This window comes from Helicoverpa armigera, chromosome 4 (assembly GCF_030705265.1).
Source record: "Helicoverpa armigera isolate CAAS_96S chromosome 4, ASM3070526v1, whole genome shotgun sequence".
NCBI lineage: Eukaryota > Metazoa > Arthropoda > Insecta > Lepidoptera > Noctuidae > Helicoverpa > Helicoverpa armigera.
The window spans coordinates 13,083,731-13,144,961 of NC_087123.1; the positions used below are offsets into that span (position 1 = coordinate 13,083,731).

General features: G+C 42.4%; 1 protein-coding gene across 1 annotated transcript; it reads right to left on the reverse strand.

Annotated features, from left to right (window-relative positions):
- Positions 1 to 31,824: 31,824 nt before the first annotated feature.
- On the reverse strand, positions 31,825 to 60,146 carry LOC135116791 (protein vestigial). Its single transcript, XM_064034359.1, has 6 exons — positions 59,950 to 60,146; positions 48,276 to 48,455; positions 46,870 to 47,056; positions 46,546 to 46,710; positions 41,422 to 41,766; positions 31,825 to 32,373 (listed from the first exon to the last, which is right to left on the reverse strand). Exons 2-6 carry the CDS (start codon positions 48,381 to 48,383, stop codon positions 32,324 to 32,326), a joined length of 855 nt encoding a protein of 284 aa, XP_063890429.1. The 5' UTR covers positions 48,384 to 48,455; positions 59,950 to 60,146; the 3' UTR covers positions 31,825 to 32,323.
- Between the last annotated feature and the right edge of the window lie 1,085 nt (positions 60,147 to 61,231).

Consider the following 61,231-nt stretch of genomic DNA (forward strand, 5'->3'; position numbering starts at 1 on the left):
AATTAAATGTCTCGGAGTGGTCTCACGGCGAGGCGCGGGGCGCGGCTGCGAGGCGCGGGGCGGGGGCAGGGAGTGAGCTGGTACTCGGCCGGGACAGGAGCGCCGAGGGCAGGCAAATTTGTTTGGTGCTGAGTTCGGTCCACTTGTATTAATTAAGTGCGGCGGCTTCACAAAGACGTCGCTCTCCACAAGGCTGCGCAAAAAATTGTACGTCTGGCGAGTGGCGCGCTCGGACAGCGCGGCAGCCCCGACAGCCCGGCTGATGTACTGTTACGTGCTCGCTGTCAGCCCGCATGCAAAGTGCTCCAAGTATTCCTGCCTCAATATGCAAGCCGAACAAGCCGAAACTCGGGTTAAACAAGTATTACCTATTTGTTTAAACTATTGAAGTAGTTGTTGTGATGACACATGACATGTCGTTTAGACAGATCACTCGTTTTAGCGTGTACCGGTGCAAATCACTCGTCTCTGTGAGAGCGATCCGCCGCCGGGTCCGCACCTCTGCGTTTGTCGATATCCTCTTCACTATAAAGACTGCGTACTCTTAAGTTTCAAAGGCTTCAAATGTTCAAGTATTATATTGGTATTAATGATCAGTTTGGGACTGAAGTCTAAAGGAAACGTAATAAAGGATAAATACGCACGGAGAAGCTTTTATCACCATTGCGCACAAGTTATCTTGCGGATGTGATATTACCTTTCTTATATCTTGATACGGTGGAGTACCAATGTGTTACTTCCTCTATATTTTGTAAGAGGGTTAAGGTTATCAATTAATCATAAAATAACATTTTTTTTTATTAGCGTATCCTGTCTCACTGCTGGGCCAAAGGCCTTCACCATAATCTTCCATTTTTCTCTGTCCATCGCTGTTTGTGGCCAGTCCGAGAGGAATCTGTCCAAACTTCTCTCCAGCCTTTCCTCGGTATCCCTCTCGGTCGCCTTCCATCATCAGGGATCCACTTTGAGGTGATGTTGGCCCACTTGTCCGGGTGCAAAAAAACAATAAGTGTTATAAAAAGAAAATGCTCGGTCACACAATATATCAGCTCGTTGAATGTTTGAGTTTGCACAAACTGTAGGATGGCAATAAAATGAGTTATGATAATCAGGCAGCAGATGACACGTCTATTGTGCGCGCTCGGGCGCAGCCAGGAATGCACCGCGTGCCGGCTGGCGCGCTGCGCAGAAGGACTAGTCTGTGCAGCGGCCGAGCGCGGCCGGTGGGCCTTCTGCCGCACTCCGGCTGATATGTTTATTAGCGCAGGCGGGCGCGCCGGGAGCCGGCAGATGTGTCCGCGCCACTTCCCCATATCTGGCATATCTGAATAGATAGCTCCTTCATTTTATTACTAGCCACTTGTAAACATTTTTCGTTATTTCTGAGAACCGCCGTTGCCGCGTTGCGCGTCGGTTTGGTAGAACACTGTAGCTCATTAGTTAAGTGCCCTACGTGTATCGATTCGACGAACGAATTCCATTTCCAATTCGAGATAAAATCAGACGAACATTATAAACACGTATGAGTCGAGAACTAGTCGTATTGAACCCGTAGTCTTCAATACCTACCTATTTAATTTTTCTAGACAGATAAGTTAATAGGTACATACTTGCTCCCTCTCTTACTCTAGCACTGGTGATAATTCATGAAGCTAGAGTTCCAATGTCATGAAAGATTGAGAATATTTTTACAAAGACCAGCAATCTATAGTTGAAGTGTCAATTACTGATCTTGGCTGAAATATATAAATAGCATCGTGATCGTGGTCGTCGTCACCACTAACCTGATTATACTTTGTAGTTCCACGAGACAATCAATTGAATCATGTTCGTGGATAGCACAAGGATAATGTGTCGGAGCTGCGGCAGCCGGGGACACAAACATTGGTATGCGGCCTACTGGGAATGTCCCACACAGACAAGCAATACAAACGTTTATCGCGCCGCCGATCACGAGCCCGAAAACAAGCGATATTTATTGACATGAGACCTCTGATTAATTTAACTTTTATTAAAATGCCAACTAAAGTGACCTTAATCGTTTCCCGACTTCTGGAGACAGTCTTGTAGTAATATTCGGAAGTAAATTATGTCTCTATCGGTATCGGGCCATCGCTGGACATTTGTCTAGGATTTATGAGCTGCGGCGGCGGCGGCGGCGGTGGGAGCGGCGGCGGGAGCGGGCAGTGCGCCCCGGGAGCCGCCCGGACATAAATAATGACGTTTAATAATTGATTAATCGCGGTGCTCCCGTCGCCGGCGATAGTATCGCACATACCTGCCCGCACCGCTATAAAGATGAGTCGCTAATTAATTTAAATGAGTGGAGACCGCCTGGCGGACACAAAAAGTGGCGGCCGGTCGCAGCACTATCGCGACATCGGCGCACCACGCACCGCGCACGAATTATACTTGATTTAGATGATATCGAGCGCGGAGCGATCTGTCGGCCGCCGCGCCGCCGCCCTGACGACCCAACGTCTTGATCCTAGCCGACCGCGGTCACATGCGATGTGCCTTCTCATGTCAAGTTCCTTGCCATCTATTCCCCCATACATACCAAAGTCGGTCGGTCTCTGCATAGCTATATTGATCGATGTCTGCAGTTTACAATAAATTCGTAAATGCTCATTTAAATAACCAGAGTAAATCACTTATTTCTCACTGCACTACTGCTCATCATCAAAAATATAAGTAGGTAAAGTACATATTACTGCAGTTTCACTCTAAAAGAAATATCTAGGTATTCTGGTTTGCGTGAACGAGTACCTATCAAACATAGATAATATTACTCTATACTCACTATTACTCACACTCATTTTTTGAATTCTCAGGCGTGTGTAGCGTACTAAGCGTACTATTATATTTGGTCAAGTATGAAGATAGGTTCGGTCGGCGTATACCGAGCAAGCATAGCTAGTAGGTACATGAGATTTGAGATGAGAGGTAAAAACAACAGATGAACAGAACCCTTTATTGATTTACAGCTATCGATATCGCCGAGGCGCACAGCCCAGCCCCGGCGCCGGCGGCGGCGTGGCAGCGCGTCGTGCTCAGCCCTGATACACAACTACCAAAACATAGTTACTATACTTAATTATACAACACGCTCAAATATCGGGTGTGTGGTGAATATATGTCGATTAGCACAAAAAAAAGTAAAAATATTTTTTAAACAAAGTAAATAGAATAAATATGTGCGAGAATTAGAACACCATATAAGAGTCAGTCATTACAAACAACTGAAATTGTCCCTTGAAAACTGACAGCTGTCAACAGGTCAAAACATTCGATACTCCAAACTTTATCTCTGCTTTACAAATGACGTTATAAATTATGAAAACTAAAAATTACTCCTGTGGCTAAACCACTGAATGAATTAGGTTAATTTTTATCATAAAGTATATGTGATAGGATTTAATGTGATTAGATACGACACACCCGATATACGTTTGTAAATAACTAGCTTTTTTCCCGCTAGTGTAGCTTTCCTATAGTGAGAAGCTCCAAAACTACTGAACCGATTTGAAATCAATTTTAGAGAATTCACAAATAAACAAACCAAATTAGTTTCCTCTTTTTTATATTAGTACAAGAATAGATTACACAAAAAATATTATACAGCATTCAACTGGCACAAAACACTTACCCCTTTGAAATCTTTAATATATTGTCTATATTGACTTTAAAGACATAAAGTTCAAGCAAAAAAGCATAAGTAGACTTCTTTTCTAAACAAGATTATTATAATTCTTTCAGATCCAAGTATAATGTGAAAAAACACTTCTTGGTAAACGAAATTTGTAATTTTGTCAGTATTGAATACATCAGACAGAAGTGAGTAAAATCTTTGATTTATTTTTATGATGACAAACATACCAATGAATACAGAACGTTCTCTTTTTTTTGAAGTCAGTTAAAAATACACCCACTCCAGCTGAGCTTTTTGCTATCACGGTCACTAGTGAGTGAATCGCCTAGTATGCTCACATGTTTGTGCACCTTGTTAGTTGCGACTTATTGGTCAGCTTCTGCCAGAAGGAATGACAAATGTAAGAATACAATTAAAGAGTTTATTCCGTGAACAATAAATTGGTGTGAGATATTCGGCGACTGTATAATTAGGTAGGCTTGGCTCTCGGCAGCACATTAGCCGTGAGTGAGTCTCCGCCACGCATCGCTAATGACTGCTAATTGATAACTCGTAGATCAGCGCAGGCGCAGGCCACACTCACAGACATCTGAAAGTTGACGTAGACATAGTTTTCACTAAGTAGTTACTTAATAGAAGAGCATTATCGCTCATTATGTATGATGTAGATATACGTTGAGGATGGCGCTGGCTAGTGGGCGCCTGTCGACTGCTAATTGTTAATGAAGCATTGTGAAGACGCCTGCCACTCACATCCACGTTTAAATATTCCACTGTACAATACAGACGAAGTTAATCACGTACGTAGTGGGCCGAAATCTAGAAATTGTATTTTTTTTGCTTTTAAGCGTTTTTAGGAGTAGTCGGTAAGTAAGTAGTATAAACTAATAATGTCGGGATATCTTTTGACACACGGTCGGTTAGAGCCATACTAAGTTATTAAGTAACTTGTGTTATGGGTGCTAACATAACTGATAATAAATATATACATATTTATAAATACATATTGTAACACTCAGACCACGGCCAACAAGCATGCTCATCACACACATGTCGACCGAACCGGGAACCGAACCCGAGACCTCAGGTTCGGCTGTCGGGCATGGTGACTATTGTGCCACCGAGGTCGTCGGTGTTTGGTGTGAACAATTATTGTTATATCTTTCTACCCAGATGAAACCTACCTTCATCACATAATAAGTTTTTTAAATACTACAGTCATTTGATTATCAGGTATACCGTCAGTCAGACACATATTTTTTGTTGAAAATAAACAAAAACTCGAAGAGGCTCACATCAGCTTCCGTCGGTGCCATTAATCACGTGAGCCTGTTCACCGCAGCGGAGAGACGCGCAGGAACATCTTCGCAGACTGTGTGACGTCACTGCTCGTCTGCAGCGAGGGTTGCATAACTACCTCCGTATCTGCAGATTATGCCGCTGCATTTTTCCATAGGTAAGCTTTATACCCAGTATGGTTCGACTTTAGTCCGACCGACGTCAAACCTGTCCTAACCGATTGTTTCTTAATTGTGCTTACCGGTAATTCGGTAGCAACTACTGTTTGTAAAAACGCCTTGGACATTTGATTGTACATAGTCGGGAGTAACGTGACACTAGTTAGCCGACGATGTATATCTACCGACCACTCAGCACCCGCTTATCTTATCTATGACATTAAAAGCAGCTCTTTAATGTCCACACGTCCCCAGCACTGCGCGATGAGCTGCATCCGCGGTGCCCCGTAACGCGACGGCACAAGGTCGCGAGTGGCGTGGCGCGGCGCACAGCGCTCTGCTCCCGCGCACCTCGTAAAAACAAACGGCTGGGTATCGATGGGCTCCTCGAAGCCATTAAGCGTTATCGAAGTGTCCATTTAATAACAAGTCCTAACTAATTAGGCGGCGAATGGTCTGACGAAGAACACAACCGCGTTCCTGCTACTACACATGCCTAATTTCATTTGCCTAACAAGATATGATGGAGAATCGTTTAGATATCATATCGAAGAAACAAAACGGGAGTCTCATGTTACTTACTTAGGTACCTACCTATTTGAAAAAAATGCTCAGTTGGCTGATCAGGTATAGAAAAGTTTTCCAGATTCAATAGACAGGAGAGGAGACGCTAGATGGTATCTACGTGCATGTCAAGCAAAGTGAATGTAAATCCAAAGAATTTCGCAGAGCGGATATTTAATGGTTGCGATGCCATCGCCAGGCGAGCACGCGGCGACGACGGTGACGGTAGGTATCTACTTAGTCAAGGAGTGCCCATTAGCCGAAACACGTTGTGAGCTATTAGCTAAGTCAGCGTCGCACTGGACGCTAATTGTGGTGTCGGCGGTCTGATGGCGCGAGTGGCTCGCCGCGCTTTATGTTAATTGCCGATAATTGTGAGGCGGCGGGCGAGGGCGCGGCGCTGCTGCGGAGACAAGATGGCCGCAGCGGATGCGGTAATTGCTTTCGTGGAAACCGCCGCGGGCCGCATACAGATTGAAGCGCGGCGCCCGCAAAAACAACGGCGCGGTGCAATTAGACGGCCCCTCCACCCCCTCCGCGCCCACCGCGGCCGCCGCGGCCCGCCTCCCGTCCGCCGCGATTAGCGCCTAACCTTGTGATGGACGGAAGATTTATAGCGAACACACGTGGAACTATGTGTACTTAGAAACGCTCACCATCGCTGCTGCTCCCTTCTATGGCAAAAAAAAAACAATACAAAAGCAACTTTGATCGATGTCATAGGCTCGATTCAATACTATTGCGCTTTTTATGTAACAAGAATACCAAAGAGTCCCACGGATGCACATCTGTTTTGCCACAGCCTCTGAGGTTAGGTCGATGGCACTCCTGAGTAACAGGCTGCGGGTGATGGCTGGCTTTTTAACTAAAAGCTCCAGGACTTAGAATTTAGGACCAAACAGTTAGATAAGTTATTTTCACAAAGAACACTGAGGGTGAAAATAAGAACTGATGGTCTCTAAGAGGTACTCCACTGGCTTAACTGAAATAAAGTTAGGTACTATTAATCTCAACAAAACCAAATACCTAACCTTTTCCATAACAAGACCAGGACTGCCAGCTAGAGATACAATTACAATTAAAGCACAAACCCGTACAGACAATGAATCCAACCTATGTATTTACACCTTTCTGGATAGTCTCGGAAATCAAGTGCCTCGGAGTTTGGTTAGACGAAAAGCCGATCTGGCACAAGCACATTGAGTTTTATCCAACAGAGCTAGAAAGATATACGCAATAGAATAGACACATTAAACATAACAATTTTTTTTTTATTCTAAAGGCGTCATAGGATAATAAGTAGAAAATATGTGTAGACTACAAAAACCGGCCAAGTGCGAGTCGGACTCGCACACGAAGGGTTCCGTCCATTATTTATAAAACGGACAAAAAAATCACGTTTGTTGTATGGGAGCTCCCCAAAATATTTATTTTATTCTAGTTTTCAGTATTTGTTGTTATAGTGACAAGAGAAATACATAATCTGTGAAAGTTTCAGCTCTCTAACTATTACGGTTCATGAGATAGCCTGGTGACGGACGGACGGACAGAGGATCGAAAACAATAGGGTCGCGTTTTACATAGTTTAAGTGGCAGTGTAACCACAGATTACATAATAGTTACTACGTGTGTAACTAAGTTGTAAAGGCAAATATTTGAACAATAAACATATTTACTCTTAAAAAAAATTGACGATCGGCTATTTTGCATATTTGCTTTAGCTTTGTCCAAAGTTTCAAAAAGTAGTTTCCCAAATGCTGTCAAGCTCTCTTCCGCCCGCCGCCGAGCTGGCATCACGAATAAAAACTAGCATAAGCTTTAACTTATAGCCATCTGTTATACATTCAGGTGGCTAATTATGTGCTAGGCAGCTTCGTAGAAGCAGAACCAGTTCCAATGAATGTTCAGGAATCGGCTAAGCAGGAATGCGCGTGCTGGTGGCGCAATTCGGCAAGCTGCGGTTCGCGGAAGTGGGCGCGCGCTCTCCCGCGCATACTAGTGCAGCGCGGAGCTGTGCGCAGCCGCGCAGGGGCCGCTCGCTGGTGCAGGGGCACTACACCGCGCTACCCACAGGAAGTATAATTAATGAAACATAGATCTAATATATCAGGCAGGCATGCGCGGAATGCCGTGTGGGGACGCCGCGCCCGCCCGGGCCCGCTGCGCTTATTTTTTAATGAGCTCCGTAAATTATTCATTTTCTAGCAGGACGAAATTGTATTATATTCATGAGTACCATACCGAATGTAAGCATACTTTGGTAATTAGATACCTAATCGAAACCAAAAAACGGTGTTTACAAATTGCCGGATACCGAGATGTCTTAATTCTGATATGAAACAACTGCCGACGATCATGCGACTACAGTGATTCAAACTCTATAACTTACACATCTCATCCCTCTACACCTGTAAGGTTTGTTTACGTAAGCCATTTACTTATAAGTTGCTTATAATAGTTTCTTACAAGTTGCGAATACAACCATAAGTTAATTATCTGATGTTGACGGTAGCAAATGACAAGTGGAAAGGGAATAGGTAAGAAAGTGTCTGACTGGCTGAGGGCTCCCAGTGAGCAGTGAGCAGTGACGTCACTGCTGACCACCGGCACGCACGTGTCCAGCAGTGGGAACTCCGTTCAGCCGGGACACAATTATTGATCGTCTAGTATAATGCTTAGACTCTTTGCATGTTAATCATATAAAAGACCACACGAAGCAGTTTCTGAGACGTGTCATAATCAATGAGTGGCAGATTCCGTTAGAATAGATAGGCTATAAACATAGTTTTCACCAAACGAACATTGAGAAAGGAACTCTTCTTGTGAAATTAATTGCGAGTAGGTAAAGGTAGACTGAAATTGTGTTGGTTCCCATGTGGAGACTTACAGATGATCCAACAAAAAATGTGAGCTTATTTACGGGAAACGGAAATGCCGTTCATCATAACTTGCTAAATACTCTTAAAGTTTGAGAGTATACAATTGAGAATAAGCATTAACGGCATCAGCATAGCCCGAGCCAAGTGCCCCAGCCTCGGCAGCGGCTGCACAACACTCAGCGACGTGAGGCGAGTGCTCGCACTGTGCCGCACACTCGTGTATATGTTACAGCCAAAGTAATAAGTCCGCATATTATACATATTATCTAGCTATTATTTATAATATCTACTCAATTTGGATAAAGTGATAATTGACACAGAATTAATCACATTAACTAGCAATTTTATATAATATCTCCATAGACTTAGATAATGTAATAAAACAAGTAGGTAAAGATTATTATTTCATGTAACCTAACTAAAGTGCCTGGTAGCTGATCTTAATATAATTCGAAAAAGGCTAGTTAGCACAGTGCACCCCATAATAGTAGCGAAAAGTCCCCTCTTTGAAGTGTGGCTCGGGCCACTGTACCGACGGCCCGGAGTGTGCCTTGCCCGGGAAGGGCACCGCCGTGTCCTCGTCGAGGCAGTCGGCAGCGGCGATCTCTCGCACCCGGCCCTGGTTCAAGCCAGGTTCGGGGCGAGAGGTACTGGGATGCCATCGTCTCTTGCCTTCTGTGTGGTCGAGAGACGACTCCCAGCCACCGTAGACGTGAGCCTGTGCGAGGAGTTCGGGTGCCTTATCGGCCTTCCGTCTCCTGGGAGACACGGACCCGTCTCGGCGGCGCGCGTTGTTCAACGCGTGGGTTTAAGCCACTAACAGTCTGACCTCACGCTGCACATTCACGCTCACGCTCTCTGAGTCCCTCACGCTGCTCTCCCACAGTGGGAGGAATCATTTGATGATTTATCATAAAAAGAGGCGATAATAACTTGAGCCGTTTCTAAGAATTAGTAAGTAGTCAGACGATTATACCATATTTATTACTTTGGCTAACTTTGACCAGCTATTATGAATTAGATCCAGATAAAGTGATTAATCTATCACACTGTCTAGTCAATTTGGTTATTATATACAATGACCAGTCATTATTAATCACTTTGGCTGTAACATATACACATCGTCAGCTCGACCACACTTCTGGGAAGCCTGCCCCCTCCCCCCGCCCCGCCGGCGCCCCGCAGCCCTGCGACATTATTATCGACAAACTCGTCAATAATGGGCCACTCAGTTTAACGCCGCTTATTACTTCATCATGCGCCACCAGTTCTATGAAGTGTCACCAGCACGCACACCTACTGTCAACTATAACTACCTCATTATCTCCTTATCCTTCTCCTAATAAAGCGCACTAGTGTTATTCAACGAATTTTATGTTATTTTTTCCGGAGATGATTATGATTGCTGATTTGAATTGTTTTGTATTATTACTCGAGTACCCAAGCCGAGTATGATACCCAACAGTTTGAACGAGGCCTGTAAATCGGTAGGCGTGGCGAACAGCGCGTGTCCGCCCACTTCTTGCACGCACACATGCACACGTGCAAGCACCGACATACCGGGTGCATGTGTGTGGAAGTTAAAAGTCATGCAAATCAATTGTTGGTAAATACGAGATTAAAGTTAAGCTATGTCTAAACTGCTCCGTAGCACGAACCTTGCTACGACGTAGCACCGTAGACCCGCAGGCATCGTAGCGTAGTGTGTCATCATTGTTGAAATATTTTTCAGTCATTTGGTATCTGGTCGGTGAACACGACGGCGACGACGGATGAAAACAATTTCATATTAGCAGTGTGTAAGTACTGGTGGTAAGTAAAGTATTTGTTAGTATAATGCAGCGTGTCAGTACTGTATGTAGATGAGCGAGTAGAAAGCGCAGGCGGGCGACCTATCACTACATGTGGCACAGTTTCCTCATTAGTGTCGGACGGCGCCGGATGCGGGCCGATTGCAAAAACTACTCGCATGCAGATGAGCTGCAACTGTAATGAGCGTGACATGTGACCGCCTCCACCGGCGCTACTCACACACTCTGCAACCCGCTTCATCCATACTGTATCAACCGAGACGCGAGCGGGGGTACATCATACATTACAGAGAAACACCTCAAACCCCTGGGATGCGAGTAAACGCACTCGAAACAGCTAGTGATGTGCCATCACATTTCATATCATAGTCATCGACTAGTTACTGCGTGGTACTTAGGATGCTATAAATATTTATAAACGGTGTTCTTGCGGCTGTTTAATTTTATGAGCCATTCATAATGAAAGCTCATTAGGTTCAAATATTTTTATCGTCGGCAGCGTATGCGTGGCATTGCGCGTTGAAACGTGCCTCCCCGGGGCGGCACACTCTACTAACACCTTCACATAGCGATATTGGGCGCGGGTAAAATTGCAGGAAACAGCTAATGCCTACTGAAAATAATGCATATTGTGTAATTGGCAACATAATGCGGGTGTAACTAGTACCAAGTTTCGCAAGTTATAGCTGTCGTCAAACTTCGTCAAGTAGCATATAGTTATAGAACAGTTTATTTAACAATGCTCTCATCGGTTTTCAGTCGATTTATGGTATTATTAGCGCGGTCACTTACGAGATAGTAAACGTTATTACAATTAACCGGCAAAATATAAAAAAATACTTAAAGGAGAATATTTAAAGGAGAATATTTAAGTAATGTCATGTAAAATACGACCGTTTATTTCAGCCGACCTATGATTAAGTATAATAGAGAAAATTAACAAAACTAAGTACATAAGGTAAACGCGGGTGAAGTCGTCATGCCCCAATAGTCGTCAATTAATCTTAAAACTTTTATTATTATTTTCTACTGAACTTAAAATGGGCCGGTTTATATATCGACATATTCTTGATAATATATTGCACAATTGAAATAACAATATGGGGTTTTAACAGTCACGGCTTCTAAGATATGTTATTTGAAACGTGTGTGTCCTAACAAAATCGTTTTTTTGTGAAGTTAAGCTGTCAAAAGTGAAACTCACCACGTGGTTTTGTGTTTTGATTTACATAACTCCAGTGGGGTCTGTGGTATGTTTCTTTGTTTAATTAGATAGTTAAGTTTATTTGCTAGCGATGTAATATGCAATTTGGAATACTTTTAACATAGAAGATATATTTTTTTAATGTGACATCTATTGGTACTTCAAAACTCCCATTTGACCCAAAACCCGTCAATTTTACAATTATTATGACGACTACTGGGACATACTCAAAAGTAGCACCTAAATTCGTCATGATGAGGATATTTTGTGTTTTACAGTACAAAATGCTAATAAATAGCTAATATCGGGACTTTTACAAAATTGATAATTGTCTAGAATAAACATATTTAAGGTTTAGACTACATTTGTTCATAAAACTGCGTTTCTTTTAAGCTTTTTCTTAGGGGTAAACTTTACTCTGCTGGTTCTAGATGCACGTACACAGTCATGTTATTCGATACAATTCATATGTTTCTTAATGCTTAAATCCCCTTTTCTATAAGTATGCACTTTCTACGAGTGTTTTTTCAGGTATATGTTGGCCGCTGTAGGCCTCCGCCATTCGATTAAGATCTACCGCTTTGGGTACAAGTAGGTCTAGCACTACGCTTGGATTACAATTTGTGGCAAACAAAAATTGACTGTTCTTACACTATGCTTTTTGTTCGAAATAACTGCATTTCGTCACGCGTATTGTACCGCGTCTTCCTAACGTGCCTTAATAGCGCCTGTATACAAATTATGTCATTCAACTAGTTTTGATTCAAAAAATATTAAAATCAGTTTTAAAACTAAGATGACATAGCTTCCATCGTTGTCACTAATTTGCTTGTCGTACTCGATATTGATGGGTAAAGAGTAATCTTGAGTAAGATTTTTTTTTATTTAAAATTGTCTGTATTTAGTGATTGCATGATCGTAATTTTAATAGCAGATCATGACTGAAAGAAACTACAAGCAAGAGGGCCTTTTAAAAGTCATAAAAGCTGTAAATCAAGGGGCCACACACCATCAGATGCAGCAAGAAAATTTAAAACGCCCTTTTGAGACAACTTTAATGAAATGGTGACACAAAACCGACGATTATCCCTGTATATATATACTATAGAAATGAACCCAAGGACAATCTCCGGTTCTGTGCTAAACTATTGCTAACTATGGAGAAAAACTACTTGGGCTATTGCGTTGGTATGTTAGTGAATTAGGATATAGGAAACTATAGGAACTATGGCACCTGGAAAAAAAGTCGTGGTGGCCTGGAGGGCCAAGAATCAACCTCTCAAGTATGAGGGCGCGGGTTCGATTCCAGGTCAGGCAAGTACCAATGCAACTTTTCTAAGTTTGTATGTACTTTCTAAGTATATCCTGCAATGACACCAATGACTGTGTTTCGGATGGCACGTTAAACTGTAGGTCCCGGCTGTCATTGAACATCCTTGGCAGTCGTTACGGGTAGTCAAAAGCCAGTAAGTCTCACACCAGTCTAACAACCCAATACCCCTTGTATTGGGTTGCCTGGGTGACTGGGTTGAGGAGGTCAGATAGGCAGTCGCTTCTTGTAAAGTACTGCTACTCAGCTGAATCCGGTTAGACTGGAAGCCGACCCCAACACAGTTGGGAAAAAAGGCTCAGAGGATGATGATAATGAGGAACTATGGCACCTGCCGATGACAATGTATAAAATACATGTTAAAATGGCAGGTGGAGACTCGCCACCTCACTTACTGGGCCCCCGGGAATCAGTCGCTAAATTCGCAACAAGAGGGCAACAGGTACATGAGCGGCTGAAGGGTGAGGATACCTCGGTGGACTTTAAACGCAGATCACGCGCTCCCTGTGGGTCCAGCATCACCGGCCCACCCACCACTTACCACGAGGCATCTACCCTTCGAGCAGGGCTGCTAACCCTGCTCTAGCGACTCCACTCTTGTCGGCCAATGAAGGCAAGCCAAGAGGCGGGAGACCTTCACTCCGGCAGGCCGGTGATGGGGGACAGTATACTCTCCCCGGAGCACTTGGATATATAGCCCCGCGGGGTCGCTACTCCCCGTCATCCGCCTCAGATGGCCTGTGGGGCTTATTAGATATTATTATTATTGGGTTTGAAGGGTTATTTGTACCAAATCATTTTTTATTTTTTGATTGATACCTTTAAGACAGTAGACAGTTTGAACTGTCTATAGAGATTTTTGCAAATGGTACTTAGCATGCGCTAAGCAGTTAAGAAGTTTTGATGAATGACAACCTTACCTACATATCTATGAATGTTAGTAATTATTTCGCGGAAAGCTATAAATGATTGTGGCTTTTATTTTTTTTGAATACTAATTATTTTGTTTTACAATTTAAATATTTTAAAAGTAATTATTTACTCGTGCTACATAATATGCACATGACTGCATGGTTATTATGATTAAGAAATATAACATACATTTTATAGACTGGTTTTGTGATTCCAAGCGTTTGATAGATAGGAATATAAATTAAAATGCAACTATGTATCTGTTTTATTGAATACAGATTATGACCTGCTATTCTAAATAGGAATTTGGTTTTTTATCTATCTAATGTTTCAAAAGTACAAGTATGCTTAACAAATTCAAGCACAAAAAAATTTACATAACTTGAACCTTATGTTCAAGAGTAGAGAGTTTACATTAGCAATAACTAAAAAATAATAATAATCTCGAACTAGCTGCGAATCGATGCAGTCGTGCTGCTGACGCATATATTTGTTTATTACAAATAAGAATTTAGCGCGGCGCAAGCCGTTGCTAGTCGTTTTTTAATCACCATGAGTGAACAACTCGTGGCGAATGAGCTGCTGGCGTTCCTGCAGCAGAAGCTGGACGTGATGGACGAGGTGTCCGCTGTCCAAATCTGCGCGTCGAACTTCAGCGAGGATGACGTCGCTGCTGCAAAGCAGCTGCTGTACAGGTTGCTCAACAAGAGCGACCAGATGGTGTCCCGCCGGCGTGACGGGACAAAGAAGAGCATTCAGGACATCATCACGCTGCTAAAGGAGACCGATCCAGACGACGTGCCGACGTTTGTGGCCAAGGATCTGAATAAGCTTCCGCCCGTCACCTTCGACCACGTCGACGTTACGAGCCTGCTGAAAGACATTGTCTTTCTAAAGGCAAGTCTTGCGGATGTACAGAAGAAGTTAGATGCATCCCAAATTACAGTCGCCGATTTGCGCAGCGAACTTAACGAGTTGCGTAAATCGGTGACTGTAACTGGGTCACCTGTGGGTGCATCGAACGTAAACATGCGGCGCGGAGCGTGCCTCGATGTATCGGGTGCAAGTTTCGCGTCAGCAGTTTTGTCGCCGTCACCGCTGTCACCGCCGAATGCTGAGTCGGCACAGTGCGCGCCTCGTGCGCCCCGCTGCCCCGCTCCCGTCCCTGCGGCTCCTTCGCTCGCCGCCGCTCGACCGCTCGATCAGCTGCTCGTTTCTGCAGCCTCGGCGAAACATCAAAATGTACGTCGAGACTATGCTAGCGTCACAGGTAGCAAAATTGATGCTACGAAGAAGCCCGTGCCCGTAAAGGGACAGAATCGGGCTGACGATGAGGGGTTCGTTACGGTGCAAAGGAGGAAGCGCCGTCAGCGAACCAACAAGAATCGTTGCGGCACGGCTCCTGTTGAGCCAAACATCAAAATTCGTGCCGCCAAGCCGAACACCCCGGTGTACATCTCCCGCCTACACTACACCACTAAGGCGGAGGACATCGTGGAGTACGTGCGTCAGAAGCTGAAGTACGCCCCGAGAGTGCAGCTGCTGGAGTCGCGCCATAACGCCAACTTCAAGGCGTTCGTGGTGCGCGTGCCGACGTGTTTCCTGCACTTCGTGTTGGACGACAACTTCTGGCCACAGGACGTGGTGTTCCGTCGCTTCCGCGGACAAGTGCCACAGGACCGCACAGTGTCATAGTGCATAAGGAAGTGCTACTAACATAGTTTTAAGTTTTTATTTACTAACAATTTTGTATAACATATGTATGCTAGTTTTAAGGTATTTATCTATGGGCCTTTGATGCCTGAAAATAAAGGTGATTTGATTTGATTTGATTTGAATAAAAGTTGACGAGTACTGGGAATATTTGACGAGTATCCGTACAAATCAGACGACTATTGGTACAAATCGCCCTTTTTTTACTTTTGCCTTAATAAGTATATAAACCCATCAAAATGATTAAAAAAACATTAGTTATTTAGAATAATGAATAAATACTCTATCACGTCATGCAAAAATTTTCATTTTCTATTAAATATTTAACGTACAGTAGCGCTTCAAAGTCAGTGATTTCCGAAATCCGACGACTATTGGTACGTTTACCTTAATTGCAAGTATATACCTATTTTGCGTTTTAAACTGTCATTCGTGTAAAGATGACGCATCGCCGACTTGCCTTGTTGATTCATGGAAAATTAATACTAACCGATGATAACCCATGTTAGTGTTTCTTCTTTCTATGAAGATGTGGCTTTTATATCAAATTAAACACAAAATCCTATCTGAAAGAGTGTGCAAGTACCGCGCCGTGCAATAATTAATGATCAGTCGTTAAGTAAATGTTTAGATGTCTGTAGAGCGTCGGCCGCGCCGCCGCCGACACTTTGTTTGACATCTTTTTAACGTCGCCCATTACTTACTGTCATAACTTCCCTCTCCCCCCTCGCCCCGCACCTCGCCGCCCTTCTAATTAATGAGCGACGCCGCACAACATCACTAAGTTATTGCTCGCATTGCTTAACCTTTTGATACTCGCCAGTAAATCTGTGCGACGTGTCTTTATTCCCCAATCCCATCAAAGTAACTTTGATCCTCCGGAGCATTCATAACGTGTGCTGTCATAATACAGAGTCAGATGTGAGCAGCACGCCAGACGCTGTGTGCCGTGCTCGTGCCGCCCGGCGCGGCGTGCATCACTGCGCCATGCTAGAGCAATCGAACATCATCAAAAACATATCGGATTATCAATCGTACTACATAGCACATTCATTACTATGTAGTAGGTAGTCAACGCAGTGACAGCCTGATCTCAATATTGTTAGTAATGTCAAAGTCAAAAGTTCCTACTTTTTTATTTCAACATAGCTGGTTTCTCATAGTTTCGAGTTTAGTTTCCGTTATTATCCTTGACTATGATTTTTGAGGAGTCGGGGATAATCTAGCTTCCCAAAAGTGAAAGAATTTTTCAAATAGGTTCAGTAGTTTCAATTCACTTAATTTGTAACAATTATAAAAACTTGCTCCAGTGAAACGGTCGTATCTGTGAGAATCATTAAAACTGCTACTAAACTGTAACTGGTGGATAATAAACCTTAAATAACTAGTGAAGGGTAGGTATTCATTTATCAACACACTCAACATTCAACTGAACTCAACTAACGGTAATGTACGTTCAGGGGGCTCCTGAACTCGTACACCAAATTACAAAATAAACAAAAAACTTTCCCTCTTTATTATTACTAGTATAGATAGGTATTTGCAGGTACAGGTGCAGACAATGCAACGATGATCCAAAAAGTGGATTCAATGGAGAAGAACCGGTAAGAAACTCCTGTTTACACTAATTTCTGGTATTTAAAGAATCAATATCACTTTAAACATTTAAATAGATTAGATAGAGACTCGTCGTTCGCCTGAAAGTGAACATAACAGACATACGCACACATGTTTGTTTCTTGTTTGATAATAAACATTATTTTATTGTGTATCGCATGGCTATTGAAGATTGTCGAATTGGTTCGCATGGTGCAGTGAGGCGAGCCGGCGGCAACAATGTGCACAATACCGCACATCGGTTATATTTACTCGCGGGACGGATTTATGAGTCGCGCGAGATTTATCACGCGGCGCGTGCGCACGTGTCGCTCCCTGCACACATGTGTCCCGCGCTCCCTCAGCTGATCGTCAGCCTCGGACTGCCACTGAACTGACTATTATTTACTCTTAACTAGGATATTATGTTGAATGTCTTTAAGTATAGTACCACAGATTACTTCAGCTAAACTAGTAGATGCGGTCGTCGTACACGGCAGCCAGTCTGCTGAAGCGTTTCTTATATTTGACGTATTCGGTATGCGAACCATCTGTCTTGTTCATCCTGGAAGTACGACTCAAAACAATTGGAATAATATTAATCACTTCCGAAACCTACGACCTGAATAGCATATTATGGAGCTGTACTGATCCGTCTTCCTGCACTCAGTACCTACCCGGTAACGGTATATCCTTTATTAGTGTGTTAGTGACTCACACTTAGCTACACACAAGTAGCTCCTCCCAATGCTACACTATAGTATGTGCGTACCAGCGTACCACGGTTTATACAGTCTGAAGGACATTGAATTGACGCCCTCCTTACGAACAGACGGAACCTACTCGGAAAAACCGAGCAGAAAATCCGCTAGTGTAAAGCACTTTAAGGATAGGTAGATAGTAAAGATAGAAAATACCATTATGAAATAACTATTAGGTATAGATATACGTCGGTACGTACAGGTCATTCTGCACGGTGTACAATTGGACTTGCAAATATTGTTGTAAAAAATCAAAAACTCTATTTCTTTCTCTATTTTTCTATTTCTAGTCTATTGTATTATTATCTATATAAATAAAAATGAATTGTAGTTCGTTAGTCTGATTAAAACTCTAGAACGGCTGGGCTGATTGAGCTGATTTTGGTTTTAAAATGTTTGTAGAGGTCCAGGGAAGGTTTGAACGATACGAAGTTCGCGGGATTAGCTAGTAAAGAATATTTTTTTCTACCCTTAAGACTCTGAAGTGGGATTGGGCGGGTCACATCTGTCGGATGCACCCGGACAAGTGATCCAATATCACCACAAATTGGATCCCTGAGGATGGAAGGCGACCGAGAGGGAGACCAAGGAAACGCTGGAGAGAATACTTGGACAGCTTCCTCTCAGACTGGCCTCAAGCAGCGATGGATAGAGAAAAGTGAAACGCTTTGGGGGAGGCTTTTGCCCAGCAGTGCGACAGCATAGGCTAATTAAAAAAAAAGACTCCGAAACTACAGAACCCATTAAAAAAAATATTTCCCTCTTGCAAGCTATCTCATCCCCGTGTGACCTAGGCTATACATATTTTATCTGGGTATGGGGAATGGTTTCCTCGGGACACGGGTTGAAACTTGGAAAACAGCTGCTAATATAAACCAAGAAACATTAACCGCGATATATTATGAGCTAAACGTAGATGTAGCGAGTGCGGCGCGGTGAGACGTCAGCGGCGGTGCGCAGCCGCAGCCCGCCACAGCACCGGACAACAGATTTACAACGGTGATTATTAGCTACCATAAATCCATAGCGGGCAGCTTTGAGTTTGAAGTGTCTGTCCAGCAGTTATAATACAATAAATACATCAGCAGAGCAGTCCGCGCTTGCTGCGTCGGTCGCGTCGGCCGCGTCGGCCGCGTCGGGTGCGTCGGCCGGCTGCCGCGCTCACTTTGTGTCGCACTGCGACGTTTCCTCCATTTAAATTAATTTATTTGTTCACGAGCGGCGCCCGCGCAATGCAATAAGAAGCCGCGGGGCGAGGGCGCGGGTGCGCGGCGCGCGGGCGGGGGCGGCTCGTAAACATGTCAGCAGCGAGATGTATCGGCGCGGCCTGCCCTGCAGCGCTGCAGCGCCCGCCAGCAGCAGCGCAGCGCTCAGCTCGTTAGCAGGTATGAATGGCGACGCACCATCACCGGTACGTACGCTCGCGTACCGACTGAGTGCCCGGCGAGCTGCCCTGACATCAAGATAAACGAGTGATCGGATTCCATTACACGCGGGAACACGGCAAGCGACAAAGCCGACGCGGACGGAATTAGGTGCATAGTGAATAATGTGTGCGAGTGGGCGTTTAACGATCGGCGCATATCTCAATACGTGCAGCGGATAGCCAAATCTGTAGAACGGTCTCGTGAGATTAAGGCGACAACGCGCGCCGCAACAAAACGCGCATTCTTCGGGGATTTATTGTGCGTTATTTGTAGGCGGGCGCTGCGGACCGCTCGATTTAGTCCCGGATTAAAACACAAAGGTAAATGTCGACTGTCGTATTTTTAGCAGAGCATTTACGTCGCGCGGCTAATGTGCGGCGTGACAACGCGCCGTGCATCACCACTGCTCTGATCATCATGGAAATGAGATCGATTGTGTCTTAAATGGTAACGCGTAATGATTATGCGCGTCGAAGCCGCTGTGCGCGGAGAGGGACAAGCAAAAACTACGCACGCACTGCGATACATAATGCAGTGCGAACATTAGAAATTTAGAATAGTTGTATAACGTGGAGACACCGAGGTGGCCATTTACATGATGCGGGCGAGGCATCACTTCTTGTCTGACAAGTGCGGCATCTCGCTCTTGGCTCTAATATACTCACCGATCATCCATATTAAATAAATTATTACAAGATAGGATAGTTATAGATGCTCTCAATATCCCATTTGATAGATAGAATATGTAGAGAGATAGAAAACTGTTGTACCTACTTAATTAAGTAATTTTATTTTCTTTTAAAAAGAGTGCCCATGGTGTTTCTTGCCCGTTCATCTCCATGACACCAACTCTTTAGAACCGTGCAACTAACTACTTTGACGTTTTGAAAGAGCTATCATAGGCCTATTTGAAATAAAAAAAAATTGACTTTGACTTGACTTTTGACTATATCTGTAACAGCCTGCTCCAGGACCATTCCAGGACCCGCCTGGGCTGCGGGATTATTCGAAAGAGTTACCTCGGCCCCGGTACATAAAGGGCGTGCGAAGGAACACGATGGATTTTCATTCAGTGACCCTGACTCCCTCACCGCTGCTAATCCACAGCGGGAGTGGTCATTTGATGATTCTTGCCATCTATGAAAACGTCTACCCCAGGAAGCTAACATACGTAAAAATTATGAAGATTTTATGTAATAAAATAATTAAACAGGTAAGCCATTATAACCACTTACGACTTAAATCAGCTTCAGAACGGTTAAGAATTTATGAGCTACCTCCTCCTCCGCGGATGTTGACTTAAATATGTGCTATAAACGTGCTTAGGAACTACTTGTATTATTCTATTTAGGGTATCTCGTTCGGGTGTGACAATGTTCCGCTGCTGGGAAGCTGTAAATAACCGCTGTACCGCCTATGCGCCGTGATTGATGTCAGCGGCAGCTCCGAGGGCGGCTGTCCGGCTCCGGCAGCGGCCGGGCACGTCGCGCTGTCAGCGGGCTCGTAAACCTGCGAGGGTGGCGCATGTGGGCGCTAAGCCGCGCCGCCAGCTGCTCGCTGCACAAACACCACACTTGACGAGTGTTTACGTTGCCACTCGCGCTCGGCTTACGAGCACTAATCCCGGCTTACCGAGCTGCTCCGAGATCACGGAGCGGTCGTAGGGCGAGTCGTGTCGCTGTCATCTGCTACAGGTACGGGATTAGCACTATTCGATTTATTTGCTTTTAGGTTTAAGTTCTCAAAGACAAAAACGGATCCCTATTACTTAGATACGATTACTTAGACTTCGTTGTTCGATTGTCCATCCGTTTGTTGTCAGTATGTGCAGACGCTGTGACTGTACGAAGTTTGAAGTTTAGTGTATGTACCCCTCCACTCGATACTCAATTAATACACGATAAAATAAATTTAGATTATTGACGAATTTAAACTTGGAACATCACAAATCGTTTAATCGTTTATCTTATAATAAACTACTGAACTAATTTTCCAATAGCGTACGGTTCAATTCCCAGTTACCTACTGATGTAAAAAAATACTTGAGTAAAATAAATGGTACATATAGACGAATTAGTACCTACTATATATATATTACCTGAAGTCGGCTGCCAAAGATGACGACCGATCCGTTATAAAGATTTCAGGTAAAGCCGCTCTCAGTTTCCGAACTACTAGTGACCATACATATGACCATAGTGACTGTAGTACCATACTTTCATATACTTCCGTAGATACCAGGGGCGCGATTCTACTAATTTTACTTAAGCGAAATACGATTCACATCCGACTGAGACCCAATCACGACTCAATTACGACTGAAGCATATGAGGCATTCCGCTATTTTTTCTTTTAAATAAACGTTTTATCCGTTTCTGTGATTCAATAATGAATCATATTTTGTCTGCAAATGATTTACGATTGCAATATGATTGTACAGCAGACTACCCCATAGACCAAATGGCAGACCAATGACAAACCAATTGAATGTCATTGGAATACGATTATTCTTATATTAGTAGCAGCATGCTCGCTAAGGTTAAAACTGCTCTGCGTGTTGTTCGAAAGAGATACCGCGGCCCTGGTACATAAAAGGCCTATGACGGACCACGACGGTTTTTAGTCAGTAAAAGTCTGACACTCCCTCGCCGCTGCTAACCCACAGCGAGAGGGATCAGTTGATGATTTCTGACGCCGTTAAAAAAAAGGTTAAAACTGCTATTGCGATTCAATGAGGGTTTTTGAAATTTTTTCTGCCACCGGGTGGCGCCACGTATGCGTCTGGTCCAAACAGCTGTCAAATAGTATGGAATTGTAGGTGCCGAACTTATTGTTTATTGAAATTCTGTTATATTGGAAGTGTTATTGATTTTATTATGGACTACGGTCAGAATAAGGTTTCCGAACTAAAAATTGAGCTAAGAGAGAAGGTGCAAAAGTCACTGGTACTAAGGAAAAGCTTGTTGAAAAATTTGTTAACACAATATGATTTAGTTTTTTTTATTTACTCAACCGCAATAGTAAAACAATAATGCAGTGCTTTAATTATAAAATAAAAAAAACACTAAAATCGTTCACTATTCATAGTAAAGATAAGCACTTTGACAGTTATTGGACCTGACGACTCGGTGCTGCCACCTCGTGGATTGCCATTTTAGAAAACCCTCATTGTTATTCAATTTTGACATTATTATCATAGCAGAATCGGGCCCCAGTACGGAATGGGTAGTATTTTCAACCCACTTCCCGAAAAGACTTCATGTCAAAGTCAAATCTATATACCATACGATACCGAACACACCCGTGAAACCTGGAACTCTAAAATGTTAATAGAAATCACCGCGGGAATGTGTGTGCGTGCTGTGTCTGTGCACAGGGCGCTTGTGTGTGTACGTAGAGTAGAGTTGGATATATTCTACTGAATGATAAGTTGTATCACCTCTTTCGCGCTTTATTATTTTTCTTTTCTGAAATTAATAAATGATGCACTAGCAGCGCCCTCTACAACTATCCTTTGTGCAATGACGTCTGGCAAGAAAAATAATCATGAGACGAGAAACGTTTTTGATAACTAAATTTGAATCGAGTACCGAAGGACATTGCTCAGTGAAATAGTAATTTAGAAAGGGAATAAATAATATGAGCACCATAAAATTTTTTGATATCCTTAATTCTGAAACCAAAAAAAATATTCACATCTGAAGATTACATAGTAGGTATGAGAGTTTACTCGAACAACTATTAAGTGTTAAAACTATTAAGTGATCACCTAACTAACCTATCCAAGTACGGGTGTCCTATGTCTGGAACACGCTTAGCTTTTTGGCTACCTATAATAAATAAACAAGATTCTATACTTGTCGTATTGGGAAAATAGTTAAAACGAGATATTATGCTGATACTGAAAACTGGTCTACTCCATATATCCGACTGTCCCTTACGTTGTCGCGCCTGTGTGCGTGTAGGGTAGTCGTGAAATGTGAGCGTGTCGTGCGTGACGCGCGTGATGAATTTATTCGCGAAATGAAGTGAGAGGGCACCGCGGTGCGCCGCGCGACCTGCCGGAGGGTGAGGGGGCAGGGGGGGGACGTCATTGCTGCCTTTACAGTTTCATTAACCGTGAAAATGTAATTTCCCGTATCACTGGCGACCTGCTTTCATCAAATTGCACGCGCAATTCCGTTGTGAAGCGATTAATGTTCTCCTAATTCCAGAGGGGTCACAAGTCGGGGGTGCTATTGTAGTCGGCGTTACGCTCAACGTCGGAGGAACGTCTCAAACTGGCAACTTTTGATCCCCAAACAAGTACTTACGGTTCGCGATTCACCTCAGTTTGCAATGCTAACTTAAGTAGATTATGTCGAGGTAGAGTGACGAGATACATTAGTAACTAAAAGTAAAAGTTGGCTTATGGAGCATTCGTATCTAAGACATTCTGATTACTTGTCGGGACAAGTACTTATGTAACATAAATAGAAACGATTTCATCGCTCATTAATTTTGTCCGTTAGATGGGTTTTTGTCCGTTAGATATAAATAAGGTGGAGGGCGCACGATCGGTTCAAGGAATCGTGTCGATATCATTAGAGTATGATATTTCTTGCGCGCTGCATCAATACGCCATCATGCCTTATACACGCATCGTAAGAAACGCAATTATATCGCGCAGATAGCATCGGCGCAGCCTCCGGCCCCGCCCCGGGCGCCGCGCCCCGCGCCTCGGCTGCGGCACTGCTCACTGCGAGCTGCTCCCTGTCAGGGAACATGCACGCCGAATATGTGAGCTCCCTGAAACTTAGAGGAGTCCACTCGTGCCCAATGGACGGGCTCATGCTTCGGGCAGAGAATTAGCATTACCACTCACTCAGTGTGGCAATGCAGCCACTCATGGACATGATTAACGCTGACAGCGATGCGGATGAGTCTCTTCATACAATTATTTTTATTTCTTTGTTAAGTAACATAAGTTGGTACCTATAGGAATATTATGTAGATTAAAGATGAAACATTCAGATAATAAATACTTAAAAATAAAATTAGGTACTGTTATTTTATCTTTCACCCACATTTAGAGAGAACTTCTTATTTCCCGCATCCGGGTAAAAAGTATCCAAAATGGAATGGAGTGCCAAATACCTAGCTCATTTCGTTTTGTCGGACTGTAAAAATAGCTCATAAAGTTTACACCGAGTCCTTTCATACAGACAACCTTTTTAGGGTTCCGTACCCAAAGAGTAAAACGGGACCCTATTGTTTTCGCTCCTCTGTCCGTCCGTCCGTCCGTCTGTCACCAGGCTGTATTGTATCCCATAACCGTGATAGTTAAAGAGTTGAAATTTTCACAGATGAACTATTTCTGTTGCCGCTAAACAACAAATACTAAAAACTAGAATAAAATAAACATTTTGGGGGCTCCCATACAACAAAATAGATTTTTTTGCTCATTTTATAAATAATAGCTTTTGCCCGCAACTTCGTTCGCGTGGAATAGTGACTACCAGCAGATTTTTGATTTGACCAATAGATGGCGCTATATGACCGGAATAATTTTATTTTTATTTTTTTTTGTAATAAAAACTATCCTATGTCCTTTCTCAAGTCTCAAACTATGTCTGTACCAAATTTCACACAAATCGGTTCAGTAGTTTAGGCGTGAAGAAAAGACAGACAGACAGACAGAGTTACTTTCGCATTTATAATATTAGTTTGGATGGTACGGAACCGACTCGCACTTGGCTTGTTTTTTTCATACGCCATATTTCAAAGTTTTCGATTATCGGCAAGCCTATATGTCTACGTAACTTATGTAAGCATACATGCAGTTTATTAATTACAATGAATGTCAAGATATTTTTGTAGATAAGTAAGTACATCAACTTAGATTAGACTTAGGTAGTTCTGTTCGATACTTCTTCAATACCTATTCAATTTTGCATAATGAAGGATCTGATCACAAATACCTAAATGTACATAGGTATTAGGTATAGCTAAGCAATCCTTGTCAGACTGTTTTTTTTAATAATCATCTTCCGTCGTTATCAAAACCGAAGACTGGGGCCTATGGTTAGATGCTAATGCTCGGGGAATTTGTTATAATTGACGTACGTAGTGCTAGATATGTGAACTGTGCGATTGATTACGTTTATCAGCGAGTGAGTGCGGAGAGCGAGGTGGGCGTGAGCGGGCTCGGCGCGGCCGCAATTACCGGCTAAACGCGTGAAATGTGCGGCGTGCCGCGCCCGCGCCCGCATAAATAAACGATAGTGGCCAAGTGAGACAAAGCCGATGGCCCGATAGCGAACAAAGCGCGCCTCGTTTTGGTCGCGTTGGTGCGCGACGTGTTAATTCCGCGCCGCGGCGATACCATCGCGCGGCGGCGACACAGATATATTATCGCTGTGACAATTATTCCGATAACGCACCTCGCGCCCCCAGCTGCGCCTCCGAGGCCCAACGCTCCTGGGTCTTAGCATACGCCTACCAATTACACACAGGTGATAAACATTCAAGTCTAATACTTAGGCACCTACTGAGTTTAAGTACCTACAGCAGAATTGTTTCAAACACGCGCCGCGCCATATCGCGCTACAGCCGAGCGCCAGGCATCAGGTCACCGCAAGCACTCACCTTCTAGAATTTGATTGATTTGATCGCTTATTATTGTATATAGTAGCTATTGTATAGTATGTATCGAATGCGCCAGCCATCCCATCGTGACATTTGGTAATACCTACGATTCAGCTGTGAGTACTTAGGTACGTGTACACTGCACATATAAATACCCCACATAAGTGCAGCACTCCACTTGAAGTAATGTCATAAGACTTGTGAATTTGGCAGTGGGACAGTGTTCGCTGCGAGTAGCGCGCGCCACAGTGACGTGACGTGCCTGTGACGCGTGACGCGACGGACGCGCGAATACCACGCGTGCTTGTCGGCGTCCGGCCGCGCTCCTGCCGCAAGCATTTGTTATTGATTCCTGCCGGTGAGGACTCATTACCTACATAAAGCATTCGAAATAGAAAACGAGCGTCACCAGTCGGTCACAGCTGCGAGGCACACTAGTAATTAGCTAATGGGTGTCGGACTATAAAATTCATTAAGCGAACATGTCATCCAATTAACGTGAAGCTGTTGTGTGCGGAGGTGTCGGCGCGAGTGTAACACGAGAGCGGCACAAAAAGCGCGGCGGCACAAACAAACCGTTAGCGTCGCCGCGCATGTGCGCCGCAGCCGCGCCGCGCCGTGCCGCCTCATCGCCGCGAGCACTATCATCTTCCGCCAACTAATGTGTTTCAACTACGACTACGCACTGCCACACCTACACGTCTCATGGCAGTATTTATATTAAACGAAATCAATGTTCCAGTGTTGCCCTCGATTTTTTGTAGCGAATCAGATCAAACCCTGACCTGTCAACAATATCTAGCATACCTATATGGGGAGAAGAATTTGCTAAATCGGTCGACGGGACTTCGAGAATTGCAGTACGAATTAAAAATCTCCACCTTTTTGAAAATTGGCAGTTGGTCATAAACTAATCACAACTTACATTTATATTAAATCGGCTCTTGAATACAAGGAAAACTGAAAAAAGGAAGGGCTTGACGCTTTTTTTAGTAGATCTACAACACAAAAACTGCGAACTACGAATCTTCTAGTTTTTGACGTCTTAAATGATTAGTTGTCAATTAAAGGTTGCTTAGTGACTCGAGTACAATCATTCAAGGGCTTAATTCTGTTAATTTTATCAAGCGACATACGATTGATATCCAACTAAGATTCAATCAAAAATGTATATAAACGTTATTATTATCCCTTTCTGTGATTGAATAATGAATCATATTGTGTGCAAATGGTTTACGATTATCTATTATTTTTTATACGAGTATATACTTACGATACATGCGATGGCAACAATGGCAAGCCAATGAAATCTCATTCATTAGAATACGAATGGTCTTATGCCTATTAGTAGCAGAATGCCCGCTAAGGTTAAAACAGCTATTGAGATTCAATTGTTATTCAATTGTCACATTATTATCAATATCCGTAAATTCATACAGATATTTTAAAATATCAGATATGTGATGCTACGGGAAACACTCAAAAGGGTCTATGTTGCGTTCACTCAATCAGTTATTGCATACTGTTTGCCAGTGTGGGGAGGGGCCACTAAAACTAAACTCCTTGAGTTAGAAACAGCCCAAAGGTCACTTCTGAAAGTAATACACTGTAATCCATATACATAGATGTGACCACCACAATGTGCCTTCATTCGTGATTAAAAACTTATTAACTGACTGGCTAAAAACACCAAAACCAACCTACGAGGAGACTGACCTTATTTTGAATAGACTTCAGTCAGCGATTTTTATTATAGGTACATACATTTAATGAAGACACGCACACACTACATACCATAATATGCAAACACTCTTACGCTTGCACACACATACACACACACGATCATTTTAAACACAAAGCTGTTACTCAAAAACTAAGACTAAGATTTTGTCTACATTTATTTTTAAATCTTCAATTGTAAAACCTAGTCTCAATTTTGCTACATAGGGGAAAGAGCGAGATAGCCCCAACACAAGTACCTATTTATTAATTACTTAGGTACTGGGATTGTCTCATTTATAAAATTGTTCTGAATGTTTTGTTAACATTTTTTAATTAAATAAGCAGAATGAGGTCGTGCGGCAGGCGGCGCGTCACTCCGCGCCGTCGGCGATGCCGTCTGCTGGCCACCAGGAGCGTGATGCTGCCGCTGCAGACTGTACGCCGCATTCCCGGCACAATCGTCGCACACCTTAGGTACGCTATTTCCTAAGCAATTCGCTCATTTTAAAGGAATCATAGGGGTTTAAGCAAACAAATACATAAAAGAGCGAAGAAATTTAAGCGAACAATTAATTAAGATAACAAATCTTCTTTTGGTGCAATGCGGGCATTACACCGAATATACAAACGAGTCATTATAGTGCACTTACGGTAAGGTAATAGCTACCTGTTAGTAAGTAATATCTAGACACAATAGAAGTGAGGAGTTGGCAGCGTGAGACTTGTCTGCAGCAGTGGGGCGCCACGCTTTGTTCGGTGCCGGCTGCTCATTAGTTAGTGATACATTGTCATAACTCCTCGTTTATAACTGAGCTAACAGCGAAATGTCTCATCTGTAATTCAATAGGCAGATTCCGGGCCTCGTTACGACTGTCTAATGGTAATTCGTTTAATTTATTTGTATCGCTTGATCGACTAAACGTGGGGGCCCTTGTAAAAATGTCTTCAGTTAATGGCAGTGGCTCGTCGGGACACATAATTGTTTGGAGCACAATCAGTATTCCCTGGCGAGCAGTCGTTTATCGCTCAATACTTAGCGGATTGGCCGCAAAATGTGTCGTGCATACTAAGAGCAGCGAGGGAGCGGCCGGGCTGCCGGGTGCTCCGCGGCCGGGGCCCGCCGGGCCGCACCGGGTCGCGCTGCAAGCTATGACTGATGGCAAGCGCACTGCTCGAGATAAACTCCTCACCGAGGAGCGCGCGAACGACACTAATTATAATATTTATGACGCCATTAACGATCCATTAGCATAAATTAAGTGTCGCGACAAATTTCACGGTGTCGCGAGACGCGCCGGAGTTTTATTTTAGTGCACGATGTTTAGTTAGGTGAGCATTCGCCGTGAAACCAAGGAATGCGCATAATGTGTCCAAAAGCGTCCGCGGCGTACTATTAGTACGACAGCGCGTTATTTGTGATCGGCAGCGCTTATTGTCTCGAGGTGACAATGCTCGTCTATTTCAGCGGCGTAATGTGTCGCGTGTTTACAAACATCGCCCGCACCTAATGGTGCTATTTCCGTGTGTCGCCGCACCGCACCGCACCGCGCCGCGTCATGCCGTGCCGAGCCGCGCCGAGCGCTCGCGACGTCGCACTCAAATCCCGGATTGATTAACAGACGTTTTACGAGCGCGCTCCAAAATAACACTAACAGAATGCTTCAACACAATGGATCCGATTTAGAAACACATTAAGCGACATGAGATCAAAACGCTCCACGCGCAGACATCACTTATTTATTTACGTTTAAAGTGTCCGACGCGACGTTTACGTTAAAAGATAATTAATTAAAACATTGTGTTAGCATATCATTGTGTGGCTTCAGGAAGAGTACCGGCCAACTTGTACAAGCTTTAATGTAGAGAACAGATATACACTCGTGTAGGTACGACATGTGTACACTTACTTACTGCATGTTTCCGTTTTATTAAGTAACACGTATAACTTAATGTGTGTCGCTGATTCGTCAACACTACATGGAGCAAGGTGGCCACTAAACTCTCAGTTATTTGAAACCACCACCCTTACCTTTGAAACAATATCTGCGGACAGGAGTAGGTCGCTGCTCTAGCTAGTAGAATCATCTTAATTGGATACTATCTCAACAGAAGCCACTAAATACTTTCCTAGACGGCGTACATCATGTGCATAGGTACAGGGAGACCACGCTGTATGCAGGGAGGCATTTGTGATTCTGCTGTATAATTTACATCAGAGTGCAACTCGTTGAGTAGCCTCGCATCAACAAACACCACCGTGTCTTCAAACTGCGACTCAATTCTGCTAATTTAATAAGTGTCAATTGGGTATCAATTGAATCTCAATTATAGTTTTATCGGGAATTCTGCTATATTAAGGCTGATTTACATTGAGTCAGTAACTGACGTCAGTGTAGGCGCCGAAAACTAACGCGTGCTATTTACACGAAGTCAGTGTAGTGTCAGTGTTTCGTCAGTAGTACTGTACTGACTTCAAATCAATTTACACGATGGCAGTGCCGGGTCAGCACTGACTTGTCAGTGGACTGACGTCAGTTACTGACTCAATGTAAATCAGCCATTACACCATTCGTTTTCAAATGGCACTCCATTAGTCTACAGTATGTCTATAGGGTAGTCTGCCCTACAATCGTAAATCAATTGCAGACAAAATGATTCATTATTGCATCACAGAAAATATTTTTTGTTTTAATTTAAAACGTTTATGCCGAATGCCAAATATGCTTCAATTATGTATTTAATTATGTCGTAATTGAATCTAGGTCGTCGAATCAATCGTGTGTCGCTTAAGTACCTTAAATTAGAAGTATTGAGCCCCACAAGATTTGAAACTGAAGATTTCAAAGTGGAGCCACTTTGAAATCTTCTTCTACCATCATGTTTAGTGAACTAACCTAACTGTACAATTGAGAACACATAGTTCGGTCAAATTAGACCAAAAAATTAGTGTGAACTTACATTAATTCACAACAAGCTGAAAATTGGTGAGATCGTTTAGAATATAATAATAAATAAAATTTTAAAGTTCCAAATGTTTACCCTGTATGGAAAAAAAAATCCAGGTCAAAGGAAAAAATTTTTTTTTGTGATTTCCAGCAAAACGGTAAGTTTTATCATAATAATATCTTCGGTAAGATTGTAGATTATAAAATGATCTATGAATTAATAAAATACTTTTTTTTCCTACGAGCAAACTGTGTCGGAGATAAAACGGTTGAAAACAGTTAAAGATGAATATCTAGTACACAGTGACTGGAAGTGGTAGTAAGAATTGTTTTTAGGTGCAGCGAGCGTGTCAGTGCTCTGCTGCGCAAGACATACTTCATTGCTTAGTTGGCGCCGACACCTGAGCGTGCTCTCTGAGATAGCGTGGAGACAATAGGCGCCGTACAAACGTTACTACATGTTACCAAGCATACGTCTACAATAAATGTTCTCTCACTCTGTTCTCTACTACGCCGCTGCTACGCCATATCTACGAAGATGATGTTCACTCGTGAGGTCATGCTACACGCGCTACGTCTACGGCGTAGCACTCGCGTAGTAACGCCTACGTAACAATCTCATTACGTGATAACTATAACTTGATAACTTTTTACAAAACCGACCTTAAAGGCTCCGTAATTACTGAACCGATTTGAAAAACTGTTTCACTGTTGGAAAGCTACACTAGTCCTGAGTTTCAAAGTCTTTCATATACCAACCGAACCAGCACACAACACTATGTAGTTTCATGTAACTTGAAACTATTCTGTATAGGTACTACTTTGAAACTTGGAAAGCAAACATATCTGAGCTGAAAAACATTAAAAAAACCGGCCAAGTGCGAGTCGGAATCGCGCACGAAGGGTTCCGTACCATTATTTAAAATGAGCATAAAAACACGTTTGTTGTATGGGTAAAAGTATTTATTCTTAGTTTTCAGTATTTGTTGTTATAGCGGCAACTCTCTGACTATCACGGTTCATGAGACACAGCTTGGTGACAGACGGACGGACGGACAGAGGTGCGAAAACAATAGGGTCCCGTTTTACCCTTTGGGTACGGAACCCTAAAAATGAATTTTAAGTGTTCAACAAAACATTAGAGGATCAAAATCTAGGCTGGGCAGGAGCAGGGCATTAGCAAGGCAGGAGCAGGGCAAGAGGTAGAGCAATAAAACAAATAAGTGAAACAATCACAGTAGATAATGGAATTTATTGTTGAAGTAGTTTTATGTATATATTGTATGTATGCGGAGGCGGCACTCGTCCCGCGTCTGTACAGCGTGCACTACGGTACATTATCTACAATGTCTGCTGCAATGTGACTATTCGCTATTTACTCTAGACCTACCTAATTATGTACAATATGTGATTACAGCTAGATACTCCTAGTACGTACAATAACATTATGGTCGCTCGCAGCACTACGCCTAGCGCGCCGCCGACACATCGCGCGGAATGTTTGCTAGTGGCGAGAGAGCCGCTCGACCTCACACAGTGTGCTAACTAACGTCCAGCAGGAAGCATCACGCGACACCGACACCGATCATTCCCTGTCGCACACGTACGAGGGAGCGCACTGAACGCGATGCAATGTTCGTTCCAGTGGCGAGGCGCAGCGCGCGGTCAGCAGGGCGGCGGCGGCGCGCGGGCGGCGCGGGGGGCGCGGGGGGCGCCGGCTCTCTCAGAACCAGTACAGGTCCTTTGAAGTGTCCTGCACCTGCGCCTCCAGACCTGCACACACAACACGCGGTCACTGTCTGCCCCACACCACACTGTTCCAACGAGCATGTTGACAGTGTCTCCAATTACATTAGGTAAACATGCATTTGTGAAACATTGAACACTGTACAAATCAGAAAAACAACAAACGAATTAACTTAACGAATTAACGTATGTACTTTCTAAGTATTTCTTAGACAACATTGACTGTGTTTCGGATGGCACGTTAAACTGTAGGTCCCGGCTGTCATTGAACATCCTTGGCAGTCGTTACGGGTAGTCAGAAGCCAGTAAGTCTGACACCAGTCTAACCAAGGGGTATCGGGTTGCCCGGGTAACTGGGTTGAGGAGGTCAGATAGGCAGTCGCTTCTTGTAAAGCACTGGTACTCAGCTGAATCCGGTTAGACTGGAAGCCGACCCCAACATGATTGGGAAAAAGGCTCGGAGGATGGATGATATGCGTATAGAAGAATAAATAATGTTTTTATTTTATGTTTTCCGTCAACCAGATTAGGCACTATGCTGGATCACAACACCTTCCGGATAGCTACATGCCTTCGATTAGGCGCTCCGTGTTGCTCCGCATCGCTGCCATTGCGGTGAAGCTGTCGACAGCCTCGGGCACCATGGTCTGTCGTGCTGCAGAAGTGCTGGTCGTATTGCACGGCATGCCAGCATTAACGACATTATCCGTCGTGCTCTTTCCACCGCCGGCGTACCAGCCGTGTTAGAGCCTAATGGACTGGTACGTGACGATGGAAAGAGGCCAGATGGTATGACGTTGTTGCCATGGAAGATGGGTAGGCCCTTGGTGTGGGACGCAACATGCGTCGACACCCTGGCGCCATCACATCTTCCTAGCACGGCAGGCTGTGCTGGGGCGGCTGCAGCTTCTGCAGAGACCACCAAGCGGCGCAACTATGGTAACCTTATTGGAAATTATAGTTTTGAGCCGTTTGGGGTCGAAACGCTCGGACCATGGGGCCCGAGTTCGCGGTTACTCTACAGGTGCGTACGGATTGCGCGTTCCTGTGTTACGCGTAGTTGGGAAGCACTGTCCACGCGTACATTGGATACGCGTACAGCTCCTGTACGGACCGCCGCGAACCTGTACGCGAGGTCAATCCATCCAGAGCGCTCCGCGAGCCCCAGTCATTCGCCATGACTCCGACAAGAACACGCGTGTTTATTCATTTTGCCGTCCAAATATAGCGTAGCCGGCCGCGTGCGTCCTCTTTGACGCGCGACCAAAAACCGACAGACGGTGGCTCGCGCTGCGAGCTGGCTCGCGCGGTACGCGTGCCCCAAGAGTGAACGCGTAGCTGCAGGTATGGACTAGGCGTTCCGGATACGCGTAAACTGAGTACGCGTACCAGGGTACGCGCAATCCGTACGCACCTTACAAGGACATCGCGAAAAGGCTTGTCGACGCTTCGCGTGACCAGAGGGCTGGCTTATTCTTTGGACAAAGAATTAGCATTGCCATTCAACGTGGCAATGCAGCCAGTCTTCTGGGCACGCGAAGCGTCGACAAGCCTTTGTCGACAGTGATGCGGAGGAATAATTCGACGCCTGATCGATAGGTATTCTTTTATATATGTTTTATGTTTATATATATTTTGTATATAGTATTTTATTTTTAGATTTGTATAAAGATAAGTAGTTTATGTTTGTATATATACTTAGTTAGTGTGTACATTACATAAAGTAAAAACAATAAGTACAGGAGATGTAATGAAAGCCAATTTTTGAACATTCGTGAATGCCAATGTGAATATCTACTGCTAACATTCGCAATACCTATTTCTTTATTTTATTAAAGGACCATTTGGCCCCGTTTTTGGAGTTCCGTAGTCAACTTAGGAACGTCTTCTGTCCTTCCGCGGTGGCTATCAGTGATCATTGGCAAGTCCCCCCTACGATTACTCGTGTGGGGACTGATTGTTGTAATGTATGTATGAATGTTACGGTTTCTTTGAACTCTATTTTGAAGTACTTAGATATCTTGAACCGACTGAGCTGAAATTATGATTAGACGACGTTTAATGCACGATATGCTATTATGACGTAGGTAATTCTGATTCCACTACTGATAATTTTACCACTACACGGCGCTACTCGCCTCCACAGAGTAAGCAACTCGTTCATGGGTCAATGTATACGCTTTTACAATAAACTTCCCAAAGCGGTTCGTGATTTGCCTATCAAGAAATTTAAAAATCATATAAAATCCAAACTCTTGAAAAAAGGATATTATAAAATATCTGATTATTTAAATGATAAAGAAGCTTGGGAATGAGCTGCTCGCTTAGTGAGTGATATCTTTTTAAATGCCTGTGTATTGTTACTTTTGACATTTAAATATTATTATCATCAGATAACATTTTATTAATGACATTCTTTTTATTGACATTTATATGTTATAATTGTATTTTTTTTTTTAATTTATTATTATTTTTGTGAATGTGAGTATCGTGTATGCGAGCAACATTATATATTCTTATAACATAAATACTGTCTGGCGGGTTTGAGTATTTTTGAATGGCCTACGCAAATGTTCTGCAGATCTGGTATCGTCGTGTGACAGGTCGTTGAGCTCCCTAAGATATGGTTGAGCTACACGACGACTGATGCATGCGTGCCGTCTGTTGGGACTGGTCAGCTCCAGCCTGATGTGGCTCTTTCCTCAAAAGGCCATTCCAGACCGCGTACATGGTGACACTCACACATAATTATTTCATTTATAACATGTTTGGACTTTAAAAGAGACTATGACCCTTGAGTTTGTTTCGGCGTTTCTTCTCAGGGATCAGTCAGTTAGGAAATGCCGGCCTCAGCGTTCTTAAAATGACGTGTAAAAGTGATGTAATGTCCAACTTGCAAAATAAACAATTTCATTTCATTTCATTTCATTTCATTTCATTTCCAATATGGCGGACCATTAGATGGCGGAGTAGGTATTTTTCTGCTGTAAGTATGTCAATCTACCTATACGATAATGGCGTGGCTGGAACCTGTAGAGGTTCTAATACTTTTATAGTTATGATCGAGAGCCAGTCAATTGCTGAGTTTGCCAGAGCACTGTGTTGTTGACACAGTCAACTAACGTTAGTGCGACACTGAAATTGTGTGGTCAGTCGCTTGTACTGTAGGTCACCTCTCCCTCTCCACGTGTGCGAGTTTCTCCTTATACCTACTGCAGGCAAGCGGTCTATTTCCTCAAGATCAGTGTCTATGCCTACTTACGTCAAAATCCTTATCCTAACTAATATTATAAATGTGAAAGTAACTCTGTCTGTCTGTCTGTCTGTTTGTCTGTCTGTCTGTCTTTCCTTCACGCCCAAACTACTGAACCGATTTGTGTGAAATTTGGCACATACACAGTTTGGAACTTGAGAAAGGACATAGGATAGTTTCTATTACAAAAAAAAAAATACTCCGAACATATAGCGCTATCTATTGGTCAAACCAAAAATCTGCTGGAAGTCAGTATTCCACGCGAACGAAGTCGCGGGCAAAAGCTAGTACCTACATAAATAAATCGGATCGGGTACACTGGACATGGTTCTTCGTGCTTTACATTGCAATCTTTCCAGTACTTATGTCGATATTAGTCATGCTAGCTGTTATCGATTAATTGTATCCCATATTCAGTCCAGACCGGTTTCAGTTTTCAGGTTTTTTTCGCGGTCGGAAGTAGTATAAGTATAATGCTCGATGAGAGCTACGTAAATAGAATTTATTGACAGTACAGTATTTTTGGGCATTACCTACCATTGACAGTAAATTGCAATGGGAGCCCATATATCCTCCCTCCTCTCGTTACAAATTTTGTGGAACTTATTATTTACTTATTTTTACTTTCTCAGGAATAGATGGAAAACTATTGTAATTAATTTTATTTTCTTTTAAAAAGAATGTCCATGGAGTTGCTTGCCGTGTCTTTGACATTTCGACAGAGCTTTTATAGGCCTATTTGAAATAATGATTGTTGACTTTGACTGCACTAGCCAGCACTGATGACGAGCCGTCACTCCAGCTCAGTACACATCGCAGTGGGCGGCGCGCGTGTGTGCGTGCGCGCTCACTCTGCCTACACACACCGACAACGATAATAATTGACACGGACTAGTGATTTAGTGCGGCGCGGGCGGCGGGGCGGCGGCGGGGGCGGCGGCCGAGGGGGTGGGGCGCGCCCACCGGTCAGCGCGCCGCCATTGGCGCGCCCCGCCCCGCCGCGCCCCGCCCCGCGCCCCGCTCGACCCTACTCTAGTACAGGCTATGAAGTGTCCATTGAAATAGATTACGGGTAGATGTAGTAACCACTAATGAGAGTGAGTGATCTTGCCGCTCCGACAACTTGTGGCAATTAGCTGCTAGCTCCCTGTTCATTTGTACTTATTTAAAACTGAGCTTACATTGATAGGCATTTGGGATAAATCCTAACTATACAAGTAGGTAACACGAGCACGTAGGTAGGTACCAGGGCGGACCTCGGCGTTGCTCCAAGACCTGGGTGGAACACTACTTAATTAAAATTGTTGAAGATAATACTTTTGTCATATCTACCTATGATACTTAAGCTTACCTACTTACCTACCTACTTATTCTTTACCTAATAAGTAATTGCCAATGCTCTTCAACGGTATCCAGTAGGTACAGATAAAGTTGTAGCAAACTTGCCTTTTATTTACTCTTTGATCTATGTTTTAGTCCTCAAAGTATTAAAAAAATATACCTAGGTAGATATATTTCACATAAAATTCTATGACTTGACCACAGCTGTATATTTACTAAACCCCCTGTTGTAAGTTTACTCAGTGTGCGAGTGGACGGGAATAGGGCACATCTCACGAAACTAGCTAGAGTATAACACAAGCCGTGGACACTGCTCGGGTGCCCCGCTGTGGCATTTGTCAATAAGTGGACTCTCCCCCCACCCCCACCCCCGGGGCCCTCGTACGCCCCCACCAAGGGGGGGTAGCCGACCCTCGCACGCACACACACACACAGCTGCCGGCGCGACGCGACGCGAGTATTTGGAAATACTGAGCTTATTTAAGATCAGAAAAACATAACGCATCTGTACCTACACTACTTATAACTAATGTGACCCACTAATGTGACACAGTCACCTCTAGCTTAGATAGTGTTTTCCTCTATTAAGGCGAGGAAGTGGTCAACAATAATTCCATAACCGGCACGCGCATCTAAGGCGCCAAAAGGGGTCGGAGCGTCTGAGCGGGGCGAGGATAACAATACGCGCGTTAGCTTATAACTAAAAGTCGTAAGCGACAAAATGGTTTTGTAATTTTAATATTTAGAAATGATAATTTAATAAAAATTCCTACTACCATTTTAAAGAGTATGTATATACTCAACTACTAAAAAAGTTAAGAGGCTTAAATCGGTCCCGTTTGCCCATAATATGTGAATCTCTTTTTAAAAAGAGGTATGTTTGATATATTTTTCTCTGTTATAAAAGTTACCTAATCATGTTTCTACAACAAACAAAATAAGGTTTATATCGTGAACTTTCAGATAACCAAGTTGTATTTTGATCCGTTTTGTATTTACTGAGAAAAATTGAAATCCTTGGGGCCAAAAATTCCAATTCGTCCTCTTAAGTCCCTTTGAAATAAATATAATATGTAAGTAGATACATAATCCTATGTAAAGTAGGTATGTAGATATTATACCTATGCGTAAACATAGTTAGGGGACGAGCTTACTGCTCAGCAGCGCGTGCAGCCACCGACTGACACGTCGGTAGCTAGGAGCTCATCATCATGACATCATCATTCAATCCGCATTTCTTTAATGAAAGCATTAACGAATTGACAACAAATATACTCAGTTATATGCATTATAAAATAAGTAGGCACCCAAGAATATTCTTTAATTACGTGATTATTCGTCGTGGCTACAAATTGATAACGTGGAATGCGTACCTATGCTACGTCATTTTACAACAAAAGAGGCGAGTTACGTTTGTACATATTTCGATTGTCTCTCCCTAACCTACCAGCAAAACATTAGGTATCAGTCAAGTGGACGGCTGCCATCGTCAACACAAAAGGGAGCGATGCATACCAGCGAGAGGCCCAGGGCCCCGGGCTGCGGGGTGCGGGGGCGGCCCGATCGCGACTCAAGAATTTAATTTGGTCGCGTAGAGGGGCTCGGGCCCCGCGCGTCGTGCAAATTAATTTTAATCGTCGTCATTAGGGAGCGTTACCCCGCCCCCGCCGCCCCGCTCCGGACACTACAGCCCTTTCAACTCGCCGACTCAGGCTGCCGTTTTTACCGCATCAACCGTTCTTTATAATCGTTTGTTATCCGACGGCGCAATTATTCCTATCCTAAGAAGCGAATCTAAATTCCGTGTGGCGGGTGCTTGTGATTACGAATCACGCGAGGGGCACATTAGCAGCGCTCGCACTCCACTCTCGCGCACTCTGCCACTGACCACCAGCTGCTGACGAATAGCTCCATGGCCCTACTGCCACTAATAACTAACTAAATAGATATACTTATTGCACCCATGTGGTTTAAAATACCCCTTTGTCATAAAGCAACATGATTGCGACGAACAATCTGAAAAATCAGAGCGATGGGAGTCGGTGCTCTCAGAGAGGTGGTTGCACATACATACATAAGTACAATTTATGTTTACGTAAGCACTATGGGCGGGTCTTTGTGGGAATCTTTGCTTATTTTGAATGACATGTGGGGGTAGGGGAATCTAGATTTACATTGATAGACATTGTCTAAGCTTGTATACGAAACGCATTTTCGGGGATTCCCGCAAATAATGCGTACGTTATGCGACTCGCTTTAGAACCGATTAGGGGAATTACCGCGCACTAAGTATTCACTGACGAACTAGATGCCTGCCGCCGAGACTGGTGGCCTCCACCAGTCGAAAGGTCCCGAAGTGTGGAAGCGAGATGGGGAGGCCTTTACCCAGCAGTGGGACATCATAGGCTAGTAGTAGCTAATAGTATTCACTTGTCTTTTCCTCTGTCAGTGTCTTGTTTCGTTGAGATATTATAGCGAGTATGCGTATCGTAAGCATAGCCAAGCAAGTTAACATTTTGTGTTACCGTTGATTCCATCATCCTAAGTTTAACGTTTAAATAAGATGTCGTTTCAAATACCTAGACCAATCCAAGTTATACCAAACATTGTTTGAAAGTTTAAAAAAATATGATACAAGTGCGAAAGCACAAAATCTAAGTAGGTACCTACAGAAGTTAGTTAACGAGGTGTGTCGAAATTTTAAATTACAAGCAAAGACCAACAAGGAACTTTCTTTGTGCAAAAACCAGACCAGCCTACTGATCACGGGTGAATACTTAATAATAAAATTATCAACAAGGTGACATTTTCACCGTGTTAGGTTCTCCGCGGCTCCAGCAGCTGCGCCGGATGAGATCGACGACCATATTCTAACATATGTAGTAAATAATTCTAATAAAGCTTAAGTATCTACATAATATTTGCACGACCTTAGGGCTGCCATCCGTCCGGGTTTCCCCGGATTTGTCCTCGTTTGGAGGCCGTCCGGGGGCCGTCCGGGCGGGGTTTCAAGAAGTGTCCGGGGAAAACCCGGACATTTTTCACAAAGCCGTCTTAACTTATGATGCAGGGTATGCAAATTTCAGAGGACGATCACTCGATTTGAGAGGATAAGAAGTCAAACAATCGTTAAATCCACCAACCAAGCTAATTCCTAGCCTGCCTCGCCTTCATCAACTACGAGTTGAAAACATAAGATTGCTTGCCTTGTATGGAAGTTTAACCTTGTAAAATTACAAATAAGCACTTGCTGGAGAAGTCGAAGTGTCCCAAAAGTCAAAAATTTTCGCGCTCGCTTCGCTCGCGGCTTCTTTCCTTGACTCTGTTTCTTTTACGTTTAGCTATTTTAATATCCCAATATTCAAAAAATTTTGCGCTTGCTTCGCTCGCGGCTTCTTCACTTTGCGGATTTTTTTTAATTAAACAAGTTTAGGTGCTTTAGTGACCCAAAACTCAAAAATTTTCGCGCTCGCTACGCTCGCGGCAACTTCACTTTGCAGTTCTTTGTATTTTTCAATTTTTTTTTGTCTAACCTATCAAAAAGGTAGCGCCGGTTTAAAGTCCTATTACTAACAAGAAGGTAACTCCTAGTTTCCATATGAGCTTCGAAATACATTAAGTCACAATCTTTCAAAACTGCCCTGACTTTTCATGTACTGAAGCACCTCATTGAGTTTAAGTATATGGTAATATTAAAAATTAGTTCTAGTTTTGTTAAAAAAAAATCGGACACGTCCGGGGAAAAAATGCGATTTACGCCAAATGTCCGGGTTTTTTTTCATGTTTGTCCGGGTTTGGCGAAATTCGAAATGGCAGCCCTACACGACCTCTATGTTATTTAATTATTATTTTTATTATGTAATGAAAACTATATAATAATTTTGAATAATTATTTTAATTGATGTAATAGATCAATTGATTACTTTTTAATTATCTGTTTAATTTATTTATTTTCTTGAATTTTTATAATAGGTATGTAATACGAGAACAATTTCCTGAAAACGTTTAATTTTTTCTTAAACTTTGTTTACATACGAGTAAATTCCTTTAAACCAGGATTATCATAGGTGCCCGTTTTTTTTACAAGAGTGTAATTAGGTAGGTACTACGTATGTAGTTGGTATTGGAAACAAGTTACTATAGGTATGTGAACATCTACAAGCTTACAACGAACAGGACGGTGCCGGCGGCGTGAGCAGCCACACAGTGGGCAAGCTTTGTTATGTCATTCGGATAAAGCGCTTAAATCATCGCAATTAAAATATTTGAGCGCGAAGCGAGCGGAATCTCTTTGAAAATTGAAATACAAGCGAGCGCGGGGCGCGGCCCGCATACACCCGCGTTACCATTTTTCAGTGAAGTATGCGCGGTTATTTATCGCAGCGTTTGATCGTTTAGTCTGCGACCAAACGATAGAAATGCCTTTGATATGGTGAGCATGCGTGCAGTGGTGCCGGATGCAGCAGCTGGTGGGTACGTACCGGGCACGGCGGGGTAGGAGTAGGGCGAGCAGGCGGCGGGGTCGAGGTGGTGCGGCGCGTGCTGCGCGCCCCACTCGACGGGCTTGTACTGCGCGTGCAGCGGGCCGCGGCCCAGCAGCAGGCCGCCGTAGCCGGCCGCGGCCGCCATGTTGTGGTGCGCGGCGGCCGCGTGGTACTCGGCCGCGTGCCGGTGCGCCGCGTGCCCGTAGCCGCCGTAGTGCTGGTGCCACGGGTCGTACTCGTAGATGTCCACGCCGCCGCACGCGCCGCCCGCGCCCACGCCCGCCGCCGCCGCCGCGTTGAAGAACGACGCGGGCAGGTTGCGCGACACCATCGGCACGCTCTCTGCACGATCACAATGCTCTTTGTTAACCTATATACTGAATCAACCATTCTAATGGGATGGCTTGCGAACTCTCTATAATATATCTGAATATCGTGTAGGTACTTATTTCTACTTACATATTTCTTCACATCACAAATATTTAAAAGGAAAAAAACCATGCCGGTTATTGCTAATCTAGAGCAATCAGACGGTCATACATTTTTTAATCAGTCAGAGCATCTAATCTGTGATTAGACCTGTAGTGCTGTATGGATCTGAATGTTGGGCACTGACAAAGAGGGATGAGAAAAGAGTGCATGTAGCAGAAATGAGAATGCCGAGATTGATGTGGGGTGTGACAAGAATAGATTAGGTAGTGAGGAATGACAACATTAGAGGAAGTCTGAAAGTAGTGCCAGTTACAGAAAAAATGAAAAGTAGAAGGTTGTCATAGTGTGGGCATGTAATGAGGAGGGATGATACGCATGCGCATGCAACAGAGTGTGTGATGAGTACTTATGAATGGGATGGATGGAGAGGAAGAGGAAGACCTAAGAAAAGATGGATGGATTGCCTGAAAGAAGACATGAATAGGAAGGGAGTGTCAGTATGACGAGTGACAGGGGAAAATGGAAGAGAAAATGACATATTGCGCCGACCCCAAATAAAATTGGAAACAGGGCAGGAGGAAGAAGTCAGAGCGAGCGAACGGTTCAAACTAAAAGTGAGGTCTTCATATATTTACCTGTAGTGAATAATTGTGGTGAGGCGTAACATTAAGTATAGTATTGAAAGACTGCAAGTAAAAAAAACTAATTTTAGGTGCATCGGCCTAGAAGTCGGTGGCAAAATTAACTTAGTAACATCCATTAGACACCGACTTCTAGGCCGATGCACCTAAAATTAGTTTTTTTTTGCTTTTTAGTGTTTTGGGAAGTTGGTTTAATTTTTTTGTAAAAAAGTTTTTTTATTTACAGCTTTTCAGTGATAAGAATAGCTGTCACCTTCCGTATAAGTGGAAAGTTCTCATCAATAGAAAATAATTTAAGCCCAAATACGAGGTATTTTACATATTCAGTAGTTGAGTTCCCTCGACCTTCTCTGGTCTTCATCATCAGGTCAGCTCCAAACCTTCACTGTTGCAAAGGTCTCGTCAATACAAATAATATAAGCCCAAACACGAGGTTGTTTACATATTTAGTTGTCGAGTTCCCTCGACCCTCTCTGGTCTCCATCATCAGGTCAGCTTCAAACCTTCACTGTTGAATAGTGCTCTGAGGCATACACCTGAATGTTAAGTTTTTACCCTATGTATGCCTACAACTTTCGAAGGTTGCCCTCGATTTTTCAGGGTTTCCATCATCAGATCCTGACCTGATAACAATGGGACCAACTGGCAACTATTCCGCGTCGAACAAAAAAAGAATCACGTAAATCGGTCTATAAACCTCGGCGTAATCGATGTACATACATAGAAAAAAAAAAAAACATACCGGCCGAATTGAGAACCTCCTCCTTTTTGGGAAGTCGGTTAATGACCACCTTAGAGAGTGACGTAGGTTTAGATAAACACATCAAGATCACACAAATACATAAAACCGACTTGCAAAAACACTAAAAAAATAAACTAATTTTAGGTTTATCGGCCTAGAAGTCGATGTCTAATGGATGATGATATGTTTATTTTGCCACCGACTTCTAGGCCGATGCACCTAAAATTAGTTTATTTTTATCTTTTTAGTGTTTTTGGAAGTCGGTTTTTTTTTTTAAAAAAAGGTATTTTTTTTTATTTTTGGCTTTTCAGTAATAAGCATAGTTGTCACTATTCGCGTTAGTGCAAAGGTCGCGTCAATACGAATAATATAAGCTCAAACACGAGGTCGTTTACATATTCAGTTGTCGAGTTCCCTCGACCTTCTCTGGTCTCCACCATCAGGTCAGCTCCAAATTTTCACTGTCAAATAGTGCTATCAGGCATACTTTTCTACCTGTGTGTGCCTACAACTTTCGAAAGTTGCCCTCGATTTCTCGGGGTTCTCATCATCAGATCCTGACCTGAAAACAATGGGACCACCTCGGAAGTATGTCAAAATCATCAAACAAAAAAAGATTCATAAATGGCGGAGTAATCGCGTAACAAACATACACGCGTTACGGTCGAATTAAGAATCTCCTCCTTTTGGGAAATCGGTTAAAAATGCAAAAGTTAGCTTCGCAGAAAAATAACGAATGCCAAAGATACTGCGCGGTGGACTTGCTATCAAGGTGGTAATATGTATTACATATTTAACCGACTTAAAAATAAAGTTTCTCTATTTGACCTCTGCGTAGGACCTATTGTTTTCGTCGTAGTACCTATTTGGCTCTATCATTTTTTTTGTGATACATCAAGGCAAAATTATAGGTAGAAATAAAATAAAATAAAATAATTTTCCATCAGTCCGTTTGCTGTTGTGAGACACACGCACAGCATCTTGCTGTCCACAGTTTGACGTTTGCCGCAAAATACAACAAGCTTGACTTACAAAACCCCTAAAGTATACACGACAAATGAAAATACCTATATCTAAATATGTATTGACGCTGGAGAGGGAACATTTGTGCTTTAGCATATGGACACAAACAATAAACATGTAAATGCTAAATAACGCGATGTCTAGTGATGACGAGGGCTCTGTGCAGCTGGGAGACAACATGTAGGCTGTGAAGTTACTTCACAAAACTGTAAATACTGATCGATAAGAGCCTACACGTGCCGATGCTATTATTTCATTGAGGCCCGTGACGCCCCGTTCTGTGGGGACGCGAGCGAGCTCCCGGCTGCATGTAGCGTGAGCCGCCATGCGCATGTCGCTGACCTTGTGTCTACGCATTGTACAGCTCTTCACAAGGAGCTATTCGTCAAACAAGTTCTGTCAGCAGCTCGACCAGGCCCCGGATCCCGTCCACGAAGTGATCTCGGGGACAACATTACTCGGGCCTCCCCTAGGCAGTATATATCTAGTATGTAAAACTATTTTAATTTAGGAATCCTATACATGTGGGCATAGCTGCAGACCACAAAATTGTGATATAGAAAAAGATTGTCTGTGGCTTCTCTTAGTGACAGAACGTCACGCAGCCGAATGATCCGCTGGGCGTACAAAGGTCGCGCGGTGCTGGCGGAGCGTGCCGCTGGGAGCGAGTTTTTGCGCGCGCGAGGAATGCGCGGCGGCCGCGGCACAAAGCTGCCCCGACCTCGGCCACGACTATGCCAACTTATACGTTTTTGTCGCGCGGCTCCTTTCGGCCATCTTTTAAGTAATGGCCTCAGTTTTTCCGATCTAATCACAGCCGCGTAACTATGTCCAGACTCTCGTCGCTTCGTCTCGCAACGAATCGACGATTCGCTGTATTTTTTGGTTCGACCGCACCAACCGGTTTTAAGTTGCGTCACCAATGCGATCGACATTGGTGTCATAATCGCTCTGCAGCCCTAGCTAGCATACATACACCGATGTCTGAACACGACGCATTTTAACTGTAGATATCCAAATACCAAACACGTAGATGTATAGCTCGTGCCACAGTGACAAACGCCTAGCTTGTAGATACAGAGACCATTCACAATCGGACCCATGCCCCTTGGACACAAACTCCACCACAGTTGCACTAAAACTATTTTGTATAATAAATCATTTGCATTGTACCTATAGCTTTCTCAAGAATAGCTAGAAAACTATTGTAAATACCGAATTATTTTTCTTTTAAGAGTGTTCATGGAGCTTCTTGCCGGTTCTTCTCCATGAGACCAACTCTTTGGAACCGTGCAACTAGTTTAACGTTTCGAAAGAGCTTTCATAGGCCCATTATATTTTTTTATTTTTACTTTGAAATCGAGTCCATCCTTTCCAGCAGACATAGGTAAGAATAATAGGAGCGCGATTAACTAGAAGCACAATAATGAAATAACGTAATGAGGGGCGCGAGAGGGTCTCTACTTTGCAATGAAAGTCAGGTTTAATTAAGGCGAGTCTGAGACGCACTTCAGTGATTTATCTAGTGAGCTGCGCCGGGAGCAGGCCGCGGCCGCCGCATTGTTCCCGCGCTTCCTCGAACGGCTCGCCGACCCTTTTTACTGAAAGTTCCCGGTATCGGCCCGGACTCACTGCCGCGGACTCGCTCTTCCAGCTCACTTCAAAATACTAGGTACATAGCTGGATACCAAATGTCGAATTACTTCCCAAATAAACAAAATTGTTATTTTTCTTGATTAAATAGAAAGAAACTACATATGTATTATGAAGACTAGATTTCAACCGGGGATTTTTGAATTTGAGAATGTTGAGGTAAATTGTTCACCTGATGTTAATGAGATCAGAGTAAGACAGTTGTCCAGTACTGTGTAGTGCGCAGGGCGCCGCACCCTGGCCGCGCGGGATGGCGACACTCGCCTCCACTCCTACATACTCTAACTAACCTGCACAAACCGACGTCTGCTATAACTTTCTGGTTTTTAGTGCCTAATGCAGTCTTAGTAGGCAATAAGCAGGTGTTTGTTCTGCGATGCCGATTACATCAAGCTTTGGACGGATAGCCCTAGCTAGATGCTTCGCGTCTGACAATGTGTTCCGATATAAGGTATCTATCCTTTCCCAAGCCAACTGATGGCGGAATAGACCCTTCTGAATCGCCTTAAAGAGGAGATTCTCTAAATGTGAAATACCTGCTGCTTTGAATTTGTAAGTTGTAAGACCAGAAAGCGAAGGCATTCAGTGCAAAGCAATCGTTGAAGGATGTAGGTAGGATGTTAGGCTTACCTTTGGGCTTGTCGAGCGAGAGAGCCCTAGCGAAGTGCTCGTCGACGACAGCGGCCACGTCGCCCGAGTAGTGCGTGAACACGACGCAGTTGGCGCTGACGTACTGCGCGCGCGCCCGCGCCGCGCCCGCGCCGCACTCCGTCTCCGACTCCGACGACCCGCCCCCTGCGGCACGACCTTGTGTCACTAACATTACTACAAGTATTTACTAGTTTACATCTCTACACATAAACTTTGTTAGGGTAAAACTGATCCATACTAACTGTTGTGACAGTTATGATCAGAGTATGAAACGGTTAGTAGAGTGTCGGAATAGATACCTACCGTCAGCGCTGGCGCGTCCGTGCGCGGACAGGTCCTCCTCCTTGGCGCGCAGGCGCGCGTGGTGCGGCAGGTGCGCGTGCGGCGGGCTGCCCGGCGACTGCGCGCCCGAGGACGCCGAGCCCGAGCTGAGCGCGGCGGCGCCGTACGCCTCGCTGCCGGCATTGGCCGCGCCGCTCTGCACGTTCAGCTGCAACACGTCGAGCGTTACCCTCTACTGCCACCACGAGCTCTACCAACATACGACATAGCGCTATGTAAACTCGATGTACTACATCCACTTCTCTAAAATATTTATTATCATTGCAGTGTCGAACGATTCATTTAATTTTTTATTTGCTGCTGAAATGGTCTTTTATTTGCTGCAGAAGTAAGTAAATCTAAGGAATAATACTTGGCACTTAGTACTTCTGTAAACCAATAAGTAGGTACCTACATCAATTATGTGGCATTCGATCTCATCATATTTGCTGATGATTTGTTTAGTTTATATACCTACAGGACCAGGACGAATTACGACAGAGGAGAGACACGGCCAGTAAGTACAATTACTTAGGTGCATATGAATATGTTCAGTACAATCGCGCTGTAAGCTAAACCCAGAGATTTTCACAATTTGAGAAATATTGATTTATTCGGTGTAGTGCATTATTGTTGTTATACACATTATATATCTGTGGTTAAGAAGTGAGTTCGTGAGAGCCGCCGGTGGTAAGCGACTGCTCTGGCAGCTGAGCACATATGTAGTGGCGGCGCGGGAGACGAAGGCGGCAGTTTTTGCGCGCGTGCTCTATGGCCGGTCGGACCGGCCGCGCCGACTCGCGCAAAAACTAAACCCACTCCGTGAACCACTGCTGGTCACTTGCGTGTGACCGCTTCACTTCACACATGATGCGACCACAAATCATACAGACATTTGATTTGAGTATATTATATTTTAATAATAATGATTTTAGTTTAAAAGCCGAGTCATAGGGTGGATCATGGGATCCGACCTTGTCCGCAACATGTTTGCGCAATACGAATGACAAATGTTGTGCTCGAGGGTTCGAAGAGGCCTCAGTGACTACAAGTCGGCTAGTCACGCCACCGGCCTGTTACAGGTTGCTGAGTAATACAGAGTTCACTTTAGGCTGCGCGTATACTTGTGACCACGGAGGACTGAAATAGTCTGAACATCATTATTTTTTATTGATTGATTGCCGCAATATTAAACAGGACGAAACAGATTACTTAATTCAAACGCTTTTTTATTATTTTTTTGTGAAGTATCCAAAAGAGAGAAAACGGGAATATAGTAAAATCTGCCACCGTAATTAGAGCCACACGGAGGGAGGAGATCACAATTTGGCTTTCAACTAGGCACGTAGGCTTTATAGGAGAGAGGTATAAGAGGTGTTTGCACTGACCCGGTCGTACTGGAAGTGCGGCGCGTGGTGGAAGGAGCGCGCCGCCCCGCGCCCGTACAGGTACGGGTAGTAGGCGCCGTACATCACCTCGGAGCAGCTCACCGCCATGCCGCCGCGGCGCCGCGCGCGCGCGCCATGCCGCCGCGCCGCGCCCGAGCCCCGCCCGTCTGCGACCCAGACCTGCACACCACATGCATACTATACTCACTTCCATACATCTTCATCGATTCACTTCATACCAATATAAGCAAAATTCTAAATTTTGAAATAAGTCACGACTCAATCCAATGTAACTGAATATTATTACCATAATACATAACCGAGGAATATCCGTCGGGGGCTGCCATTAAACCAGATAAAGGATTTCTAGTGTCGTGAATACCATTATTGAAGAATTGTAGATGTTTTTTAACGATGACATAAAATACACTCATGAGTAGGTATGATTAATTGTTAATATTTAGTTACATAATAATTGGGTATAGTCGGGGGTTTTGAGTTATTTTATTATTTTTCAATAAGATTTTTACCGTCACGGGTTTCTTCAAAATTTTTAATTTTGCTTAACTTTATTTCAAAATTTTTTAGAGAGCATATACGAATTATCTAAGAACTTGCACCAATCACCCATGAACTTGTTCCTGAAATCCTCATTGAAATTAAATCAGACAATACGTTTTAGTTTTAATAATATTGCAATGTAATCGTTTCACACTCATATAGCAGCGCCCCCTAGTGAGTTAATATCGTAAGACTTATCTTAAACCATGCACCAATCAACTACAAACCCATCGCTGAAAACCGCATTGAAATCGGACAATTCGTTATAATATTATTGCAACATTATTTTGCACTAATATTGTTGCGCCCTCTAGTGAGTAACAGACGTAATTTTTATTCTTTGGGAACATGCATTATCACGTACACATTGCTGATGAAAACGGAATTGTAATCGAACGTTTTGATTATGTTGCAACATTGTTTTTTTTTTTTATTTATTATTTATTTATTTTAATTTACAAAGGTAGCCATCTTATGAGCTAAGCCCCACAAAACCGTTGTAATGGTTTGACTGTGGGGTCAGTGAGTATCTTTAATAACAATCAAAACTTATAACTAAATACTATATAGATAATGACAAAGAACTTGCAATTACATATATATAAACTTAAATAATTTCTAAATAATATAATTTTAATTTACGCTTGAATCTTTTTATATTAGTTTCACTCCTTATGTCTGCCGGCAGACTATTCAATAGATAAGGTATTCTCTTTTTTAATGTTCTATCACCAAAGTAGTTGGTGACTCTGGGTACATTAAATCTACTAATTTGTACTAATATTGTGGCGCCCCCTAGTGAGTTATAGCCATGACACCTATCTAAGAACATGAACTTATCGAACACAAACCCGTTATTGAAAACCGCATCAAAATCGGATCATTAGCTTAGAAGGTAGGTGGGAACATTACTTTGCTGTTTTGCACTTATATTGTGGCGCCCCCTAGTGAGTTACAGCCATGACACCTATCTAAGAACATGAAATCATCGAACACAAACCCGTTATTGAAAACCGCATCAAAATCGGATCATTAGTTAAGAAGGTAGGTGGGAACATTACCACAGATTACTAAATAGTTACTTTTGCACTAATATTGTGGCGCCCTCTAGTGAGTTACAGCCATGACACCTGTCGAGTGTCGAAAAACATGAACTCATCGAACACAAACCCGTTATTGAAAACCGCATCAAAATCAGATCATCAGTTTAGAAAATATGTGGGAACATTACTTTGCACAAACGCACACACTAACGCACATCTCTCACCCAAGTGCATATTATACCTGCTCCGTTCCGTCGTGGGTAAAAACAAGTTCAACAACCAATCCTCGGCTACGGCTAGAATATGCAAGTGTAGTTTAGAACCCATTCTGCACAACGCATTTACATTCGAGCTAATAAGTACATAGAGCATTCACCTTCTAATAAAATTGCCTGATGGATTAAGAATCAACCTCTCAAGTATAAGTGTGTCAAAATCAAAATCAAAACTCATTTCTCAAATATAAGTGTGTCAAAATCAAAACTCATTTATTCAAACTTGGCTGCAAAACAGCATTTTTTGAACATCAAAAAAAATTACATAGGTACAGCCCCCAAAACGCCCACCCTTCACCAATTCCTATGTGTTTTTGCCGGGAAGTAGAAGCGCAAAGTACAGTGAGTGTGGCTGTGTGCCACAAACATTTATCGGCCACCGAACTGAACGTCCGCTTAAGGCGAGGAAGTGGTCAACAATAATTCCATAACCGGCACGCGCATCTAAGGCGCCAAAAGGGGTCGGAGCGTCTGAGCGGGGCGAGGATAACAATACGCGCGCTAGCTTATAACTAAAAGTCGTAAGCGACAAAATGGTTTTGTAATTTTATTATTTAGAAATGATAATTTGATAAAAAACCCTACTACAATTTTAAAGAGTATGTATATACTCAACTACTAAAAAAGTTAAGAGGCTTTAATCGGTCCCGTTTGCCCATAATATGTGAATCTCTTTTTAAAAAGAGGTATGTTTGATATATTTTTCTCTGTTATAAAAGTTACCTAATCATGTTTCTACAACTAACAAAATAAGGTTTATATCATGAACTTTCAGGTAACCAAGTTGTATTTTGATCCGTTTTGTATTTACTGAGAAAAATTGACATCCTTGGCGCCAAAAATTCCAATTCGTCCTCTTAACAAACTTTCTACAAAAAACATAAGTAATGGTATTGAAATTAAATCATTATTTGTAACCAGTACTAGGGTAAAATATGTAAGTCAACAGAAGATAGTCGCAAATATTAGGTTACCTATGAAATTGCCGTTTTGCGGTTATGGCTATTTCAAATCATAATATTTTTTGTTTGGCTAAGAATTTTAATTTCAAATTAATTTTATTTAAAAACATGGAATTCTTCTTCCAAAAAACACTGCTAACTAACGCACCACCTGTTATTGGTGTGCTCGCTTCCGTTTTGGAAATTTCGATCGACGAAATTTGAATTAAAGGCGATTGTGGAAGCTGATGATACACATCCATCATCATCCTCCGAGCCTTTTCCCAATCATGTTGGGGTCGGCTTCCAGTCTAACCGGATTCAGCTGAGTACCAGTACTTTACAAGAAGCGACTGCCTATCTGACCTCCTCAACCCAGTTACCAGGGCAACCCGATACCCCTTGGTTAGACTGGTGTCAGACTTACTGGCTTCTGACTACCCGTAACGACTGCCAAGGATGTTCAATGACAGCCGGGACCTACAGTTTAACGTGCCATCCGAAACACAGTCAATGGTGTCTAAGATATACTTAGAAAGTACATACAAACTTAGAAAAGTTGCATTGGTACTTGCCTGACCTGGGATCGACCCCGCGCCCTCATACTTGAGAGGTTGGTCCTTTGCCCACTAGGCCACCACGACATTGATGAATGATTGAAGCTGATGATACACAATCTACGGCTAAAGCTTTCGACGTTAGCGTCAAAACAATATTGATCCATTTGCGTCAAATTGGCAAGGTAAAAAAGCTTAACAAATGGGTGTCCCACGAACTCAATGAACGCTAGCACCTACGCGTCGAGACGAGAATGAATGAATTTTTCCGTCATCCACCAGTCACCAGACCTTGTGCCCACACACAACAACTATTTCCAGAATTTGGATAACTTTTTGTCGGGAAAAAATTTCAATACCCAAGAGGCAGTACAAAATGCCTTTGAACAAATGGTTGCCTCCCGTCCAGCTAATTTCTTTCAGAAATCATCAAATCACTGCCACTGCGTTGGCAAAGATGCATTGATTGCGTGGGTTACTTTGATACATACTTTGAGTAATAGAAATAAAAAATTCATGAAAAAAAAAATCTTTTAAATTTGTTCATAAAACGGCAATTTCATAGGTAAAGACCTATTATTATATACTAATGTTTTTCTTTAAGAGATTAAAAAAAAACAACGTGTAATCGGTTCGCCGGTATATTCGCAACTAACAAACTATATTCAACATGGTTATAGGTTTTTGTATTAAATAAGTATAGGTACCTACGTACATACATGTATATAGATACTAACTAACTACTCATTAGACGGACACAAATGCTAACTTATTGTTGTGCCAATAAATAAATAAACTATCGGTAGTTTAGTAGTTCGGACTACTAAGTACTTACTTGCCTATCTGCATTGTATCTATAATATGAGAAACGACGGCGAGTATTCAACTTGTTTCATGTGTTTCTATATAATAAAATGGACTTTTTTTTTGAGGTCCGTACCCAAAGGGTAAAACGGGATAGACAATTCGGGTCTTTTTCGTTATTTTCGTAAATGGTGGCTAGATGCCGCTGAACTTTGTAAGTCAGGCAGCGAACGGAACGTCATATTATTTCAACATAGCCTGCCTTGCCTTTTCTTTCTGCTTCCAGTCTAACCGGATGCGCCTGAGTACCAGTGTTTGACAAGCAGCGACTGCCTAGCTAGAGCGTGGAGCGTGCTGTACAAAAGTACGTGGAGAGTAAAGATTACATAAACGCTCCACGCTCTCTTTCATCAAATCTGGAATCATTTTGTAATTTTTAAAAGCGTGTTTTTTATTTTTTTATGCTATTTTTTTTCGATTAAATTCACTTTACACCGCGTTCTTTATAATAAAATAATGTGACAGTAAGGATATTCACCCATTATTACACGCCAAAAAAGTACGCAATTATTATGACAAAAGGTTAAAAACGCTAAACCCTATAAAAAGCAAAAAACTATGTCTATTATCATAATGCCTGTATCACAAATAATTTAAAATAAAATAGGAAAAAGCAAACAAAAATAAGTCTCTGCACTTATTATTGCACATAAACATTTAGATATATAACCCAAAACTTAACATATAATTATGGTTTCTTCCACAAAAAAATACGCATTATCAAAGAATAAATAATAATAACACACATTTATTAACTTAATATTAGGAGTCACTTTTCTGTGGGAACAATTACATACACAAATGTGCACATACTACATACGAAGGTGAACTTCTAATTTATAGTAACATTAGTAACTTAATTAATAGTGAAGTCATTTTGAGATCATGTAATTTTCAAATACTTGCAAGAGTTAAAATTTTTCCTTAAAGACTAGATTAGAATATTTATGGTAGGGCAGATGAATGATTAGTCCTAGAAAGTTTTCTAGTTAGTAGAGTACTTTTTTTATTTTATTTAACTTGGTAGGTAGTTAGTTAGACAAAATAGTATTTTCATATTTAACTTTCATATTCCATGTTAGAAAACTAATAAGTTTTCTTTGTTTCATATTTTAGATAATATCAATTTTATTTTACATATCGAATTTACGTTTTGTTTTTAAATATTTCTTTTTTATTTTATATCTAATTTTTGTTAGTTAAGTCTATTTTTTATTTACATTATAATATCTAAGTATTTTAGTGTGTAGTGAGTTAGTCTTAGTTAGACTGGTTATGCATGGAAGTGTTTTTAGGGTTCCGTAGCCAAAATGGCAAAAACGGAACCCTTATAGTTTTTTTTTGTTATTATTACGTAGGTATCAAATACGTTAGGTAGGTATTACGTAGTTTATAAATAAATAAAATATATAAATATATAATTTCGGGACACCTTTTCACACACGGTCGGTTAGCCCCATGGTAAGTTATTAATTAACTTGTGTTATGGGTGCTAACACAACTGATAAACTACATATAGCTACATATATACATATTTATAAATACATATTGTAACACCCAGGCCACGGCTAACAAGCATGCTCATCACACAAATGTCGACCGAGCCGGGAATCGAACCCGGGACCTCAGGTTCGGCAGTCCGGCATGGTGACCATTGCGCCATCGAGGTCGATGGTCGTATTTTTATTAAGTTTTCCTATAATTTTACTATTTGTCTTATGTAATAAATTGCCTAGGTATCTATAGTTCTTGTCTTATAATTACTGATTTAGCTTAGTTAATCTAAGTTTTGAAGCCATGTAGTCAGCTTCTTCTTGCATTGTAATTTAGTGTTGGTAACGATATTTAATTTTTGGTTTATTTTATTGTAAAGGAATGTCCCAAGAAAACCAAAAAAATTATGTGAGAAACTGGTGTTGTACCTGTTTATTGTGCATACAGTGGGGATCCTTTTATTCTGGGAATTACTAATTGAATTGTGTGTCAAAGAATGTTTTTTGAGAACTGTCATTAGAATGAAGAGCTGTGTAACAGTCAAAACTTTGCAATGTTGATACAGTTCAAAGGTAGGATGTAGTCTGGGTAGACCAGCTCTTTGTGCACGTTCCGAGTTTATGAGTATAGACTTACTTGTACCACCCCCCAAGAAGTAATGCAATAGATAAGTAGCGATTGACAAAATGCATAATATACTGACTTGATAACTGCTGTATCTGAGATATGGCGTAAGGTTTTGAAAATGAAAATTGCTTGCGGATTCTTTTAACAAGTGCATCGATATATGTTGTTGAAAATTCAGGTGGTCATCAATGAGAACTCCAAGGTATCTAATACAAGTGGTTTTAGTTAATTTAGGACATGCACATGAGCTATACATATAAGTCACAGTAATGTGCGTAAAGGTTTAGATTTGGTTGTTCATTAGGTACTTCTTAATGTATAAGTCATATATTTTGTTTTGTCTACATTTAAGGTTAAGAGATTATCATAAAGCCAACTGTAGACTAAATTGAATGCGGTCTGTGCGTGAGAATACCTCATTCCATGAATCGCCGTCGAATAATAAAGCCGTGTCCTCTGCAAAAGTAATAATTTTACCATTTTGCAGGTTGATTTGCATAAGTCATTGATATAGACAAGAAATAATGTGGGTCCTAGAATACTTCCTTGAGGTACTCCATACTCATTTGGTAGTTCATTACTAAGCTAGTGATCTATTTTTACGCTTTGAGTCCTGTCAGATAGGTAATCTGAAAACAATTGTATAGAATAATATATACAATGTGTCCCGGGGATAAGTGACCGCCCGAAATTTTTTGAATATTTGTACAAAATTAAGGATAATTTAATTTATATTTTTGAAAAAAATCATTAAAAAAATTTTATTGTCAGGCCTGTTAATAACAGGCTTTGCTCTTTTTTTTTCAATTTCAACTGACTGTATTTTTGCATTTGTTTGAAATAGCAGCAAACATTGTTGTGAGCTATTGTAGTAAATATCATGTAGTTTATTAATAAATTAAAAGAAAGTGATATTAAGGGGGCATTTATTAGACTTATTTTGAAAAAACTGAAAAAAAGGCGTTATTTTCTTTGAATTTTTATTTTCTTTTTTTTCTAATAAATGTTTTATTACATTTTTGTTATGTTTGATAATTTTAATTGATAAACTATGATGTCGGCTAGTCAATAAAGAAAAACGAATTTAAAAAGATGTAAAAACTTAGGAAATATCTTAAAAAAACTGCAGCACGTCACAGTATTTACTAAAAATCATTAAAAAAAAACCAAAGGCGGTAGGTAAGTCCCAAATATAAAGGAAATTATCCTTAATTTTGTACAAATATTCAAAAAATTTCGGGCGGTCACTTATCCCCGGGACACATTGTATAATATTTGGTCTAAAGTGTATTTTAAAGGCGTCCATATATTTATTTAGTAGTCAATAATACGAAAAAATGGTTTTATGTAACGTGTTTTAGGAAACGTTATTTGGTGAACATTTATCCATTTTGGTAACCGTTTAGAATTTTTTTGGTAGTAAAATAGGTACTTTTTTGGGTGGTGTTTAAACACAAGCCAATAGAATATGCAATGTTCATAAATCATCAACGTAGATGTAGTTCTTAAATCCAACTGTATCAAATAAAAACCGGTTAAGTTTGACATCCATCATATTAGCATCCAGCATCAGTATTATCATTAAGGTTGAAAAGTCAGGAGACCAAACCTTGGAACAAATTGGGTGACTGAAAATTTGCACATCTTGAGGTCCTGAGATACTTATTGATGAATTTCTTCTAAAGAAAGACATACAAAAAATGTTTTGATTTTTTGTCAAATCACTTGATGATGGTGTTTCCGTAGTATGACTCCATTTAGACTATTAAAACTTAAGATGAGAGATTATCATCCTACTAATATTATAAACGCGAAAGTTTGTATGTATGGATGTTTGTTACTCTTTCACGCAAAAACTACTGAATGGATTTTAATGAAACTTTACATTAATATAGCTTATACATCAGAATAACACATAGGCTACAATTTGTAAACATATTGTTCGAAATACTAAACCTGCGCAGACGAAGTCGCGGGCACCATCTCCCGAGCCTTTTCCCAACTATATTGGGGTCGGTTTCCAGTCTAACAGGATTCTGCTGAGTACCAGTGTTTTCAAAGGAGCGATTGCCTATCTGACCTCTTCAACCCAGTTACCCGGGCAACCCAAACCCCTTGGTTAGATTGGTGTCAGACTGGCTTCTGACTATCCGTAACGTCTGCCAAAGATGTTCAATGACAGCCAGGACCAGACCAGTACCGACAGTACCAGAAACACAGTCATTGGTGTCTAAGATATACTTAGAAAGTATATACAAACTTAGAAAAGTTGCCTACTTGGTACTTGCCTGACCTGGACTCGAACCCACGCCCTCATACTTAAGAGCATCATTCAGATGTACCAACCTTCATTGGTGGTAACATGTCCGTACGGTAAAACTGGGTATAAAACGTATAATGAGGAACGTATCATGAGGTTGGTTCTTTACCCACTAGGCCACCACGACGTCCACGCCGCTTAGGCCACGACGAAATATGTATATAAATGATTTTCTATTCTACTTAACTCCTAAATCTGGCCAAATTTCTACCTACCTATTCAGCGATCTTCAATGTACTTGTCATGATCCTGCCCTTATGCCTACCAATTTTTTTAGGTCTTTTCCTTCCATACCCACCCTTGTGTCTGAGGTCATCTCACAAGTAACGTTCTTTCTAACCATATCGACTTTCACACAAACCATCCATATATACTCATTCCTCACTCGATCCATTCTCTTAACACACATTCCCTTAAGAAAGAAAGAAAGGAGAAAGAAAAACCATTTATTCATCACAAAAAGGACGCAAGAAACAACAAACAAATCTAGGGACAAAACAAACTATGAACACAAAAAGAAAAACGCTGCAGTCACGCATGCGTGAAAGGGGCAGCGCTCAGCATAAATACTGTGTCGCGCACGCAGGCACGAAACAACAGCGCTGACCCACCACGTGTCCTTGCCTCGGAACCATAACATCTACAATCAATCTAACCGCTATCAGTCTATTATTCATTCTTTTAATGTCTTTGTACCTACCTACACATCTTTCCGCCTGTTATCTAACCCACACCATATCTTTTGCCATCACTTCCACAATAGAAAAACTTATGTCTCAATTTTAAGTTTGCTGAAGTCTCAATTTTATTAAAGTCAATGTTCCTCTGTGACACATGATAGCTGTCGTCGGCAAAAGCGAAGTACAGGACCTCTGACTACACAAGGGGATAGGACGTAGAAGAGATTGTGCAAACGCATATTTATATGGCAGTGGATAGAATGACTACCTCCGACAAAGAAATCGCCATTCAGTGTTCCTGATCAGATAAAATACGACCTGTGCAGGTCCCAGTACACTTTTTAACAGTATCACCAATAACAACAACTTGTAGAGGATTCTTCTTGAAAGTAAAGTGCAAGTAGGTAACCGATACCAAGGAGCTCAGATTTGAGCTTAGGCCATAGCAAGTCTAACCTAACCTACTGTGCTCAGCCAGGCATTTGGCTATGGTTTCTAATAATAACATCTTCGTTGGCATTGATTGATCCAGGTAGACCAGAAGTAATTTTACACAAAATGCTATTATGATATGTTATTTATTGCAGATGTACCGGCTGACGAACGTGTACCGAGCCGCCCGCCGGCGGCGCCGTGCCGCTACCGAACAATCATAGACATTTTATTCGTTAAAATCTCTACTTTGTGAGGATGTAAAAAATATGTACATATATTAGGTAGGAATGTAAGTTACATGATAAATATTTTCAGAAAAATAATAATAAAAAAATAAGGTAATCTTCTCCTCTTCCCGACCTCGGATCGCCTATAGTAAATTCTTTAGCTAATATTCTTTATCGTAGGCACCTATTCGCGGGCTATGGAAAGAGCTATGCTTGGCATTTCTCTGAGGGATCGCATCAGAAATGAGGTAATCCGTCAGAGAACCAAAGTCATCGACATAGCCCACCGAATCAGCAAGCTGAAGTGGCAGTGGGCTGGCCATATTAGCCGAAGAACCGATAACCGTTGGGGTAAACGAGTTCTAGAGTGGAGACCACGCCTCGGCAAACGTAGTGTAGGACGTCCTCAGGCACGGTGGAGTGATGACTTGCGCAAGACGGCTGGCAGGAGCTGGATGCGAGCAGCCGAAAATCGATCTCAGTGGCGTGCACTTGGAGAGGCCTATGTCCAGCAGTGGACTGCTATAGGCTGATGATGATGATGACCTATTCTCAGTATTCTCTTTCCTTTGAAAGGAATTCTTTGCAATGGGTTTCCTCCAGGATAGGTTAGGTTAGCTACATGTCATTATTCGTAGGTTTCAAAAGGGATCTACCTACCTCGGGCTACCAAGCGTCCTCTAAATAAACTACTCGCGAAGTACCTGCCTAGGCCGAGATGAGGCGACACGTGAGCGCTCAGGGGCACTGCGGCTCACTCATCACACAGAACCGACTGCCCTTACTGTGCTAAGGCTTGCTTTGCCTCGCTATTCAGCTATTGCTTCATCATCGACTGGAGGAAGTTCTCAAGGAGGTACTTAGTGGAGAGGATGCTGGCACAGAACTCTATCATTTCCTATTTACATAGAGACTAACTGTTACTACTTTCATTACTGTACTTATATGAATGATTACCAGTATTACGCTGGATGGATTCCTCAGCGGCGGAACTGCGCTCGTGGCCACTCTGGGCATACCCAACCACTACCTACACTTATATATCTGTGATTATATGACATTACTACTGTCACACATCGCCCAGATCAGCCTATTCACTGACGTAACACGTACCTAATAGTTTGGTATTGCAAAACAATTCGGGGTTTTAACGAAACGAACGCTCGAAAAAATAATCAATTTCCACTTTCATATTTCTTTCTTTAGTTTAAAAAAGAGGCAACCTAATTATTTATTCTGTACCTAATAACAAAAAAAGAAGTTTACCTAGATGACGGGTGCTGTGATTGCTGTGAAACAGGCGACTATTTACCGAGGAGCCCCGGGCGGAACAAACAGCAACCCGCCGGTGAGCACCGGTGATCAGACACCGGCACCGGGGGCACAAAGCTCTCGTAGTGGTACCTGTCGGTAGCCTTAATACACCACTCTTGGTAAGTCGTAGATCTCACTCAAAAACTCTGATTGTTGCCCCGAATAGATTCGACATTTTCAGACATATCGGATGGCCTTGTCCACAACCTTTTTGAGGGCTAGTTCCGCCCCTGGGATTCCTTGAATAGTTGTGCTATCAAATATTTACTTAAGTATATGTATCTATAGATATTTCATATTAAACGTTATCTGCAGACTATCAAGATCCCAACATACCTAGGGCAATGGAAGAAAGCACTCAAGCACAATCCGCACTCAGACACTTGTCCACTTGGTGCACACAGTGTTCACAGAACTCGTAACATGCCGTGTAGCAATGTTTGCGGCGGATCCTGTCACTCGCGCTCTGCTCGGCGGCACTACACAGCACACTGCACTCGCGGCGCGACACGCGTGCTAGCGGGACAGCGCGGCGCGCGACACTGCCGGCGCGCGCGCTGGCCCGCCCTGCCGCCCCTCCCCACGCGCCACCCCCGAGCCCGCCCTCCAACTCGAGCTCCGCCCACATGTTTTTACCTGGCACCATCAGGAATTCAATTCTCTGAATCTATGTGACCTGTGTCCCGATAAGATTTTATAACCTGTACAAGTGCAATAGTGATGCGCTAGTGTCGCGCTCCTCCCCCCGCCCCTCCCTTACTACCCACGGAACACTCCCACTTGTTTTGGCAACTGTGTAGACAACTAAGTATCAAGTCAGTAGTCACCAGTGACGTAGCGTGCCGGGGGCAGAGGGGGCAAACGCCCCGGACTCGGCACGTTTTATTTCGGCATTTCAGAATAAATACCTAGTAAAAATATTTTAGTGTAGGTATGCCTACATACAAAGGTAGATCCCTAGGGACACATTTGGATTTCTTCTGGTACTTAAGGCGTTGAATGCCCAAATTGGCTTGTCTCAAAAATTTTTTTGGGCAAATCTATACAGTTTTTGACAGCGAAAAAATATGTAAGTACCTACCTAAGTACCTATTTTCTAATCTTGAACATATTTCTGAGAACCCTGTTAAGTATTTCAAAACACGTTCTCGAAAAGTTTTCTCGATACAAAAAAATTTTAAACTTTAGGTACTTACCTCTTAAAATGATCTTCCAACAAAAATATCTGTAGGTAGGTAGGTTACCTACCTATTACTTATCAACGTACATTGATAAAATTTGTAACATAACTCATTTTAATTTATAGGTAAGTAGGTACTTATGTATGTTACGAACGTTGCGTCAACAGGCTTCGGAGTGTTTTGGGTGCATTCCGCCTCTTAAGTTTTTATTATTTTTTTACCTACCCATTTATACGTTACGTTTATACGTTACGTTTATACGTTATTATTTGAATAAGTAAGTCATAAGGAAGAGGGTGGCAAGATGGGATACTTAAGCTTTGCAGGTCAAAACAATAGAAAAACCCTAAGTAGGTAAAATAAAAAAATCATATTTATTTTTTTATTAACAACTAATTACCTACTTATTATAATTGTAGTATTTGGTGTCATTATTA

Coding starts and splice junctions, on each gene's coding strand:
- LOC135116791 (XM_064034359.1), bottom strand. CDS start 48,383: ATGGCGGTGAGCTGCTCCGAGGTGATGTACGGCGCCTACTACCCGTAC. Junction 47,057..48,275: donor CGCACTTCCAGTACGACCGG/GTCAGTGCAAAC, acceptor GACGTGTTGCAG/CTGAACGTGCAGAGCGGCGC. Junction 32,374..41,421: donor CTCCTACCCCGCCGTGCCCG/GTACGTACCCAC, acceptor TTGTGTGTGCAG/GTCTGGAGGCGCAGGTGCAG.